This window comes from Arachis ipaensis, chromosome B1 (assembly GCF_059453495.1).
Source record: "Arachis ipaensis isolate K30076 ecotype BB chromosome B1, ASM5945349v1, whole genome shotgun sequence".
Taxonomy (NCBI): Eukaryota; Viridiplantae; Streptophyta; class Magnoliopsida; order Fabales; family Fabaceae; genus Arachis; species Arachis ipaensis.
Genome location: NC_142436.1, coordinates 148528043 through 148582060, shown reverse-complemented (window position 1 = coordinate 148582060; position 54018 = coordinate 148528043). Strand labels below are relative to the sequence as shown.

At 35.0% G+C, this 54018-nt stretch overlaps 6 protein-coding genes and 2 pseudogenes across 6 annotated transcripts; 3 read left to right on the top strand and 5 right to left on the bottom strand.

Moving 5' to 3' along the window:
- The first annotated feature begins 1548 nt into the window (after window positions 1–1548).
- Window positions 1549–4428, top strand: LOC107640211 (uncharacterized). Its single transcript, XM_088502162.1, has 4 exons — window positions 1549–2112; window positions 2200–2314; window positions 2414–2528; window positions 2736–4428. Exons 1-4 carry the CDS (start codon window positions 2012–2014, stop codon window positions 3656–3658), a joined length of 1254 nt encoding a protein of 417 aa, XP_088358288.1. The 5' UTR covers window positions 1549–2011; the 3' UTR covers window positions 3659–4428.
- A 6565-nt stretch (window positions 4429–10993) lies between these two features.
- On the bottom strand, window positions 10994–12964 carry LOC107640197 (blue copper protein). Its single transcript, XM_016343751.3, has 3 exons — window positions 12491–12964; window positions 11964–12404; window positions 10994–11692 (listed from the first exon to the last, which is right to left on the bottom strand). Exons 1-3 carry the CDS (start codon window positions 12660–12662, stop codon window positions 11271–11273), a joined length of 1035 nt encoding a protein of 344 aa, XP_016199237.1. The 5' UTR covers window positions 12663–12964; the 3' UTR covers window positions 10994–11270.
- A 1786-nt stretch (window positions 12965–14750) lies between these two features.
- Window positions 14751–15665, bottom strand: LOC107640179 (mavicyanin). Its single transcript, XM_016343732.3, has 2 exons — window positions 15339–15665; window positions 14751–15250 (listed from the first exon to the last, which is right to left on the bottom strand). Exons 1-2 carry the CDS (start codon window positions 15517–15519, stop codon window positions 14904–14906), a joined length of 528 nt encoding a protein of 175 aa, XP_016199218.1. The 5' UTR covers window positions 15520–15665; the 3' UTR covers window positions 14751–14903.
- Window positions 15666–15765: 100 nt separating this feature from the next.
- Window positions 15766–16706, bottom strand: LOC107640189 (mavicyanin). Its single transcript, XM_016343739.2, has 2 exons — window positions 16380–16706; window positions 15766–16277 (listed from the first exon to the last, which is right to left on the bottom strand). The coding sequence occupies exons 1-2, from the start codon at window positions 16537–16539 to the stop codon at window positions 15952–15954; spliced, it is 486 nt and encodes a 161-aa protein (XP_016199225.1). The 5' UTR covers window positions 16540–16706; the 3' UTR covers window positions 15766–15951.
- A 3268-nt stretch (window positions 16707–19974) lies between these two features.
- On the bottom strand, window positions 19975–23268 carry LOC107640170 (glucan endo-1,3-beta-glucosidase 14). Its single transcript, XM_016343724.3, has 3 exons — window positions 22707–23268; window positions 21007–22040; window positions 19975–20206 (listed from the first exon to the last, which is right to left on the bottom strand). The coding sequence occupies exons 1-3, from the start codon at window positions 22783–22785 to the stop codon at window positions 20138–20140; spliced, it is 1182 nt and encodes a 393-aa protein (XP_016199210.1). The 5' UTR covers window positions 22786–23268; the 3' UTR covers window positions 19975–20137.
- A 5916-nt stretch (window positions 23269–29184) lies between these two features.
- LOC148578845 (protein FAR1-RELATED SEQUENCE 5-like) lies at window positions 29185–30994 on the top strand (annotated as a pseudogene).
- Window positions 30995–33181: 2187 nt separating this feature from the next.
- On the bottom strand, window positions 33182–37486 carry LOC110263851 (zinc finger BED domain-containing protein RICESLEEPER 2-like; annotated as a pseudogene).
- A 15028-nt stretch (window positions 37487–52514) lies between these two features.
- Window positions 52515–53955, top strand: LOC107640162 (chloroplast thylakoid lumen protein). Its single transcript, XM_016343715.3, has 4 exons — window positions 52515–52952; window positions 53199–53338; window positions 53414–53486; window positions 53604–53955. The coding sequence occupies exons 1-4, from the start codon at window positions 52628–52630 to the stop codon at window positions 53711–53713; spliced, it is 648 nt and encodes a 215-aa protein (XP_016199201.1). The 5' UTR covers window positions 52515–52627; the 3' UTR covers window positions 53714–53955.
- The last annotated feature ends 63 nt before the right edge of the window (window positions 53956–54018 follow it).

Below are 54018 nucleotides of genomic sequence, written 5' to 3'. Positions count from 1 at the left end.
ACTTGAATCCAAAACTTTGTCATCTTCCTATGCCAATATTTAATTTAGATAATTACTCTTGACAAATAATTATATATTTAATTATTCTGATATATATAGTTAAAGTTTTCCATAAAAGTAAGTTTCTGAATGTGCATTAAATAGATGAGTATTTCTCAAATTTTATAATTCTATGAGAATAACAAAATATGATAAATTAATTATTTAAAATTTAATTCAAATATAATATTTCACATTTAATTTATAGAAATTATTTCATGTGTTAAATACATATGCAATTAGACTTATTATATAATAATATATAAGAAAAAATAATTCATCTTGTAATTTTTTAAGAATATAGAAATGGTCGCCTTTAATTTAGTATATCAATATGTTATTAAAGAATAAATTAATGATAAAATTTAATGTAAATAAACTTTTAAGTTTCATTAAGTCAAAATCTAAACATAAGTATTTTATAAAAACCTAGTATTTAATTAATGATATTTTTTTTTAACAATTGTGTACTTTTTTTTTTTTTTACCAAAGATAGGAGACTCGAATCCGCAATCTCTTAATGGAGTATGAGAAGACTATGTCATTTGAGTTATAACTCATTGAACAATGGTGTACTTGCAAGTAAGTAATAAGATTCTAAAATAATATATATAAATATAAATATAAAGAAGAAAAGAGGACTTTGCGCATAGTATTTATTTATTTGCAGGGCCTCAGGGCTTTGCAGAGACGTACCCCTTTACTCTCATCAATGTCTTCCCTGCACATTCATTGCAACCCTTAATCTCCACCTTCTCCTTCAAATACTCTTTCTAATTTATTATTTTACACTCAAATGTGTTTCTACTTTATGTGATAGTTTTCACTAGTTAAATTCATTTGCTAGATTTTTAAATTGATGATAAATCTCATCATGCAACTTAACTTCTTGTGGTATATACAAAACCATAACTAATTATGCGTTATAAATTAGGTAGTTAAGTATTCATTTATCAACTTCATTATCAAATAGTAATGTATGTTGATATAATATAAGATAGGTTATGTTTAATTTTGTCATTTTCCTAGTAGTGTTCATTGTGGTTGATGAATTAAATAATGAGTAATTTTGTATGTGTATGTAATATTTTTGGATTTTGTTTTGTCATTTTGCTAGTAGTGTGAGATAAAAAGAGGTAGGAGTGTAATTATGCAAAGGAAAGAGGCATTGATAATGCATGTAACCAACCCAATATTAAATACTAGGGCATTGTGGAAAGGAGAGGAATATTAATGGACTTTTATTATGCAGGTACTTTTTGATAGTAACCTAACTCTCCTATACACTCACTCCTTTGTCCAACTCTCAACTCTCAACTCTCAAGCCTCCAGACCCCACCTTCCCTACTCATTTGGTTATGGTGATGGGGTAAACCAAAACAAGCACAAGAACCCCCCCTCCCCCTCCTCTAAATTATTGGGCCAAGATGGGAACCTAAACAGAATGACACCAACCTAAGCTAACCCTACTACTACCCTCAAAGAAAACAGCATTGGGGAATGAAATTCATAACCCATTCATACCACAAACTTTTAGGAGGTAACTGTTTTAGTATCACTCTAAAATTCCCATTGGTGTATATAATTACTAGCAAAGTAGCAAGGAGGGGAGATAGATTTATTTATTTATTTATGATTCTGACACATTGAAAATAGGAGGGGGGTAATGAAATGTACTAATGTAAAAGAAATGGCAAAGCTATATTTTTGGAAGAGGAGGGTAATTGACCCATCAAGGGGAAACAAAAAAGAAAAAGCAAAAGAAAACAAAAACCCTTGCAATGTAGAGAGAAAGAAAGAAAGAAAGAAAGAAGAGAGCACTTGCTAATTGCTATTACCACTGTGTGTCTATAGTATTGTTATTGTTATTGTTATTGTAAGCTCCTCTCACTCCCCAACACTACAACACACAAAAAACTCAATTATTTGTGACCATTTTTCTTCTTCTTCTTCTTCCTCTTTGGCTTTCAACATGCCACGCCCAGGGCCAAGGCCTTATGAGTGTGTGAGGAGAGCATGGCACAGTGAGAGGCACCAACCTGTTAGAGGTTCCATCATTCAGCAGATTTTCAGGTTCTCTTCAAACATCTTTGCTTTCTCTTTCGTTGCATTTCTCTTTTTTGCTTACTCTCTTCTCGTGCACACCATGTGTTTGATTAGGGTCGTCAACGAAGCTCACACCCCTGCTACCAAGAAGAACAAGGAATGGCAAGAGAAGCTACCCGTCGTTGTTCTCAAGGCCGAAGAAATCATGTACTCCAAAGCCAATTCCGAGGTTTCCCCCTTTTCTTCAAAAATAAAAGCTTGTTTTGGAATGTGGGATTCCTTTAGATCTTTCCACTCTTGCTTAGTTTTTGCTGATTTCGTTGCTTAGGCAGAGTACCTGAATCCTGATACCCTCTGGGAACGCCTCAATGACGCCATTAACACCATCATAAGGAGAGATGAGACCACAGAGACCGGTGACCTCTTGCCCCCATGTGTTGAAGGTACTCAAGTTTTCACCTTTCTATATGGGTCCACTTCTCAGAGTTTGTGTCAAAATTGGATTTTTATGTGTCATTTAGGGGGATATATCATATCTGCGACTGTAGAGTTTTGTGCACTTGATATTAGTGATTTTGAGCTGCCACTGATGTGTGATTTTGTTCTTTTGGTTTTCTGGGTCCATTCATTCCTGTTATGCTCTTCATCAGCTGCACTTAATCTGGGATGCAAACCTGTGAGGACTTCAAGAAGTGATAGGCACAATAACCCCAGGACATACCTTTCTCCAAGAACTCAACACCCTCCTCCTCCTCCTCCTCCTCATCCTCCTTCTGGTCCTCCTAGGCCTGTTGGGGAGAATCCTTATGCAAGGGTATCAAGTTCTGGCGTTTCACAAATCCCTGTGTCAGATTCTAGAATCCATGCCCAGCAAAATACTAGGATGATGGGTTCACCTAACTACCCCTTCTCAGAGAGTTTCCCTTCTGGTCATCACCAGCATTTGGCAATGGAAACCAAACCCCCATCGAACTTTGGTTCAGTTTACCCCTTGTACTACGGATATGAAGCCAAAGAGCCTCAACTAAGGACGACCACCGTCGATAACTCGGGTCCTGAAACTATTTTTGTTGGCAGACCAGTCATTACTCCGGTCCCCGAGCCATCTGGAATTGGTTTGTTGGAAAACTTTCCCTATGGTAGATACCCCCATTTGCCAAACAGAGCTGGAAAAGAAACTGTTGTAGGCATGCCGGAGGGATTGCGGGACACAGAATGTGATTTATCCTTGAGGTTGGGTCGGTGTTTTCATCCATGTTCAAGCAGCAAGAATTGTTCAGCATATGAAACAGAAGATGCTGGTTTAGGAGCCCCTCAAGGGGGCACCAAGTTTAGTCATCTATCATTGCAGAGAAATAAAGAGTTCTGTTTTTATCCTAGAGAGACATCTTATGGTACCATTGGCCCCAGTTCTGCCAGATGTAATGGAGAGCGTGAATATCAGAACTTAGAGGCAACTTTACGGAAGCGAAAAGCACCTATAGGTAACAACGAGGAGGATGGGCAATTTTGCCGGCATCTAGGAGTCCCATCGAATCAGTTTACCGGTAGAATGCAAGGACCAGGTTCGTAGACAGTCTTTTTTATTTGTATCCTGCATATGCATTTGCAAATCTAGATGATATGATCCAAAATGTTGTCGAATCCTCATTGTAGAGACTCTTTGGATGTGTAGCTCTGCTTGTGAAAAGTTTTAGAAACTGGCTTGAGTTGCTAATTGCATTGCTGCAAATGTGAACTGTATATAGAATCTTAAGCTTGCTTTGTTTAATTTCTGCTTGCCTTGGATTGGCTACCAAAGATCAAAAGTAAAGAGAATGTCATGTGAACTTTTGAAATGGAGTGCTTTAAAGAAGTGGTCTAATTCAAATTTGATGCAGAGCAATAATGTGACAGATGAATCAATGTTTTACTAGCTATGTGAACCAAACCTCAGAGTTTTTGGATTTCAGCAGGATCTCAATTTGGGTGCCCAAAGGGGTGTGTGTGTGTGTGTGTGTTTTTATACCAAAATAACTAGTATAGAACAAGCTTGAGACATCGTATAACCCAAATTACCGACTGCTTAAACCTTTGGTGCGTGAAAACTCTTTGGAGAGATCTATGCATTTCATAGCCTGGGCAACTTTGGTTTGACATTAAACATGTGTGATGTTGTGTGGGCCACATTACAAATGCACTTTTCTCCGAAGAATGCTTTTACACTTATGAAGAATGCTTAATCATTCGCCAATTTTTATGTTTGTTCATCCAAAGTTTTAGGGTCATTTCATGGCTCAAAGTGTAACAAGCTTTGACATGTTTATAAATGATATATATTGGAAACTTTCCTGCTGAATTCAAGTTTAACCTTTTAGTTCTTGGTAATCAGGTATGTATCAACCACTGCAATGAAAATCAAACAAGTATTATCATGACTTGTTAAAGTTGATGAATCCCAAAATTCAAATAAATAAAGCTAAGATATTTTATGTTGTAAGAACTAATATATTTACACTAATGGTTGATTTGAAAGCACATTATGTTATATGAAAATTTGGGCATGCATAATGCACTATTTAACCAATGGGGATTTTAACCAGACGTTTGGTTTTGTCAACGTCATGGGTTGAGTGTTGTAAGTGTTCCACATTATCATGTTACCTGTTGTGTAGCTGTCACTGCAATGTACTGCATGACGAAGTTGTCGTGATTAGTATAGGGAGTGTAGAGAGAGGCATATACGACAATTCTTATGGATCAAAATACTAATATCTATGGCACTTGTTTCGTGAGGATTGATGTAACATGGCACTATCAACGCGAATGATGCGAGCATTCAGGTTCCTCTTTGGTCCTCTCTGCATTTGATTTTTTTTTTCTTTTTAATAAATATTGAAATTGAATTTCTTCCCTCATGCATGACATGCGTTTCTAACAACAGATTAATGAGACAATAACACCCTAAAATAATGCTTAAACATTCTTTCAAAATATTAAATAAAGTAAAAGAAAATAAAAATATCATGTTTATATACATATTTTTTATAAATTTAGTAAATGTCATTACTCTCTGCCAAAAAAGACAATTAATTTTTCTTTTATTTAATACTTAAGAGGGTATTTAAAATGATTTGATATAATGATGATATACTAATATTGTTTGACTTTTGTTTTTGAGCGGCGTTGATTTGGCACCTTTGCTTGTGGTTGGTGTTCCCCAACCATAAGATTGTTCATTCTTGATTGTGGTGTAGAGAACTCCCACGACTGTCTGCCAATGTGCAAAATCATGGCTTAGCTGATGTGACATTCGCATTAATAATCATGTTACAATCATTTAGAATTTCATAATCAATCAATTATTGTTACATTTAAATAAAATAAATGAATAAACAAAAGTATAGTAATAAAAGAATAAAGAATGTCAAATTTGAGCCAGTTTATGGATTGGGTATTTTTCTTTAAATAAAATCTTAGAAGAGGGGTAAATAACAATGGATTCATAAAAGAATGATATAATTTCAGCTCAAACAATTTAATCATTTTAGAAACGTATCCGGTGTTGTAAATGAGTACATAATAGTCTTGTATGAAAAATGAAGATGCTCCTAGTTTTTTTTATTTTTCACGGTATCTCTCAATCCGGTAGGCTAAAAGTCAATGGGTTATACGCAAGGCTGGATTTAAACTCCGGACACTTCAGTAAATTAATGAGCTCACCACTAAACTAACTCAACTTGGTTAGATGCAGCTAGTTTAATATAGTTAACTTTTACATTTTATCTATTTTATCATTTTATGGAACCATTAGATGATACTAATACTGGGGGATTAAACTAAAAATTATGTTCTTAATGCCTAATCTCAGCATTGCCGTTATTTATTTATTTATTTATTCTTATTAACCAAGTATTTGTTTTGTTTTTGAATGGGTGTACTAGGGAAATTTTTATTGATTTTTGATAGGTCCACTAGAGGAGGCCCAGGGCTCAAGTAGCCCGCTAAAGAAAAAAAGGGGCATAAATAGTGTGTGTAGAAACCAACTTAGTTTAATCCAGTAGTTAACTCACTCGTCTGCTTAAATAAATATCAGTGGTTCAATTTTGTCTTATGCATGCAGCAACTTATTGGTCAATGACGGACTCTTAAATAAAATTCAAATTCACGACGAATTAGTCTTTAATCACTCGTCCACTTAATCAATGTTGGAGATTTAAATTTTACCTTATGTATGTATCAATTCATTAATCAACAGCAAACTTTTAAATAACTTGATTTTTATTGTTTAGGGTTCAGGAGTGAGCATGATTACCCAGCTAGTTAATTCAAACATGAATACTACTGCTTGAATCTTATGAGGAATCTCATAAGCACTTTCCAGGGGGGAGAGGGGTTGCAAGCCATGTGCCTTCAAAATCGTATGCTAGATTTTATATATATCTTTTACTTTCGCTTGTACTAATCAAATTTTGAATTAGCTATGGCCTGTGGGACACTCCAATACGTGTTATATATATATTTTTTTTCTTTTGTCGTGATTCTTCTTACAATTATAAGATATCTATTTATAGAGAAATTTTATTTGTGCATTAAGAATATCCTTTAAGACAACTGGGCACACTATCTGAGTAGGACACACGGGGAAATAAATATTTTAACATGTTTTTTCTACACACAATGACACAATAGTTAAAATATTTATAATGAGGAATGTTAGGGACAGCAATTTTGGTGTTTTATAACTATCAATTGGTTATTAATAATATTTTTAATGGTGTGAGATTACATCTAATAGTGAGAGATCACTCATTTTTATTTTGATGGTTAAATGTTGGCCAGAAAACACAAAAGTTACTGCCCCTAAACTTTTCCTATTTATAATATAAAAAGAAGGAAAAAAAGTTGGGATAAGAATTTTATTTTTAATTATATATTTATGTATAAATATATATATATATATATATATATATATATATATATATATATATTTTGTTTAACTCATTTTTAATATTATTTTATATTTAAATATATATTTGATATTAATGATTAATTTTAACAATTAATTTTAATCAGGTTGAATTTTTATTTATCTTTCCTCAATCCTCATGTATGTACTCTTTTCAATATGCAATAAATCATTGCACAAGTTAAACTTTATCTAGCAAGTCCAAAAAAAAAAAAAAAAGCTATATATAGACACGCACACTCAGTTTGCATGAAGTTTTAATGGTATAGCATGTACGATAAAGAAAATTTCCATTATTATTGTAAGATTGTGCTATCCATTAATCCTGTTAATGTTGGATTTTGAATATAAATTTTCCTTTTACCATTTAAAATCAAGCACTTGTTGTTCAGAGTACAAAAATCATCATATTAAGCATAGCTGTCTGATTGATGGTGGATAATCTAATAGTGTGTTTCCACGTTAGGGTAACTAGCTATTTTGGTAGATTAGTCATCTCTCTCTCCTTAATTAATTAATTGTAATAAACCTTGTTCAAATTTCTTTAATAATAATGAGTTTAATTAAGGAACTATTTTTTTTTCATTCAGTATCAAATGTTTTTTTAAATTATTTTTTTATATTAAATTCTAAATTCTAAATTTTAAATTTTAAATTTTGAATTCTAAAAAAAAATAAACAAATTATGATAAAAATATTAGTCTTGATTCACTACAACAATATAGATTATTTTTGAGGGTTATAATGTGTAAAAAAAATTAAAATTTGTCAAAAAAATAAATTTTGACACTATTTTAACTATGAAAATATGTTAATAAAAGTTTTGTCAAAAATAGTATTTTTAACATATAAGTGATTGTGAAAAAAAATTAAATCTTATTTTGATAAATATTGACTGTCAAAAATAATTTGTTAGAAAATTTTGAGAACATATTTTCTGTGATACTTATTAATTGTCAAAAATATTATTTATTTTGACACTTATTGACTATAAAATATTCTCAACAAAAAATTTTAACAAAGAATGAGATGAGATCTTGAAACTAAAGAATAACTTGAGATTTTGAAGATAAAGAATGAGTAGTATAATCCTAAACTGAGAGCAGTGTGATGTCAAAATTAACAGAGCCAAAGAAGAAGAAAAATAGTGGAGTAAATTGAAAACAAACGAGTGTCAAAATTGATGAGTAATTTTCTACGGTCAAATTATTCATCAAAAAAACATAAAAAATTTGACATTTATGATATTTGTCAAAAATATATATTAATTTTGACATTTAATTATAGTGTTAAAAAATAAAGTGTTAAAATAACTCTATTTTCTTGTAGTGATTATTGAGATCATTGTTGGCACAAAAACCCCACTCCTTAATTAGTATAATAAAATAATATTAGTGGAAACATATCATGGGCAATCCTTATCTTTAAGCTGTGCATAGGATGCCAAAATCAAAAGAAGACACCCAAAAAAACTTAAATTAAACCTTCTAGTCTTTGTCAAGTTTTTAAACATTTTAAATGTTACTATGATAAATTTATACGTACAGATACGTTTAAAATATGAACAAATAATAATAAGTCATGTAGAATTTATTTTTTACATTAGCATTTAATTTTTTTTTAAATATATATTATATCACCACTTTTACTAATATATCCCTTTAATTAAGTAAAATAAAAATATTTTTTATTTAATTTTATAAAAAGTCTTAAACATTCTTACTTTATTTGATTAGACAAAAATATATTTTTAAATCAATCAAATTTTAGAATTCAATTAATCCTAATTTTATAATTTTAATTAATTTAAACAACAAAACAAAAACATATTAAAAAAAACAAAAATCAATCGTTCTTCGTCTTCTCCAATTCCCCTAATCATTCATCTCCCTCTGAACCAAAGGAAAACATATAAAAAAAATAAAAAAAATCAATCTATTCTTCATCTTCTCCTAATATCATTCGTGCCCCCTCCTCTCTGAAGCACACCAAATCGGCAAAATTCTAACAATAATTGACTGCATTGATCTCGATAGTTAGCCACCCACAAAATTTAAAGAACCTAAAAGAGAAAGAAGGCTAAACCACTTAATTGGACAAATGCTGCGTCTTTCTCCTGTATGGAAGTTCTTTGAATGCTCATTCGCTCTCAATTCTTGGAAAGCTTCTCAGTATGAGAAAAATGGAATTATTGTCAACTAGAGAAGAAAAAACCACTACAGTGGCAAATTTGGATCCAAAGGGCAGGTTTAAAATTTAGAATAGAACTAAAACAGTAACAAAGTAAGAACCAAAGGTGAAGCCATGCATACCCAAGTTCACGGGCAAAAGGCAATACAAAGCCACCCAGGCAAAGGTCTACATGAAGACAAATACCAAAGCTTGAGGGCAACTAACCAAGTTCCTACAAAAGAAAGTTTCACATTATTAGCGTTATGAAATTCATCAATAAAATTGAAGTTATGTTCACTTTTCAGCAATTAGATCAAAATAAAATAGTAACAAAAAACTTACTTCAATGGGGTCAATTATTCCATGAAAAAACCCTGGCGCAGATCCAACAATCTGTATTATCATATGAATGTCAGTTACACTTAATAGCCTAAACCCTAAAAGAATTGAGGACGAATGCGCATTCAAAGAACTTTTATAGAGGAGAAAGACGTAGCGTTTGCCCAATTGAGTGGTTTAGCCTTCTTTCTTTTTTAGGTTCTTTAAATTTCGTGAGTGGCTAGCTACAAGATCAATGCAGTCAATTATTGTTAGGATTTTGCCGTTTTGGTGTGCTTCAGAGGGGAGGGGGACACGAATGATATTAGAAGAAGATGAAGAAGATATTGATTTTTTATTTTTTTGATATATTTTCCTTTGCTTCAGAGGAAGATGAATGATTAGAGGAATTGGAGAAGACGAAGAACGATTGATTTTTTTTTTAATATGTTTTTGTTTTGTTGTTTAAATTAATTGAAACTATAAAATTAGGATTAATTGAATTCTAAAATTTGATTGATTTAAAAGGGTATTTTTGTCTAATCAAATAAAGTAAGGATGTTTAAGATTTTTTATAAAATTAAATAAAAATATTTTTATTTTTATTTAATTAAAGGGGTATATTAGTAAAAATGGTGATATAATATATATTTAAAAAAAAATGCTGACGTGAAAAATAAATTCTATATGACTTGTTACTATTTATCCATATTTTAAACGTATCGATACGTATGAATTTATCATCGTACCATAACAAACACCTAAAATTAACACTCTTATTATTCATGATTTATGAATCTAAAAAACACTATTTTTAGCCCAATATAAAAACATAAATTTGCGTTCAACCTCCTAATAAAAGACGCGCATAAAAGAGCAACGTAGGCCACCATATGCTAAAATAAAATGAAAAAAAGGAGCTTTATGTTTAAATAATGGCCTAAAAAACTAGCTTTACAAGTCATACACTCCACAATTGACATATATTAAAGTTGTTGAACTGCAAGTGCCATTAGTCTAACCCAAAGTTAACCATAAAATAAACCCCATGTTGATCTCAAAAGAGGAGTCGATGCTTCGAGATTAGAGTTGAAAAAACAATAGGGGTAATTCTAATTCACCTCCAAATGTCACGCCATAATTCATTTTAAAGAGGGTAAGTCATCAACTCTATCAGAGGTAACCATTGAAAAATACAATATACGTGTTGAAAATTATATAGTTGTTATTATCACCACACAATTAATGAATGCACTAAAGAATTCAATTGGTTTGAATAATTGTTAAAACTTAATTAAGAAGGGTTGATTAAAGTAATAAATAAGATACAAACAAACATATGTATCCTATAAAGAATGGGGAGGGCTAGGAGAACAATAAAAACAACATGAACAACCATCAATCAAATAAAAATACATTATACCCTAATTTAATGTTACTAATTAAATTTAGACTTATAATAAATAAAATATTTAAGGATATCATCATAAGAATAATATCAAAATAAATATGATAACACAAAAATACAGTGATATTTACTAAGTGTGATTAACAATAATCACTCCCTCACTCAATCAAAAACTGTAGCCAGCAATGAATGGAAAGCTAACTTTATTGTAAAATGCTCTAACTGCAAAAAAGAAAAAGAAAAAGAAAAAGAACTGAATCTATGAAACACGATGACAGAACCAAAACAATCAGAATTCGGAACTATAACGATAACATCAATCTCTGTTCTTCATCATGTCTAACAGAAAAATGCTGCAGCAACTACTGAGATCAGAGTGGCAGAGAACCCAAAAGCTTTGAGAGACGCAGCACCGGAGTCCTTTGGTGGTGGGCTAGTGCTACCACCGGAACTACCTGCCGGAGAGGGAGAAGAAGGGTTGGTAGGTGAAGAACCCGGCGAAGGTGTCTCGGAGCCGGAGGGGGAGGGGGAAGGAGAAGAGGGGGTGCTGCTAGTCCCGCCGGTAACGTTGATAGCAAGCTTCTGACCAGCGCTGCAGTGGCCGGTAAATCCACAGATGAAGTAGTGTTCACCGGTCTTGTTAAGGGTGACTCTGACCGGTGGAGCGTTGTAGGTTGCGATCGGAGAACTCGTACTGCATGCATCGTAGTTGTTCTTTGTTACCTCCTCCACGTTGTGTGTGTTCTTTGCGAAGTTGAACACTGTAATAAACACCAACATTCAACAAGTTACTAAAATATTACAAGTAATCTTTGACTCAATTGAAAATTCACATACAATTAACTTAACGTGAAATTAATAATTAAGAATAGTTAAATAATTTAATTAAATTTTTATTAAACGATTTTTAATTATCACTTCACGTAAAGTTTAAGTTAACTGGATCTAAGTTTTTATCTTTCACTTAATTCTCATGGAATAATTCTGGATTATCAAATTCAACTGAATTTTCCAAAAAAAAAAAAAACATACCTAGAATGTCTCCAACTTTGAAAGTCTTGCCGGAAGCCCAAGAAGTGTAGAAAGAAGCGCCGCCGCTAGTAGGAATGATCCATCCTGAGCTGCCTCCAACGGTGTAAGTCACCGGAGCGGAAGCGGGAGCGGAAGCCGGAGTGGGGGCAGGGGAGCTTGATTTTGGGGCAGGGGCAGGGGTAGGGCTAGCCGCCTTGGGTGAAGAGCTAGGCTGAGGAGCAGGGGAAGGAGAAGAAGCCTTGGCGACGGTAACTGCGAGCTTCTGACCGGCGGCACAGTGACCAGTAAAGGCGCATATGAAGTAATGCTGGCCAGTCTGGTTGAGCGTGATGGTGGCTGGGCTGGTTGTTACGGTGGTAATGGCATTTGAACCGTTGCATGCATCGTATGCTGATTTTGTCACCTTTGCAACGTCGTGTTGACCGTTGGCGAAATTGAACACTGCAATCAACAAAAATGAATTCATGTCAACAAGCATGCACCATTGAAAGAATAATAAATGGTATATAAATAGTTTTGTTTTGTACCAAGGGTGTCTCCTTGCTTGAAGGTTTGTTTAGAAGCCCAATTGGTGTAGAAGGAGGCGCCACCGGAGGGGATGGTCCATCCAGTGGAGTCTCCGACCACGTGACTTGTAGCTGCTGAGCCATGGAGAAGCGTGGCTACTATTGCAACCACCAACACCAAGTTCCTTGCCATGCCTGATATATGTGTTCTTAGTTTTCAGATCGCCCCTGCTCTTCTAATTGCTTTCTACTTTCTAGCACTCTTCTTTTCTTTGGTTCTGTTTTGTGTTTGTATTTATAGAGAAAACAGAAGAAGAGTTTTGATAACTATCTTAATTTTATTGATGTTATTAATATTAATATTGGGCGGTGTGTTAGAAATTAGTAAAGTGGTTTGGTCAACAGAATTGTTGTTATCGTTATTGTTAAAGCTTAGTTGAAGGGTGCCGAGATTTGTGACTTAGGCGCGTAAAGACGAGAGACTAAGGCTAGTTCAGTTCACCAAACCATTATTGACTTTTATGCTTCTAACGCTGTTAACATGAGACTCAATCTGAACGCCTTTGGGAATTGGGACCCACCAAATGGAGAAGCTGCCAGGAAAATTCCAACTTTCCATGATTCATGAACCTTCAAACTTAACACAACGCTATGCTGACGATTATGCTATAATTTCATTCTATGTCTAGTATTTGTAATTACTATTACCGTTCAAAACAGCATAGAAATTAAAGGATGAGAGAGTATACTCAAATAATTATAAAATTGCTCCATGTAATTTAAGAGATTATTTTCACAAATCAAAATTATTCTTTTTTTATCTAACCTTATATTAAGGTGACATAAAATTGTACCTATACAATTAGTAATTCCTCAAATTATTTTTAAAGAAGAACAATTTTGACCTGTGAACATAATTTTTAGAATCTATCAAAACTTTTTTCTAATCTTTTTAAGTATAAATGACCAATTTTTTATTTTTTTATGTATATTTTTGTTTATTTACCCATTTTCTTTTATGTAAATTTAAATATATATATTTCGGATACGTTTACTTTTTAAGATAAAAAGAAATGGCTAAATTAAAGTAAAATTTTTGTGACAAGCACGTTTTGATACAAATGTGCAATTTTGGGTCAATTACATGAATTGGATTTCATCATAGAATAAACCACTCAAACTTTAAAATTATATTTTATTTATTATTTTTGAGTCACTAAGTCCCTGCTTGAAGAAGTCTAAAAACTTTTATTTATTGGTGACTTTCCCAGATCAGAACTTCCCATGAAGTTTGATTAGCACTATAATGATCATTTGTTTATTGTTCCATATTCTTTTACTTTTCTTTCTATACGAATTGAAGATTGGGGCATGACACTTCTAGAATTGGTCATAATAATAATATTGTATTATAATTGCTATTTTCATGGCAAAGGAAAGTTAAGTTGACTTGACACGGATGATACAATTGACTTGCCAAGAGGTAATGTGTTTTCATTTCAAAAACATATAAATTATGGAGGATTTTAATTTGTTTAGTTCAAACTTCAAAGTAATGGTGATGATGCAGCAATATTCAATTGAATAAAAAAAATACTAAACCTGTTGTGTTTTCACATGTTATGACCTGATCTTAAGCGACCAAGTTTGTCAAAAATGGCAGCTTCACTTCTAATTAAGAAGCTATAGACTCTACATGATGACATATTATTATATCTTAATTTAACACTATAAATTGATATCTCTCTTATTCTGAATTCTCTTGCTTTAATTTCTACAAGAGCACACGTTAGTTTAATTCTCTTAATAATGAAACCTCAGATGCATCAAGTGGTGAAACAAATTAAAAGAGAAAATTTGGAATCATTTATTGAAGAAATCCATTCTTGTTGGCATGGTATTAAAGTTTCTTAAACACAAGCTATGGTGTTTAGTTTGTAAAATGCTCAAAGTTAAAAATACTGAAATCCATAGTTGTATAAATTCTATGCCTATTCATAATTGCAACTTTGCTCTAAAATATTTCAATTTTCTGAAGAGCTTGTAATGTATGACTCTTGGAGTAATTTACATATAACATGTAAAAAAAAAAAAAAAAAGTCAACCACTAAATTAATAACTGATATAGAATACGCGATTGAAACACATATTAAAAATGAGTTAAATAACCTTGTTAACGTAGGGTTCGAGAAGGGGTCGCACCCAAAGAATATAATGTATATAGCCTAACCTGATGAGCTGTTTTTACATTTTGAACCCGTAACTTTAAAGTCACACAAAATAACTCAAATGTAGTATATATATTTGATAACTCTACTCATCCATGACCATTTTGTTCCAAACAAACTATTCTTTGAGACTCTGACTCCATATGAAGTTATAACTCAACATGCCACAAATTGCTCTCTCACAAGTCACAACAATAAGAACTGTTCTAAAATTGGAACAAAGTTTTGAAGGTAATGGTTGTAAGGAAAATAGACAAGGTAGTAGAAGCTACAGAAGTGGATGAGCCACTTGGAGGAGGAGGAGGAGTAGAACTAGAAGGAGCTTTTCTTGGTGCAGAAGAAAAATTACCAGTGACTACTTCAACACTTAGCTTTTGGCCACTGCTGCAATGTCCTGAGAATGTGCATGAAAAATAGAACCTTCCAGCACGGTTAAGGGTCACTCTGGCTGGTCCTATCACATAGGATTCTATCTTCTCATTTTCGTCGCATTTTTCGTAGTTATTCTTTGTAAGTTCTGCCACTGAATGGCTCCCAGATTCAAATTTAAACACTGCAAAATCAAGTTACCTCAAGAATAAATGTTCTGAATGTATCAAAAATGTAAAACTAAATATGAATTTTTTTTCCTTTTCTTTTACCTAAGGTGTCATTCACTATGAAAGTATGGTTTGAAGCCCAATTTGAATAGAAAGAAGCACCACCAGGTGGATAACTAGTCCACCCTATGCTATCTCCTCCAACTATGTGTTCTTCAGCTTTTGTCACAACAATCATGATCATTGCAACAATAATTGCAACATTCTTCCTCAATTGACCCATCTTCTGAAGAGAAAAGGGCTGGAATTGTATTCTCTAAATGTTTTATTGAATATATAAAGAAGAGATATAGAATTGAAGCAACCATTGCCAGTTGCCTACTTGGTTTGAATTTTTTATACACAAGTGTTGTTGGATCATTCATAAAGTCAATGGATGAAAAATAGTAAAATAAAAATGTAAAGTATTATTAAATATGAGCATAATTTAGCTGATATATCAAATATCAACTCTGTCTTTGTCCTTGAATTATTTGGCTACAAAAAATCCATAGTAGTATCTTTTTATTCATTAATTCATTCCATTTTCAATGCAGCTGGAAATAAAAGCTTACAAAATAAACATGAACATGAGAAATGAGACACCCTAGTAAAATTGTAATACACATAACTTGGAAGTGTTTTCATGCTAAAATGGATCAAGCTGGTACAAATTCTAGAACAAGATGTTTATGGCAATGAGCATGAGAAGAACAGAGAAAGTAGCAGCAACAGAGAGGCGTGACGCCGGGGACGAAGGAGCCACGGCTGGTGCAGCCTCCGGGGAAGAAGAAGAAGAGGCCATGACATTGACACTAAGCTTCTGGCCAAGGGAGCAATGAGCCGGGAAGGCGCAGGCGAAATAGTATTCTCCGGTTCGATTGAGCTTGATCATTGTAGGTCCAACCTCAAATGTTTCCATCTTGTTCTTGACACTGCAATCTTTGAAATCATCCTTTGAAAGTGTGACAACATTATGTGTCCCAGTTGTGTAGTTGAAGACTGAAATAAAGAAATGAAAGCAAGTAGTTCTTACTTCTTAGAGTATATGACATAACAAAATGTTTTCAATAATTCTGCATGGCAGAGAGATTGAGTACTTACCAAGAATGTCGTTTAGATTGAATGTAGTTTTAGCAAACAAATTGGAGTAGAAGGAGGAGCCTTGAGTAGTAGGAATCATCCATGGAACTACATGCTGTGCAGCTTGTGCTAGTGATGATGCCACAATTAGTAGCAGTAGAATTCCAATGTTAGTAGCCATGAAAGTGTAAGAAATGTGTGTTGGGAAGAGTTTGAATGACCTTATCTTTGTTCAAGTTGCAACATATGGTTATGGAAGCAGAGTTGAGATGAGAAAAGGCTAAGGTTAAGCCATTACATTCTTGTCTTAATTCATAGAGACAATGATATCGAGAAATATTGGAAGACAATAAAAATTCGTCCATATCAGTCCAAAGTTATCTTATTTTATATTCATTAATTATATCTGAAATAAAAACATAATTAAATGTAATAAGTATATAATTTTAAATGTTATATATATATAAAATTATAGATGCTAAGTTAATTAAAATAACTTTAGATTATTATCTCTCTAACATTACTCATGATATCACATGCACCTTCGTTATTATTGCTCGAGAAATTCTTAGGTATGAGTAAACCAATGTTCTTACTATGATCAATTAATTGCCTTTCACAGCAATATTATAAGTCTACTATTACTTTTGAATTTAAATTTCAAAAGTATCAATAAAATAGAAGCAAATATGTTTAATTATTCTGTTGGTCTCTATAGTTTTACGAAATTTTCAATTAGGTTCTTATACTTTTTTTTTCTTTTAATTTGGTCCTTACACCAATTTTTTTTTTCAATTAGGTCACTCTTCACAGTAATTGGTTTAATTGAATAGGAAATCAATTAAAAAAAAATTGGTACAGAAACCCAAATTAAAAAAAAAGTATAAAAACCCAATTAAAAAAAAATTGATGCAACGACTCAATTAAAAGGAAAAAAAATATAAGGATCTAATTAAAAATTTTACAAAATTATAGAAACCAACAGAGTAATTAAACCAAGTAAATATTATACTCGCAAAATAAATAATTCAGGGTAAAAGTATTCATTTGTTCTTATGACACAAATTTCACCTTATATAACTTTTCATGTGTATTGATATATTAGAGAATAGATTTTTTTTTAATTTTTTTAATTATTGTAAAATATAATCTTTTATTGTATATTTTTTAAGTGGAACAAAAAAACATGTAAAAAAAATGTCAAATGGTAAAAAGTTACACCTGAGAATATCAATTGAAAGAAAAAATTTTAGAAAAACTATTTTTGTAATATAGATATTCGATAGGATTTACTAACGTCATTTAACCCATATAACCGACTCGATATTATTGCAGTAATATTTCCGTGACATACCATATTAAATTACCGGAAAAGTTCTACATCCATGTATTTTTTATATGGTTGTTAATCAAGTAATTTCCTCTACATGTGCGTCCCCATTCCTCACTCGTTTGTCATACACGCGCTACATATAACGTGCTGCAACCTAAAGTTTTGCTCAACATAAATCCTCTACTACAACATAAACCTCCTCTCGCGTTCTTCCTTATTGATCTGCATTGCCTTCGTCATTCTCCTCTGGTCGTGTTCATCTTCTCGTTTTCTTATTTCGATTTGGTTGAATTTATCTTCTTCCTATTCTTCTTCGTTTTCTTATTCGATCTGCACTTCTGAATCGAAACAATAAATGACTCAACTTCAAATCAGGAGAGCGATTTGGATTACTCTTCTGAAACGAATCAAACTGACAAAGTTTGGATTATTCAATTTTGAATCGAATTGAATGGAATGCAATTGCTAATTTGAATTGAATTGATAATATGTAAATTGTAGGCAGAGTTATTTGAATTTGATTTTATATAATGGATTATGTTTCGTTCACTCAATACTATACAATTGTTTCACCATGAGTACTGTGTTCGGTTCACCATGAGTACTATGTTCGGTTCATTCTGCAGAAAGCTGTTTGAATTTGATTTTATATAATGGATTATGTTTCGTTCACTCAGTACTATACAATTGTATTGTGTTCGGATCACCATGAGTACTGTGTTCGGTTCACCATGAGTACTGTGTTCGGTTCACCATGACTACTGTATTCGGTTCATTCTGCACTATTCAAAACTCTTCTTCCTCACCTTATACTACTTTTTCACCAAAGAGAGAAGGAGGAAAAGACAAAAAAATACAGCAGCAGCAACAACAAAAGAATGACGATAGGGTTTAGGGTTTATGGGTTCAGGGTTCAGTGTACAGGGGTTCAGTGTGTTTCAAACTTTTGGTTCTCTCCGTGTATTAATTTCGGTTCACCGTGTTCATGGTTGAGAGTTTAGGGTTTAGGGGTCTAGGGTTTAGGGTTTAGGGTTTTAGGGGTTTAGGATTTACGGTAGGGTTCAAGGTTTAGGGTTTAGGGTTTAGGGTTTAGCGTTCAGGGTTCAGAGTTCAGGGTTTATGGTTTTAGGGATTTAGGGTTTATGGGTTCAGGGTTCAGTGTTCAGGGTTCTGGTTTTAGTGTTTAGGGTTCAGTGTTTAGGGGTTCATAATTTTTTGGTAAACAGGAGAGCGATTTGGATTACTCTTCTGAAACGAATCAAACTGACAAAGTTTGGATTATTCAATTTTGAATCGAATTGAATGGAATGCAATTGCTAATTTGAATTGAATTAAATGGACGGAGGTGTACTGAATTGAATTGAATTGAATTGAATTGATAATATGTAAATTGTAGGCAGAGTTATTTGAATTTGATTTTATATAATGGATTATGTTTCGTTCATTCAGTACTATACAATTTTTTTCACCATGAGTACTGTGTTCGGTTCACCATGAGTACTGTGTTCGGTTCATTCTGCAAAAAACTGCTTGAATTTGATTTTATATAATGGATTATATTTCGTTCACTCAATACTATACAATTGTATTGTGTTCGGTTCACCATAAGTACTATGTTCGGTTCACCATGAGTACTGTGTTCGGTTCATTCTGTACTATTCAAAGCTCTTCTTCTTCACCTTCTACTGCTTCTTCACCAGAGAGAGAAGCAGGAAAAGACAAAAAAATACAGCAGCAACAACAACAAAAGAATAAGGATAAGGAGAAAACACGTGAAGAAGAAGGAACGCGAAAAAAGAGGAGAAGGAGGGACGCGAAGAAGAAGAAGACGCTCCTTGCATAAACGAGCATGAAAAGAAAAAAAAGAAGAAGCGTGAAGGAGAAGCATTGGGTAAGAACGATTTCGTGTGTATTGGACATGTGTATTTCACGTTTCATTTAATGGTATTGGATTTTTTTTGTGTTGGGCCAACTTGGTTACATGGATGTGTACCTTTTAAATTACATACCATTTATTGTTATTATATAAGACAAATTTTGTGTCTTTTATTTTTTTCAGATTTCAAACACAGCTTCTAAACATGTTGAATCTTGGTAAGACTTTAACGTATACTCTCATAGAATACAAAATTAAACAGATTTCATAGAGAAAAAAAGATAAATTTATAGCTATTTAATATAATTGCAAACTTTAGAATCTTATATTTTCAATAACATCATTCCAGTTTATATTCTTTGTTGACAAAACCGCTAAAACAAATGATAAATTTTATACTAGACCACATCCAAGTAAATATGGGAAAATGCTTTATGTGAATGTATATATAAATGATTAGGCATTTGCTGAATATTGAGTTGAAAAAAAAGGACATCAGCATTTTTTGATATTGCTTTTTATGAGAATATGACAATGAAATTGTATACAGTGGCATGTCAAAACCCTTCATCAGAAAATCAGCAGCATCAAAGCACACAGAGATACTATCATGGTGGCCAAGTTATCAGCACTTATACTCTGCAAATCAGTAAAATCAAATAGGAACCAGTTAATACCACTTGCAATCACATAAAGTTTTCAATGTTAATGCTTGTAAACTTTCACTGAAAATGATTGCAGAAGAATAAAGAGACATCTGTTTCTCAAAACACTACAAATTTATATTCTGTAATTCACAAACGCAATCATGATTCATGACTCATGATAAAGATTTCTAATTTCTTAAAGGGTTTGGCCTTACTAAGGGTTGAATTGCTTCTCATGCTGTCTCATTAATTTAGACTTAATTACCACAATCATGATATACAAAATTCCAATGAACTATTTATGAGGCTAAAGGTGAAATACAGCCAAGAAATATAGTGAAGGAAATCTATCTACAAATCCAGCATTCATAAATAGCTGCTGGAAGTTATCGAAAAGAACAGGGGAGCTTCCGAGTCGGTTGGAAACATTGAAGAAAAAGGTTTTGGTTTACATCCGCGTTTGCACAACCAACCAGCAAGAATTATATGACCAACTTGATGGTTGATCCTCTAGATAGTTTCACACATGAACACAAATTTCCAAGAGGGATAAGATCATCAACTCAAAGGAAAATAGCTTGTATATGCATATATTCCAAAAACCTTGGAACATGATCTTTTTGTTTTCCTAGGAATAAAAACAAATCAGACTACAACAGATGAATGACAAGTAGAAAAAAAAAATGCAAACTTGTTTGTCCCTCCTTTTCTGGATGTGCAAAAACATTTAATTGAACTTTAAAAAAAATAAAATAAAATAAACAAACAAGCATTAATTGAAATTTATGGTACCTTCAGAGATAAGCGAGATGATCGCGCTGCATTAAGTCCGTGAAACCCAATATCATATGATATACTACCATCTGCCTTGAACAGTCCATAGTTCCTCTCAGAACTTGCTCCAGGCTTCGAATCCTCATTGAAAACCGCAAAGATGTATGCCTTCACAATATTTTTAGGCCTATGTGGAGTTCCTTTCCTCTTCGCAAGCCTTTTACGCAGGTTATAATTGTATGTCCTCGCATTAGTTATGTTTGCTCCGGCTTCATTTTGATCTCCATTCGAGGCCCACCCAGTCTCAGTAACTATGACTTCCATTTTGTTAAATCCAGCATTCTCCAAAGCAGAATAAGCTGCATCAATCTGAGCATCAAGCATGTTATCATAGTGCAGACGAAACTTCGGATCATAAATTCCTTTTGTCGGTTGAAAAAGAGCATAATTCAAATCTATATGTTCCGGATCACTTGCGTAGGCTAGGGAAGGGTAAGCATTCAAACAGAAAGGAGAGCCAATTTGTGAGAAGAACTCCAATAGTGGCTTCATATACTGAGTAACACTGTCCTTAAACTTACAAGAGGAGGGAGGGTATGAATTCGAAAATACAGCAAACGAGTTTGCCGTAGAGATCTCAATTTGCTCATGCAGATTAAGTTTCTTCGTAGCGTTATAAATATTTTTTGCAGCACCCAAAAGTTCCCCCCACAAACTGTAGTCTTCCCCACCCAAAACTTCATTCCCCACGGCAATTCCACGAATAGGCGTGCCCGGAAGAAACGACTGCACATTGTCTTTGACCCAGTTCAGAGCATGATCTGCGTTCGAACTCATGTCTTGCAGCTGCCCATTGGGAAGTCCAATAACAAGATTAAACCCAGTTCCACTGAATGCCTTGAGAACACTGTGATCAGCATCATAGATTCTAACATTCCTTATTTTTGCTGCTCTGAGAAGAGTAACAACTTGATCAGGTGAGGGGATGTTATCTGCAATCCTCCCATAATTTATACCGTATGTTCCGGTGAATGTTTGCACTGTTAAGGGTACTGAAAATCAAACAAGGAGAGGAAATAGCTCCCATTAACATGATGTGACTGTAATAAATATATCACTAGAAACAATTTGTATAAGCCAACATCATGTGGCTATTCACAGTGATTTGAATGAATGAAATTGGTGCTAATTATATGCATATGACAAGTCTAAGTCTAAAGCTATCCAGTTAGAACTTTGAAAACTCCATAAGGAAAAATCCAACCTAGATTGCTTAAGATTGGAGCTACAAATTGATACAATAGGAATAATCATCCTACATCAAAGGAACAGTGGTCCCAGGTGAAATCAGTAAGGAAAGACCAATTAATGTCATCATCATCATCATCATCATCATCATAATTTTTTGTTATTTTTTTAATCATATCCATATATAAGTGAAAATTAAAACCTCTCACTGGAGAAGAGACAAAGTGAAACGCCAAAGAAAGAAAAGAAAGACAGAAAGAAAGCTTGGTCTCCATAAAAGACTCAAATTTTAAGATGAAAATGACAAGAAACGATCCAAAACTAAGCGAAACAAAATCATCAAGTACCCAAGCACATACCCACGTTGATACAGAAGCATAAGTACACATAAAAATTAGAAAGAAGGAAAAGAGCATAAGAGTAATCAATAAAAGTTGAAATCAGAAACATAAAGAAGATAAAGAAAGTACCCATTTGAGCGAAGGAGAGCAGGAAGAGTAGGTGAAAGGGGCCATGAAGAAAGCAAGAAGAAGAGATGTGATTGGCCATGAAGAAGGTGTAGTGAGAGTGAGTTGATGATGATGATGATGGGGTGGTCCAAAAGAGGGTCAAAATTGGAAATTGAAAAGAGTGGTTGCAGTTGCAGGCAGTGCTTCTTCTTCTTCTTCGAGAGGCATGCCATAAGACAACAAAGGAACCCGCTTTCTGCGTTTGGTGCGTTGAACTAGACCTTCAGCGCTTCTTCCATCGTCTCTCTCTCTCTCTCTCTCTCTCTCTCGCTCTCTCTCTCTCTCACACACACACACACACAGTTACTCTCTCTGAATGCCAAAGTTACGATCTTTGAATCTAATTTGAAGCATGTGAGAGAGAAAGAGAGAGACTTGGAATCAGCAGTGGTTGAAGAATGAGTTGAAGAGTGGAAGAATGAAGAGAAAGGGAAAAGCCAAAAGGAAGGAACACGGAGAGTGGTTTTGTTCTTCTTATAGTCTCCAAAACTGCCATAAACTCTTTATTTTCTTTTTTCTTTTTATTTGAATCTTTCTTTCTTTCTTTCTTTTTGTTTTCAATTATTTTTGGGTTGCAACAATAACTGATCCCCTTTTCATACCATGAAAAATAAGTATCTTTCTTTTCAACAAAGAATTGTTAATAAAAATAATTGTTCATTATATTACAGTCACGAATTTTTTTTTATGTAAAGTTAATAATTAAAAAATATTAAATAATTTAACTAATTTTATTAAATTATTATATAATAATTATTAATTATTAATTTTATATAAAAATAATTGTATATAAATTTTTATCTTATAATATATATGAATTACTAAATTAATTAGTTAAAAATAATAAAAATATTATATATACATAAAAAATTAGTTGTTTAATCAGATATTATAAATTTATATTTAATTATATATTATTTTATATATTTAAATTTTAATATATATTTTATATAAATAAATAATTTAGTAGTTGAAATCATGTGTTTGAGAATAAAAGAGTGAATACTCCATCCGGTCCTGACAATTATTTTAAAAGGACGGGGACTTCAAGAAAAAAAAACATTCAATCTGGTTTTTGATATTTTTTTTGGGACTGATTAGTTTTTATGCCAAAAAAAACAACATTAATTTTTTTTTTGTATAGGAGCCTCGTTGTCCTTTTGAGGTAATTATCCGGGACTAAATTTGAGTTTTTTTTTTTGTGTCAAGGATCTCGTTGTCTTTCAAGATAATTGTCAGGAACTATTTTGAATTTTTCTTAGAATAAAATAATATAATTTGATTAAATGATTGGTGTAAATTATATAAATAAATTTGTATGACAGCATCTAATAATTGGCTAAATTATATTCAACAAGAAATAAATAATGCGTATTTTTTGAGAAGATGAGAGTGTAGCTCCCAATTTTACTAAACTTGGTTCAATTGGTCAATGCCTAGTGCCTACTATTATTTTCATTCAACTTCTCAATGCCATGTTTTAGGTTCTGTCTATGGTTTCGTATTTTCCATGTCAAGTCATTGTTTACTTCAATCCCACCGCCTCTAATTTGGCACGTGGAGTTCACGCGCCTCCAACGTTGGTAGCCGACCTTGGTGATTGATGCAGAGAGTCGGTTATATTATGTGCCAGCGTTTACAAAACAACAAACAATATCCTCATTCTCTTTTTCTCCATCTTTCACTTTTCTGCACTCTGCTACTTTTCTCAAATGCCATATTTTTTTCTCCAAAAGAATTCCCACACACAAACAAAGGACAAATGTGGCCAAAGTTCTTGGAATTTCATAAATTCATGTTGTGTTTTTGAACCGTGTAGAAATTTGTATATATTGAATAATTGGGTTAATACGAAATATCTAACATAAAAGTTTCATCGTTAACAAATATTATTACAATTTCATTCGGTAAATAACGAAAATTATGAATAATGGACTACATTTCAGCTTTATTAAACATGAATAAATATGATTAATTTAAAATTTGAATTTTAAAATTAAGAAAGTATAAGAGAATAATGTATATAATAAATAACGTAAACAACGAATTAAAAAAATATAAATTAATTTAAATTCTTAATTAATTAATTAATTTTAAAATTTTAAAAATAAGAATTTGCACGTAATTCTATTGTCTATTTATACTGTTATTCCATTGCTCACATTCGTCGCTTACCATACATCTTTCATATTCGGTCCACTACCTCAATTCGTTATCGTCGTCAGAAACCGCCGTCCAGACACAACAGAACGCCGTTGTCCCCCCTCACGCCGTTCAGACGCAACCGAATGCTCCCTCCACTCCTTGCAGACGCAACCAAACGCTGCTCTCCCCCGCACACGTGTAGTTGCAGTTGTAGCCACTGTACCCGCACCGCTCTCAAATGCTGCTATAGCCACACTCCTGTCAGTTTTTTCACTGTCTTGTGTGCCTTCTGTAGTTTTTTCCTGTTGTTCTCTTGTGATCACGGTTCACAATTGTTGCTGTTAGAAGTCCCAAGTTGTAGACATGGTATTGGTACCGTTGTATACTGGATGTTCATTTTACTATATATGTGGATGGTTATTTTTATTTTAAATTGGATGTTTAATTTTTTGGATTGGATTCAAGTATATACAATTAAATTATGCTGGATGTTCTAGATATCCAGATGGTTAATTTTACTCTTAATTATATGTAATTTTTTTACCGATGAGGGAGTTGGGTAGAGAAAAAGCAACGACACTAATGCTTGCTGTGAAAGACGGATTAACGCAGACCAGTGTGATCAGTGAAAAATGAAGTGATGTTGATGACAGGGTTTGGGAGTAGTGTTGCGGTGGTTAACAGAGTAAAAAAAAGATTGTTAAAAATTGAAATGTGAAAAATAGGATTTTTGGTGAGAGTAATTGGGAGTGAATTTTTTTGTTTTTAATCTTGTTGGGCTAGAATTGCAGTCCGTTATTTATATTGTTTACAATCTCTATTATTTATCTAGTATAGTTGTTTAAAATTAAAATTAATTTTTTTTAACCCATTAGTTATGTTATTAAAAAAAACGTTGTTTTCTTATATTTTCTCATATTCCTATTTTCTATTAATATTTTTTATGTTTTTATAAATAAATTATGTAATTATTTACATATATAAATCAATATAATTTATACTTATATTTATTAAAATTTATATACATAAATTAATAAACTTTATTTATTGACGATAATTTAATATTTATGTTAATCAGTTGTCGATTAAAATTACTAAAATTTGTTGGCTGCAAGACTTTTTAAATACCCAATTTATTAGTATATAAATTATTCAATATATACTAACCCAATTATTAATTCACCTTTTATAATATTTTACATATTTAGTTAATAAAAGGTAGATTAAATATTTATTGAGATTCTCACAGAGAATATCACAAGTTAAATTTCACAAGTATTATATAGAGATAATTGGTTTCTCTAAAAATTAAATTTTTTATATGATTTGTAGTATGCAGAGTTAATACTAAAAAGAAATTAAGTAGACTAAGAATTATTTATTATAGTAATAATATTTGTGTTTTGTGTAAAAATGATATAAAATTTGTACATACTTTATTTTTTGGACTGTGAGTTTAGATAATAGGTGTAGTGCGTTTGGTTAATGTGTATTGATAGAATTTGGGTTGTTATGAAGACTATCAAACGATTTTTTAGAGTTGGATTGGAATGTCTGAACAAAATTTTGAACAAAAAAATGGCTAATAAAATTCTTTGCGGTTATTTGAAACATCTGGTTGAAACGTAATAATAGAATATTCCAAAACTTAAAAACAGATGTTGATGGTATTAAGAATAGGTTATTTTTTAGTTATAAAAAATGATATAATATTAGTTCATTTGATTATTGATGACAATGTCAGAAATGACAACAGATTATATCTTTTTTTCTTAATTTTGTGTTGTATTCTTAGTCATTTTATTTGTATTGAATTTTCTTTGTTAAAAACAAATTATTTATTGATATATCAATATATTGAATCAAGAAGTCCTAACATGACTATTGATTCATCTTTCTATACGTTACGTGTATGTATAAAAGTAATATTTAATTGAAATAACAAATAACTTATAATTTAATTAAAAGAATTTAAATTCAAGTATCAGAAATAAGTAAAAATTTTATTTGTATTTTAAAATGTTGATGAAAATAAAATGGGCATAGAGAGAAGCGCGTGGGGTGCACGGTGGAGAGCGAGTGAAGTGAAGGTGCATTTGTAAGCACGACCATTGGATTGTATCATAACACGTTAATCCGTGTGTCAGTGTGTCCGAGTCGCAGGTGGAATCTCCTAACTCGCTCCTTCACTCACTCACTCACTCACTGTGTCAGAGACAGAGTCACGTGTACGTGACCAAACTTAGAAAAAGTCACGTGACAAACCACTTCACTCCCTCGGCATTCCTCAAAAAGGAAACGCTGCCTCCTACGCCAAATAACATTTCTTTAATTATTCAGAAAATTAAAAAATAGTAAAAATTCACATATATTTATTTTTATATAAAATTAATAATTATTAAAAATAATTTAATTAAATTTATTAAATTATTAAATTATTTTTAAATATTAATTTTACAGTAAAATAATTATACGTGAATTTTTACATAAAAAAATACATTAAAATTTTTACTCTTAAAAAGAATTTATCTAACTTATATTTTAAGAATACATTTTAATATTATTAATTAAAAAAAATTTATATAAAAAATACAAAATTTAAAATTTTAATATTTATTTATTAATTTGTAATTAATATTTTTAAAAAGTTATACACATCAAAATTTAATTATTATATTATTTTTAAATATATATTATTTTCACATATTTTTAATATATATTTATATAAATAGATGATTTTATGGTTGATTTGTTTTTTACTTCCTCGTATCTTAACTTAGATCCGTCATCCGTCCTTCCACAACAGTTCGCAGCAGTCACTGATTTAGGTCGTGTACGTGGCCTTAAACTCTTCTTAAATTAAATGAAAACAATATTGGGAAAATTCTTCAACTGAATTCAGTATTGTGAATATTGAATATCAAAATATAGTTTAGACTTTAGTGTGAGAGAAGGAAAATTAAACTACTTTAAGAAAAATAATTGAAGTATGCATATACGGTGGAAGAATCTAATGAATCCTTCTATGATTAGAAGCTATAGCAAAGTTAGTATTATAAAGGATTTTTCTCTAACGTTTTTTCGGTGGGAAAGTATATTCAAGATCTTGATGGACCAGGTAATAAAGTTAATTATTGAAAAAGATTGGGATCGGTTCACAAATAAGTAAAAGTAACGATTGGGGATGAAATTCAAAAAAAAAAAGAAAAAGAAGGGGAGGAGACGAAAATCTAGTATTAAATCAAAGCCCCAAACTCCATTAATAGGTAGGTGAAAGCTGTGTTGGAGTCAGTGTAAAGCTTCGTTTGGTCGACCTGCACGGAGACGGCGGTCCACGGCGGAGGAGACCGCGGGATTGAACGGCGCGGAAGCACAGATCGAGATCTCGCCGACTTGAGGTTCACACTAAGGGAAGGCAATGGACCACACAGGGCAACCAGGTTCACAGGTACGCTTTGTTGGTGTCACTGAGCTATTTACCATCCGATAATGCCGGGGGAGGTATGCACAGAAATGGATTTCAATTGGGGGCCCGTACCTCCCTGTGTCCCAACAGTTATAACCCTTTGATGTTTCGAGGTTGCCATTTAGAACGACACATAGCCGAATTAGATTTGTTACTTTTTAAATTATGTGCCGGAATCGGGGTTGGTCCTTACAGTTGAATGAGTTTTAGTTGGACTCCGCATGTTACGGGATTATTTTAGGATGTCTGGGATCATAGCTGTGTGTTAGTAGTTATGATTGATAACGCTGATGTTCTGTTCGCTCACTGCGATTTTTGAACTGTGAAAACCGAATGAGTTTGTGGAGCGAAGCTACGAGTTTTCATCTAATTTTGACAGAGTCCATGCGTCGCAAGTGTGTTTGTTGCACGTTTTATGAATTTTTGTTGACCGGTTTATGTTGATGTGGCCCACCGCCTGTTGTCACACATGGGATGAGCGGCGAAACCGTACCGGTAGAGGAAGCAGAAGCGATGGATTCGTCCGTCGTAGATGCCGACATAGATGGAGAAGCAGCAGTGAGGATTGTTGATGGGATAGGGTCCTTTGGCGCAATTGAATTTTCTTCCCTGATAGCCAAGGACGTCCTTACGACGAAGTTCACAAGCCTACAGGAAGCTTATGACTACTACAACGAATATGGTCGCATCAAGGGATTTTTGGTCAGGAGGTCCAAGGTGGGTTGCAGAACAAAGCAGGGGGCGGAGGGCGAAATCATTTGGCAGATATTCGTGTGCTCGAGGGAAGGAGAGCGATACGGGAAACACATGCAACGGGAAGACAGGAAGATGGATCCTCGACCGATCACGCGGTGTGGGTGTGAAGCCCGGATTAAGGTCCACGTTGATGATGCCAGCAGGCGATGGTTTGTTGAACAATTCTTCGATAACCATAATCATCCCATGCTGGATGCGAGGTTTAGGGGTCTGTCGCGGTCACACAGAGCAGTCAAGGAAGGTGATTTGCACCAAATCAATTCCATGAGGAAATCTGGGATGCGGGTGCCGACAATTTTCGGTGCCTTTGCCAATCAGTCAGGGGGATTCGAGACTGTTGGGTTCGAGATAAAGGATATATATAATGCGATAGAGAAGCAAAGGCGGGCTGGCGCGATAGATGCTGAGGCTGCGTTGAAGTTCTTGGGAACTTTAAGGACCACTGATTCGGGGATGTCCTGGGTTTTGATGCAACGTACGGTCGTAACAAATACAAGTGCCATTTGGTAATATTCTCAGGGGTGGACCATCATATGAGGACGGTGGTGTTCGGCCGCGCCATCTTGAGCAACGAGAGCGAAGAAAGCTATGTGTGGTTGTTGTGGTCATTTCTTGAGAAAATGAAAGGAAAATAGCCAAAATCTGTCATCACGGACGGGGACCTCGCCATGAAGAGTGCGGTTACTACAATTTTCCCCGGTGCACATCACAGGTTGTGTAGCTGGCATTTGTTAAGGAACGCCACTGCTAGAGTTGGACGGCCGGGTTTTCTTAGGAAATTCCGTCTATGCTTGATGGGAGATCTAGAGGTTGACAAATTTGAGAGAATATGGACAGATAGCGTGGAAAAACATGGGTTGGAGGATCATCCGTGGATAGCGGACATGTATGCAAAGAAGCGTTCATGGTCTAATGCGCATATCCGAGGAAAATTCTTTGCAGGACTGAAGACGACATCGAGGTGCGAGGCTTTGAATATGCAGCTTGGGAAATTTATACACAACGGGTACAATCTGAGGGAGTTTGTGGAGCACTTCCAACACTATCTGGAATTCATGAGGAGAAGAGAACTAGTGGCAGACTACAAGTTTGCGTACGGCGAGCCTGTTGTAAAAATGAAACTCGAAGCCATTGAGCAGTTCGCTGCGAGCCTGCGACGATTTATACAAGAGAGGTCTTCGAACTATTTTGGGAGGTGCTGATGCTAGCCAGCAATGTGAGAGTTGTGTCCACCAAGAGGACGAGCTCTTGTGTTTTGTTCGAGGTTGCAATGTACTGCAAGCAGAGATCATGGGCCTAGGAAGACGACGAATTCAGTTGTTCTTGTCAGCGGATGGAGTCATTCGGGCTTCTTTGTGTCTACGTAGTTGAGGTTCTGGTTTATTTGAACATGACAGCTATCTCCAGAAGCCTCATACTTGAACGGTGGACAAAGAGGGCAAAGCAGTCGTGTGCTCCAAGCGACGGAGTACGTGTTGGGGAGATCCCAGACGTAGCATACATGAGCATGCATGCGGCGATGCTGGATGATTGCAGGAAGCTGGTGAGCTTGTCTTGTCGGTTCTTCGAGGACTACGTGGACATGAAAACAAGGTTAGCAAAGGAGCGCCAATCCCTGCGGGACAAACATCGCCAAAGGCTGGGTGTTGCTGAGGAGGTCAGCAGGGTGTCTGTTCGGGACCCGTTGCGGGCAAGGTATAAAGGATGCGGTCGTAGGGTTGTCACCTCCCGGGGTAAGTTCCACCGTGTTCAGAGGTGTCCACTGTGTGGAAAGGGCGGACACAATTCTCGCAAGTGTCATCAATCAAGTATGGGGAAGAACATCGATAGCTTTGAGGCTGGCGCGGCTTACGATAGCATGGAAGCAGGAGAGGGGGGGTGAGGACTACTACGAATTCGAGTGAGTTGGCTGAACTGTTCTTGTTAGAGGTTACAGTATGGCTGGCTGCTATGTGTTCCACGTGTTAATCTGACAGCCGGAGGGGCATCTGCATAGGTTATGTGATTTTCGCTTTATTTCTGTATGATTGCTTGCGTTTAAAATGATGGAGTATGTAATGCAGCTTGTGAGGATGTGCCTCCTATATGTGTTGGTCTGCGTTGTAACAATAGTTGCGGTTGTGTTTGAATAATTAAATTAGAAACACCATGTTAATGTAAACCGATTCATGTGGTTTAGGGTGGGACGCAAGGGATTATAACGAGAGATTGTTGCATTATGAAAGTTTTCATTACGTTGGAGAGCTAAATGGATTAGGGATGTTCGAGTTCGAGACGAAATTTCCTATTCCCTAACTTTGAATCTGTGTTTAGTCGATAGTCCAAGATTGCCTGGTACTAAGAGTATGGCACTATCCATCAAGAAGAAAAAAAAAAAAAAAAAACAAACCACAAGGGTCTTTGTAGTGGGAATGATAATAAAGACAGTGCTCTTGATTGCAGACTCCATTGAATGACAGACGGAAAAGAAGATAAAATTTAACCCGTGCTAATTTAACATCCATTGCACGGTGTCAAGTATTTTCAAAAAATACGGTGGTTCATGGCATGCAATGGTGGATACGCATGCAACAAAATACATTCAATCAGTTAACCCTAATGACATAGATTTTTAGTATGGCGGGTCGGGTAGCTATAACGTTAAAGTGGAGGCGTGTACAACGATGCATTGATACCATTTCAAAGTGACGGCCCACCCTGGTCGCCAACAAAAAGGGGGCATGAACAGCCCAGCATGATCAAAATGAAGCTCACAACATAAACAGGGTCATGGCAGCACGGCGGCCATTGCCCTCTGGCTATTCCAGTCCACCTCTTCCTGCTGCCTTATCTCATCACGGAGCTCATTGAAATGCTCGTTTACAATTGTCAACGCAGTGTCAATCCGTATCCTGTCGGACAGTTGGTCGATGCTCTGCAACATGAGAAAATAAAGGCATACATGGATGTAATCAATAAGAGATCTTTACAAAACGGGAATCGTTCTAACATGCATACATCGTGGGTAAATTTGGGTTGAATACCTTCCTCTGCGGAACAGGGTTGGTTGTGAACATCTGCTCCATTTGAAGCCATAGCATCATCCATAGCTTGTCCTTGTAACATTTTTTTCAGCGGTCACCCCCGGAAACAGAAAATGGTTAATTCCTGTCAAAACCAAAGAACACATATAAATGGTTGACGTAATACAATAATTCGTACTAGTTGTTCTCATTGGTGACCCTCAGGACGAAGTCCGGATTCCACTCAAACAGGGGCGGGTTCCTTCCTAAGACGTTGATGTCTGGGAATATGGTAGTCAAGATCTTGTCCAAAGTCCTGGCCTGCAAAACAGCAGCAGATGAGACAGGATAGATGAGTTAAGGTTGCTTTTTATTGTTCCCTTTGATTTTCTTTGAAAAAAAATACGTGGTATGGGTATTGGGTCATGTCAAAAAAAGAAAAACTAACTGGTTCCCAATCCGACCGAAGGGAAGCCCCGTTATTTTTTTATTTTGCGTATTTGGATTATATGTGATTCGGACTAAGCCCAATAGGCCCACCAGTGCAAAACTATTCTGACAATAAAATAAAAAAAATCCACTCTCCGAATACAGATGCAAACACAACGAATTTCGGGCATTGTGGGACCAAGTAGGGGTGTTCGTGGTGTGGTTTGGATCAGTTTTAAGGGAAAAAGTCATCCAATCCGAACATTTAATTTATGTGCGGTGCAGTTTGGATTGGATGAACTTTTTTTGGAAATCCGATCCGATCCGATCCGATTACAAGCGGTTTGGATCGGTTTGGATCTGCGGTTTTTTAAATAAAAAATAATAACTTAATTTATAGAGTTGATAACCTGTCCAACAATCTAACATAATAATAAAACGTAAATTCTATAAAACATTATAAAGCAACATGTCCAAATATCCAACAATCCAATTATCCAACAGCAAGTCTTGAATAATAATTCTTCAACATAAAAACAACTAAACAAGTCTCAACAACATAAAATTAAATAACATAACAAAGTCTTAATAAAAACATAACATAAAAAATTCCAAGCTGAGAAGTGAAGCACCGATCACTAATCAGATTCATCACCAGAGTCTTCTTCATCTATTAGTTGAAGAATTGGCTCAAGTTCTACAATAAAATATAATAAAATAAATATTAGTAACTTAAACATATTATCAAGTAGTAAAGTTAATCAATATATGTAGATAGAATAAAACATAATAATAAAGAACATTACCTTTCTCAAGTTTTTCAAATTCTTCAAAAGACTCCTCAAGGTCAATTGGCAATGAATTGGCTCGAAACCAATTTTGTACACAAATCAAAGCTTCAACAGTTTTTGGGGTAAGGGAGCTTCTATATTGATTAAGCACTCAACCTCCAGTGCTAAAGGCGGATTCAGAAGCAACCGTTGACACCGGCATAGGTAGAATATCTCTCGCAATTAGAACAGGATATTTGTAATTGTTAGAGCTCACTTTCCACCAAGTTAAAATATCAAAACTACTTGGATCAACTGGTTTCTCCAAGGACTTCATGAGATATAAATCCACTTCATTTGTGTTGACACTCTCACTTGCTTGTACATCATTTTCAAATGCTGCTGCAAAGCGAACATTATCTAAGGCACTATCATCCATATCCACATCTGGGCTGTGTTGTGCAGATTAGTGTGCTTGATCACTATTGAGAACAACCCTATAGCTGTTGAACAAGCCATTGAATACTTCCTTCACCTTACCACATAAGAAATCAGCATCCTCCTTCTCAAACAACCTTTGAAAACTCCACTCAACAAACTTAATCTTATATCTAGGGTCAAGTACCACAGCAACAAAAATCATCATATTCATGTTCCTCAAGTTACCCCAATATTTATCATGTTTAGCCTTCATTTTTGTAGCCATACCCTTAAGTAATATGTCATTACTATCAGCCCAAGTCTTCAAAGAACTAAGAATTGAACAAAAGTGATGAAAATATGAAGAAGAGGTCACAAATGTGGAACCCGAGACTTTTTTTGTTACATCAGAAAAAATCTTCAAAAACTTCACAAAGCATCTTGCATTATCCCAATCTTCATTCTTTGGAATGCCCCCTTGCATCATTACAAACTCAGCATCCCTCTCACTTAATCTCTTAAAGGTTTTTTGGAATTTTAAAGCACTATCAAGCATTATGTAAGTGGAATTCCACCTAGTGGGGACATCTAATTGCACACAAGAGCAGTCTTGGATCCTAGCCTCTTTAATACAACTTTTGAACCTATCCATACGACTAGGAGAAGCACGAACATATCTAACGGCATTCCTAATTTTACTAATTGAAGAATGCATATCCCTCAAACCATCATTCACCACCAAGTTCAAGATATGAGCACAACACCTAACATGCAAATGTTCACCTTTTAAAGGATGTGAATTCCAATCCTCCATTCTACCTTTCAAGTAACAAATGGCAACATCATTTGAACTAGCATTATCAACTGTGATGCTAAAGACCCTACTTATTCTCCAATTTAAAAGACATTTTTCTATCTTTCTACCAATTGTTTCACCTTTATGATTCTTGATAAGACAAAAGTTAAGAATTCTCTTTTGCAACTTCCAATCTTGATCAATAAAATGTGCAGTGAGGCAAAGATAGTTTAGATTTTGTACAGAAGTCTAACAATCAGTGGTCAAACACACACTTTGATTTGAATTTATAAAGACACTCTTCAACTTATGTTTTTCATTCATGAACAAGTTTCAACAATCCTTAGCAACTGATATTCTGCCCGGAATATGGAGTCTTGGCTGCAAAACACTCATGAAATAACGAAACCCCTCTCCTTCGACAAATCTAAAAGGCAACTCATCTACAATTATCATTCTAGCAAGAGCTTGTCTACATAAATCAGGATTAAATGATACAACAGTCAAACAATTACCCATCCCATTTCCTTCTTCTTTTTTAAGTTGCTGTATAACAAGTGCTTTTTGTGTGGGATCAAGTGAATCTTTTGAAAATTTTCTACACCGACTCAACAAGTGACTTTTAAGATTGCTAGTACCATTTTTATGTGAATCAGCAGCATAAGATGCTCCACACCACTTACATATAGCCCTAGATTTAGGACCACTTTCATCTTTTTTAAAATGCTCCCAAGTCCAAGATCTAGGTCTAACAGGTTTTTTAGTGTTACCTGTACCTGGTTCCTCAGACTGGCCAGGATTAGTTGACTCATCAGTAACATTTGCTTTGCTCCTCCTCCTCTTAGATCTAGTTCCTTCATTGTTCTGATCACTGCGTGGCGACAGCGATGGTGGCTGCGTCTATGTCTGTGTTTGTGGTTGGGACTGCGGCTGTGGCAGCGGCATCGACTCCGACTGTCCTGAAGATCTAACTGATTCAAAAGTGGACGGAGTAGCACTAGTAAATCCTGGGTCACTGCTTTGAACATCCTGTGATAACCAAAATCAGTTTATGTTATTTTAATATTTTTTCAAATAATCAATATATTGAATTGTTACTAACATAAACATTCCAAAATAAGAATATTACCTCAGGATATGAAGCTGACATTGTTGACCTTCAAATTAAAAGTTAAAATCAACTGAACAAATATAAAATCTACAAAAGTACAACAAAAAATTTAATATAACAGATTCTCAAAGATAATAATAATAGATTGTCAAAAATAACAAATTTAACATAATAAATTGTCAAAGTAAAAAGAACAAATTGACTTCAAATTCAATACATTAACAGAAAATCAGAAATAGAGAAAAAAACTGTTTCTTTTTATTTTTAATAAAAATGTCATCAAGAAAACAGAGTTGGTGGTGGTTCATAGATATTATTATTACTATGGTTTGAACATCAAAGACACAGATAATGTTGATCGTCATATAAAATAATAAAAAATAAAAACTCACCGAGAAGAAGAAGTGGAAATGACGTCTAAGAGGAGCGGCAGATGACGTCAACAACTTGGCATGTGATGGTGAGAGTGAGTGAGGTCTGAGCCGAGGTGTATGTAATGTGAGTCTGTAACGGCGAGGTACAGAATTTGTGTTTCTTAGGGTTTGTGTTTCTTTGTGGGAAAAGGAAAATGGAGAATGACTGAATGAGTGTGTGCAATGCAGCGCTGTGGGTGATTGGGTCTGGGCTTGGTGGGGACTAAGGAACTAAGGCCTAAGGGAGTATGGGCTGCCGTATTATTATTATTATTATTATTATTATTATTATTATTATTATTATTATTATTATTATTATTATTATTATTATTATTATTATTATTATTATTATTATTATTATTATTATTATTATTATTATTATTATTATTATTATTATTATTATTATTATTATTATTATTATTATTATTATTATTATTATTATTATTATTATTATTATTATTATTATTATTATTATTATTATTATTATTATTATTATATGCGGTTCGGTTCGGTTCGGTTTGGTTGTGCAGAGTGGAACGGTAAACCGAATCGAATCGTAATAAAACCGATCTAAAATCCAAAAAATCCAAAATTGAGCGGTTTAAAATGGTTTTCGGTTTGGATCCGTGCGATTTTGCGGTTTTTTTAGACCGGTTTGGATGTGAACACCCCTAGGACCAAGAATACTACTCAGGAAAATATCACTACGTACCACCGACTTAACCGCAAACTTTCGTGCCATAATAGTATCCTGTATTGGAAAGCTGTCAAATATCCACATCCGGCGACTAGAGACCTCCACGGCCATCAGGTAATAGTGAGTCTCCTTCATGTCTTCGATGACGTCCTTCATTTGGACATAGATTTGGCACGGAGTCAAGAGTTAGCGTTTCTGCTCAGGGATGAGCGGCAACAAGATGGATAAAGAGCATGTTGGCTTTTTGGTTTTGCACAATTTTATTTTAATTTTCTTTCTTTTTGGTTTTTCGTTCGGTATGCACGGCAACAATGCTTACATATCTCAGGCCGTTCGGCCTTGGTAGCCATGTCCCCCAAAAGTAGTCCATCAGCGTGTTGTCGTCGATGTCCTCCGTCAGAGCAAATTCCTGTCACGTGTGAGAGGGTCCGGTCATAGAGCGGTCGTAACTGTAGCGAAAACAAGACACAACGGGATGCACATAGTTTGGACACGTTACCGAAAATATCAACGGAAGGGACCAGACTGAACACCATTGCAGCTGCGACTGTGTCCATGTGGTCTTGAGTGCAAGCAGCTCCGGGATGTAGGCTGATGGTTCATTCCCAGGCAGGAGCAAGGAAAACGACTCTCGATCCAGTTGGCGATCCCCACGACGAAACAGTTTCTTATTAGGGTTCATACACTCACCGAAGATGTAGGCTATCATCTGGGCCGCCTCCAATGGAAAATCCATCTAGCAGGTTATCTTGACGTCGGCACGTATGAACTGCGGAAAGAAAGCGGTTACGTCATGTTGCTAAGTTCGTTGTACTTCGAGTACGACCTAAATAATACATTAATCCTGAAATTCTAACCTTACCGACGGAAAGGTCACTGCTCCAGATGATGGACTGTGTTGCCTATTCTGCAATCTTGGATTTCTCCACATTCTCGGAGGTGTTCTCATGTCGTCGGGGAGTTCCCCTCTTTTGATGAACTTTGGCGGATATGCGAGCCATTTCCTATGATGTTTGCACCGCTTCGGATATTGGAGCCCATCATGTCCTGTCATGTTGGAGCACACAGAAAAGGGGTGAAAAAATAATATATGCGAGTGCACAAGTTGTTGTTCAGGTAATACGGCACTGCGCCTGTAAGGCAGTCTAGTTTCACTTACAAGCGCTGCTTATTGAACGTGTTGGGGGTGGAATGAGACATGTTATACGGCGGGGCATGTGCAATCGATGCGAGATTCGTCTAGCGCAACACTCCAGATGCCATGCAAAGATCATTATGGAACATCGACCCGAACATGATGGTGTTATCTGTCCAGTGTCCCGTCATGCTAGTATTGATGTTAGCTCCACCCCCGCTGCCGGGTCTTGCTGCGCGTCCCTCGCGGGGTCCCGCAGTTAGGTCGACGATGTCGATATCCGCCGCTGGGCTCTGTTCTCCCCTCCTTTGAGCGCTGCTTTCCGGCATGGCTGCGATGACCTGGGACCCGGCAACGGCGGTCCTCGTCCCAGGCTCTCCTCCTGTCCTAACGTACTTGTTAAGGCATTCGTCAACCTGGCCGAGTGCTTTCCTAAGGTCAGTAGTGAATACGTCGACTTGAGAGTGCTCTTTCTTGAGAAACTGGGAAAGCAAAGACAGATATGGGTTAGACGAAATGAGGTATGGCGAATCTAAGGGCAAATGGAGTATGCATGCAGATAGACGAAGATCATATACCTCCAGCAGTCTCACAATGTTCCTGTTCAGCGCAGCTATCATGGCGTTCACTTTCAACAGAGCCGCCGCCACCAATTCCTCCTGCAAACAAGGGCGACACTTGTCAACACAAGTAAGTAAGGAGACATAAATGTTTACGTTATACGGGTTATTCAAGTCCGCATACCTCCGAAGCTGGTTTCTTGCCTGCCTCCTCTTCCATTGAGCGCGTCTTTTGGTTGACTACTGCGTAGGAAGTGTGTTGGTAGAGTGCTGCTTACCTTACCAGGCAAAGGGAGAGGTCGTATTTTATTCCTCATATATACTGAAAATGTGCACGAAGAGTTGAAAAAATGTTTGCTTTTCGGTCGATCTAAGTGGGCCTCTAATGTGGCAAGGTGATGTGACCATTCGAAAATAGCACGAGGGATCTTTCATGGGAAAATTAAGTTGCGTCGTTTGAGTGTGCTAGTCCTCTGACAGCATTAGGTGAGAAGATGAATGATAGGCCTACTCCAATCCCTACGATAAAAAAATGCTTCCACAGATGCCAACCACAAATATCCTCCGTAGATACCTGAAGATCCTTCGTTGGCATCTCGCTTCTAAGCAAATCGATGCACACGTCCAACTGCCGCGACCCGAGGGCAACAACCACCAAAGACACCTGGACGGGAGGGTGCCACAATATTCCGCATCGGTTCAGTTAGGACGTTGGATGCCCATGAATGAGAACTTGTTCACACTCGGTGTCGGTGGGATGGCACATCTTTGAAGGATGGAAGATTGTATACAAAACTAGGATGGAAAAGTCCAGTTTATTTTCTTTAGGTCACATAAGAAAAAACGAGCGGGTGATCATAAAGGTAGGCAGTGGGCCCACGTGTAGTTATCCTCTCAAAAGTGTGAATCAAGGGAAGAAGAGACATCACTCCGACTTTCGAATTACGAAAATGCCCTTTTAATAACAAAAAACGTCCGGATGGATAAAAACTTCTAAAGTGACATATTTGAGGGTATTGAGGTAATTTTACTCCAAAATAAAACATACTATCTCGTGGCGCAATTCTAAATGCGCCGGGCATTCTCTTTCAACAGCACCGGGACGGGCCTCATTCTTCCCAGATAGCCCCCCCCACATGTCGACTCCTGGCAGCCGTGTGGTTCGGCGACCACGAACAAGGGCGAAGTAGAAGACATCCGACGTACTAACTAGATAAAAAAATTTTGAATTTTTAAAAACGAATTGAACAAAATCTAAAAGTTCTTTTGAAAAAAATTGTTACAATTATTGTCAAAATAAATGCACATTGAAAGTGAACACAGAGGGTGCTTTTAGGTGGTAAAATGGCGTCTGCTTTTAGAGAAAAAAAAGATTGCCCATCATAAAGAAGAAATAGCGTTCAAGGACCTTAATCGTATGGTTGTCCTCCCCAACGCGTTTGTCAAACACACCCTGCATAACATAATCCATGCATGGGTATAGGGTACCCACACAAGGCTAACATGAACTCCCTGGTGACGTGGGCTTTCTCCCCCACTTATGCCAGACTCGTATTTTACACTTCTGTAAATGACGCGATGCAGCGCCTCGGTGCCACCAAAACATAGGCTTTTCTTGCCTCTCCGATTTTCCATCCATAACACCAGGTTTTCATAGAAGCATTAACATATACAAACAGTTTCTAACAGTACAAGATAACGAGTGGAATAACAACGTACAACCAAAACAAGATTCCAGCTACCAGCACAGTATTAACTGGCACACAGATGCTGTATCCATGGTGATCTCCATCGGCACGTCCCTCCGAACCCCGTGACAGCACGACCCCATTAATGGAAGAGTTATCTCGGAGTTTTCCCTTGCGATAAAACATCGGCCAGCTGACACAGCATTTCTGTCGTCTCCGCCAAGCACTCCGTCCTATCCCTCTCGAGTTTGGTGACACAATTTTCGAGGGACGCGACCGCATCCTGTAGCTGCCGTATCATCGGGCCCGCTGCAACGGCCACAACAAGGTTAACAAGAACAATTAATACAACGAACTTTACCACACTGTGGCGTGCAAAAAATAAAAAGAGAAGAATCCGTGGATTCGGTCTGTACTTGAACCCTTTGAAGTATGCCATGCCGCCGTGTCGTCGCTCCCGCAGTCGCCGCCCATTCAGGGAAACTCCGCCGCAAGTGACAGCTCGGTTCGCCGCGCCTGAGCAGGGGTTGCATGGATCTGAAAGTAGTCATTCTAGGCGGTGACGGCCTCTTTGTAAGTACGGTAATGAAGGTGCAGGTTTCGGGGAAAGCCGTCCACCTGAGCCGACGCCGCTTCCTAAGTTGCGTATATTCCGGGTACACGCCCCCTAAACACGACATAGCATGCACCATCGGGTCGCATTGCAATCGCCTCTGGTGGCAACTCGAAGATATTTCACGGGGAGAGTATTTTCTGGTTGAGGAGTCAGGGGTAGGGAGCAGGGGTAAGCTAACAAGCTTGAGTACTCCAGCGCGCGTGATATTCTCATGAAGGGAAATCAGAAGTTGAGCCTTATGCGTGTTGTAGAAGCCACGCCCGTAGGTTTCTGTGTTGACCCCTGTGGGAATGAAATATTCTAAAATATTCTAACTCTTTAATAATTTATTTATTTCTAATGCTTGTAAAAATTTTATTTTTTTTTCTAATGCTTATATTAAAAAATGAAAACAAGCTTAGATTAGTGATTTTTAATCTTTAAAATAATAATAGACTAATTGTTTTATATATTGTATGAATATAAATTTTCTTTTTATTTGTAAAAAATTTCAGAGGCCTGAGCTTGTTATAGATTTAATTCGTGTGATGAATTTTAGTTTTAATATATATATATATATATATATATATATATATATATTGATGAGTGTGACATATTTTTTATATAAACAATGACAATAGTCCCCGAAGAATGGAACGTCGCAATGACATTATATAAGTCGTTCGACGCAAGCAGTTGCCTCTATATAATCTCTTCACCTTCCCTTCTACCGAAAGTTTGAAATGCCTCATCTAACAACTGCTGATTGCCTCCCTCACGACATATGGACCGCCATTTCCAACCTCGTTGCTGCAGAGTCCAGCATCCACGGCCTGTGCAGTCTGCAGATGGTGGTATGTTGGGCCACTTGCGATGCAGGTCACGAGAATGTTGTGCTTGCCAGCGTTTCCATACTGTGTCCCATTGACATGGCCACGATTTGAAACCGTTATCCCGAGGCAGTGGCTTTCTTCAATCGTTGCAGGGAGAGCTGCAACCCGGAGCTTCTGTTTCGGGAGGGGCCAAGTGAGTGCTTCCATCGATGCCATCTCGATGCGAGGTTGGATTTGCTGCGCTTTGCCGCACTAAAGGGCCATGATGCCGCCAAGTACGCCGCGTCGTTGGTGATCTTTCTTCGGCCGGCCGATACGAGCGCCATGAAATAAGCTCTGGAGTGGTTTCATTCGGTTGATGCCTCTGGTCTGCTTCGGGAGTGCATGAGATTGTGCTCCGGGGTTCTCATGGGTCCGTCGCGGCCTGCAGTTCAGATGCCCCAGATAGGAGACACTCTGGTGTGTGATTTGCCTTGTTGCCCGACTCGGGGCAAAACCAGGGTCATCTACAACTACCACCGTCGGGGAAGCTAGTACCAACATTGGCACTGCTACGAAGGTTCCAGGACTGTCTCATGTGTCAAGTGTCAAGCCGACTACGAGTTGATATTATTTGTCAACAGGTAGTGACATCGGCTCGCACGGATAACAGTGGGTTTTTTTGGTCTTTTCGGGGATGGCCTTTTGGTCTTTTAATTTGGAGCACAATGTCAATGAATTTTTTAACCATGCGTCAATAATTTTGTATTCTGCTTTGTATGTATGAGACCCTGTTGGACATTCATCGACACTGAAATGGGGTAAAGATTAAGCGCTGGTCTGTTAAGCTAGAGTACATTGTCAAAATATATGATAAAATAAAATAGCCATGCATTCCGTTTACTTTACGTGATTTTTTGCTCGTGTTGGCAATGTTTCCTGGGCGCTTCCCTTCGTAGGTCGATCACAGAGTCCCAGCAAATGGGTAACCCATGGGGTTTTGGTAACCCGACTGCCCCACTGTGTCACACGTTAATCGTTTTCCTTATTCGTGGAAGTGCGTTAGCCAGTAACACGAACATTGACAAGGTGGCCCACAAGCACAGGCAGTAAGTTATCTGGTTTATCCCACCCACGAGGACTTCCAGTTCATGTCATGACAACACCCGTATTTTGCCAAATAAAATACCTCGTTCTCAATTCAATTCCGTCCGAGTCCAATTTACTGACCCCGTTCTCCTAACTAAACGTGTCCCTTTCAGGACCGACGATCCCTCTGACCGTTGGTAGATGTGTTTCCCTCTTCACTCGGCGTTGCACGGAAGTTCATGACAACCAAAGACGACTTCCTTTATTGCACCGTAAAGTCCGTTATGAAAACATCCCTGTCGATATCACATCGAGCAACCCATTCAATTATGGCATAGGCGCATAGCGTTAAGGCATACCATAGCGAACACAGAATGGTGGGTTTTGCATTGAGCACCTCAAACGCACGTACGATACTGGGGGTCCATTTCCTCTTTTCTGCCACAATGCAGTCCTACCGCGCTGGAGACAATGGAAAGGAATTTGTTAATTTTGGTGTAGGCTTGGGCCTTAGAGTAAAAAAGGAAAGTGTCATCTTTGGCAACAACGGGTGTATTCTTTTTTTCGTAACTAATGTGTAAGTAATGGGGGTCTATTTTTAGGAAAATAAAATATTAATTTAAACTATTTCGACGGAAAAAAAAGAGAAGAAAAGAAAACATTTATTCAGCGAGTAATTAAAGTAAGAAACTAAGTTGTCATGAATATAACACAAAATTCGAACAGTTAACAACGCTTAATCTGCATGAATACATCATGTATTTAAATGTTTTATCCGATATTTATCAATATTAACTGTCATCGATGAGCTTAAATAAAATTGCAAATAACCAAAACGTCATTGACGTTTCCCATTTCCGGATATCGAGGCAAATTGGAAAATGAAAACGACAATGCCCACTGCCGTTTGGCAGAAGAAAGACACTACTACTTAATAGTATAGTATACACGTATATATAAGTATATAGTACATGTAGTATATACAGTAATATAGTAATATAGTAAATGTATTAATTATCTGGTATTATCCATAATGTTGGGCAACGCTGACGCGCTAAGCCATAATAATTAGGGGGAGACTCACATAAAGATGGGAAAAACAACTTTTTTTTTAAAGTTGCTGACGTGTCACTCTATGATTAGTGTTTATTAAAATCGATTAATAAAATCAATTTTTAAACCAGATTCTTTAAATTTGGTTCGACCCGGCTGGTTTAAATAAACCGGTCTGGATTTTTTTTTCTTTTCTTAAATCCACCAAACTATGTCGTTTCATAGTCCCTTCTCCTCCCTCAACATCATCTCTCTCATCTTTTATACCACTTTCACAGAAGCTCTCTCATCTCTCATATCTCATTGACGCGAACCCAAGTTTTCTCCTTCTATTGGCATCGGTCTCTCTCACTGTCTCCGACAAGCTCATCGTCGGTCTCCTACGGTTTCCGATCTCACGTGCCTTTCTTGCCCTCGTCATCATTGGCGGCAGTAGCAGCAGCTCCCGGACCTGGACGTCGTCGTCGCTCCGTGTCTTGTCCCTGCCTTGCATTCAGTCTCGTGCCGTCATTGCACCCGTCGATGCCGAGACAGAAGCAGCAGTCCCCAACTTCCTCCTCGCCTTGAGCAACTCCTTGGCTTCCTTCGCACAACCTGGCCCCAATTTGGTGAGTTTCAACAAATTTTTCTGTTCATCTCTTTTGTGTTTGGTTGCTGTGTTTGATTTTTTTTGCCAAAAATAATCACATTGAGAGAAGATCACCAATATGGGCACATGGGTATTCATAAAAAGATAAACTGTATGAATGATTGAAGCCAAATTTGGTTTTTTACTATTTTATTAATAATTGTATAATTGGGATCAAACAGAATTAAATGGGTTATGCAAAAAACTGGTAACTAAAATTAAAATGGATTTTGAAATAAAAAGTAGTGATGAAAGGAAAACAGTAATATAAAAAAATATAATTGCAAAGGTGCAAATTGCAGAGAGAATGTATAGCTATATATATGATAAGGTCTTAATATTCTGGTATGTCATTTAGGACTACAATCTCCTCTTCCATCTGGAACACACGCTCCGGCAAGAACAACCTCGACTCCCGTTGCAACTCAGCTACACGTTCCTTGTACCGCATGGCGACCTGGTAATTAAAGTCCCAAACTTTGGTTCCCGTCTCAATCAGCAGTACCTCCATGGCAACGAATGCCGCGTGTTGCCTTACGACATATTCATCGGTCGAATACCCGCCGAATGCGCCGAAGTTTACCCTGGTCGGGGTGCTGAACACGTGGACTCCGTAACCGTGGTGATCCTTGCCCCCCACACGAACCGGGAATAGAGGAAAAAAATCAGGTAGTCCCACTCCGACCTTGGCGCAAGCCGCCTTCAGCTTCTCCTCTAAGTCCTCCACAATGACGAACTCGCTGGGGTCCCACTCGTGCGCAAAACCTACAACGCGAGAAAAGATGACATTGGAATGAGAAAATCAAGGACGGGGAAGGCCGTTTACGAAAATCGTAAGTCAAAAACTACAGCTGATAGCCGGAGAGCGTACCTATATCGACCTCTTCGAGGTCATCGTCGACCAGCCCATCTCTGACGCTCCATTCGCCTGCCCCCGCCTCGGTTTCGGGGACCGATGCTTTCGAGGGCCAACTGTCGCGGGATTCGGAGACATGTTCTATCTTGTGTAACGATGAAGGCTCTTAGCGTTCCAATGGCTGCTGCTGGACGGATCGTGTGATTATTGTTTACCGAAACGTTCCAATGCGGGTGTGATTGGTGTCACTCGTGGGGGTTATATATAAGTTCCTTCTCCATCTCACCAAGTGGAACGTCACACCCATAGAAGTGGGCTCCACGGCGTTCGGCTGACTAGTACTGCTTTACTTCAGTGGATTTCTCCTTTATTAATTCTCTGCATTTACTATGCTGTAATTAAAACGGCTTAATAAGGACAAACAAATATTTCTCATACACCAACTCCCAAAGTAAGGTTAATCTTGAAATCACTTGCGATAGAATAGCACAACATTTGCATCTGCATCAAGGTTTTCCAGATACATGTCCATGTAGAAGTGCTACTCTTTTTTTTTTTGGGTACTTTGTAGAAGTGCTACTTGACCAGTTCTATAGGAGGATTGGGGTAGCATTATTAAGGTAATGGAATAATATTCAACCCTTTTTTTTTTACAAGAGTCCATGCCCATTGCAACATTGGACCCGAAACCAACAACTTCCCTATCGCAAAACAAGTTTCCTCCTATCGACCAAAAAAAGGAAAAATTTCCCTCCATCACACCGGTCTTGTATCTTCGTTTCCACTTCCATTGCTATTGTCCATTACCGACGCCCATTACGAACTTCTTCTTGCCAACACTATTTCGCGAGATGGTATCTTCATCATGTCGTTGTTTCTTAGGATTGGCTGTGTTCTGTTTCCTATCTCCCATATCAGACCCATTTCCTATCTTAGGAGTGGCTGCGTATTTCCCTCCTTCCTTGCATAACGATTTGAGTTTATTGGTTTTCTATCAGGGGTGACACCCTATCTAAAGGCCATCAAATGGTAGAATTTAATTTAGGGTGTTACATCCTGTTTCCTATATCCCATATCAGACCCATTTTCTTCTCCTTCCAAGATCTGCAATGCTCACTAGGTGCTGTCGCTGCTGTTAAAGACCCTCAGGCACCTTCTCTATTCAATCTCCCAACCTCGAACCCTTTCGACGGCGATGAGGTTTGTCGCTGAGCATATGGAGCTAGCTCTCTCTAAGTCGCCGCCGTTGTGCCGAAGACTCACCAAACCTCGTCTCCATTTCATCACCGCCATGTGAATGATGACCACTAGAACGTCAGTGATAGACTGATAGTTATGTGTGCTTTTTAGGGTCTGGGTTTTGTATAACACATTTTTTGGAGAAGGCGGATGAGGGTAGCCCATGTTCCAAACATTAAATTGAACAAAAAAAGGTGGTCCATTTCGTCCAAAAAAATAAAAAAACCGAGTTCTATAACTGAAATCAAACCAGACCAAATTGAACCGATCTACAATTTCATCAAGCTTTGGATTAGAAATATAATTTCCAACAACTGTTGTACGGATGAAATCCTAACTCTTGAATTGGCATATTCTTACTTAGTCTATCAAGATCTTGATTATACTTTTCTCACGAAAGACGAAAACCTTTTTTTTTTTTAAATCAAAGATAGGAGACTCGAACCCGCAACTTCTTAATTGAGTATAAGAAGACTATGCCATTTGAACTATAACTCATTGCCACGAAAACCTTCTTCTTTACTTATAACAATAAAACACAATTCATAAGAGAATTTATATAATCATGCTATATTTACCAAATAGATCATTAATGGCACCAAACTAGTACTTCGTGATAACAATCTATGCATGCTGATGCTGCGAAATTCTCATAAAAACTTGATCGTCCTAATTATATGTATAAAATGCTATGTTTTAGACAAAAAAAATCAACTATCGACATTAATCATTTTATATATTTATGTATATATATATATATATATATATATATATATATATTATTTAATTTATTTTTAGTATATATTTTATATTAATAATTGATTTAATATTATTTTATATATTTAGTATATCTATTATACATTATTAATTCTACAATCTAAATATATTACATGACACTTTTTGATTACAACTAAAATCAAATCTTTTTTTTTTAATTAAAAAGTTTTTTTCTTTTTTCTCTCTTTTTTATTTCTTTTATTTTTTTACTCACTCTATCTCTTTTTTATATTATTATCAATGATTAATATAAATTTGACAATCAAAATATGCAATATGATATTCTCTAATTATAATTAAAATATAGCTATATTATGTTATTAATTTAATAATTAAAGTGTGTCACATGACACTCATTAAAATTGAGATAAAATATTTCTTTTCAAAATTAATAAACTCCTTTTCTTTATTATCTTGTCTATCTCGCTCTCTCTTTCTATTTCTTTTTATCCTTCCCATTATATATATATATATAATTTATAATTTTATATTATTAATTTAACAAACCAAAATATATCACAAGATATTTTTATTATAATTAAATTAAATTTTTTTCTTCTAAAATTAACAAACTCCCTCTCTCCTTCTTCTTTATCTTTCTCTCTCTTTTCTCTCTTATTTCTCTATCTTTTTTTTACTTTTCTATTCTATAAAAAATAAAATTAATAAAATAATATAACTCAAATAAATTCATAAAATTATAAAAATACATTAAATTTATAATTAAATATAATTAAAAATTCTATAATATTATTCACATACAAAATTTATTATTATATGCATATATTTTTAGTTTTTTTATTTAATTTAAAATTTTTACCATTTATCTTTTTAATATATATTTTCACTTCTCTTCTTTCGAATATTTATTACATATAATTTAAAAAAAATACTAATATTGTGGTTAATAATTAGAATAAGATTCGAATGTTTTAAAAATAATAATTGAGTTAATTTTATAACTATCAATATAATTTTTTTATATTAATATTTAATTATATTTTTATATATATAGAAAAAGAGAAAATATTATTTTTAAATAATAAGCATAAAAATTAATTATTTTTAGACTTAATACATAATCAGATGTAAAAGTATGCACATTAAAATTTTTTTAAGTTTTAGATAATAAATGTTAAAATTAATTTTTAGTAAAAAATTAAACTATTTTATATGAAAATAATAGTTAAAGAACTTATTATTTGATTTTTTTTAATCTACAAAGACCTTAATTTTTTTAGTTAATAAAATTTTTTATCTTCTTACCAATTTTTTTTATAAAAATAGTTTAATTCTATTAATTTTTTATACTATATAATCTATAATATTAGAATAAAATCGATATAATTTAAAAAAAAAAATTTGTTCCCCTAATATTATTACGGACAAAAGTAGTTAGTTATATGTTAAATGCGAGACATTATATCTATTTATATTTTTCTTAATCATTAAATAATGTATACATTCCATTCAAATGAAATAGATGAAAAGTAAGCCAAAAACATATACAATTTAACATAATTCATTTGTATAACAATCCGTTTCTTTTCCGAGTAATTATTATATACAAGTAGAGAAAAGTGAACATGTTGGTCCTTTTTCTTTCTATCCTATATTCAATTGCATTAATTAGCCTAAGACTTGTTGAGAAAACAAAAATGGCGATAACTTCAAATGGAAGTAGCCTTCAAAAGGGATACTCATTACTTAATACTACTACGTTGTGTAACAGGAGTGGAGATTTTTTTTCCTTAATTGGTCAGTGTGATTATTTTTTATTATTTAATACTTTTTTACATTTTTTTTGTCCTACTTAAAAAATATAACATAAAAAATTACACTTTACTAAATAATTAAGAGAAAAAATTGAAAAAATAAAACGTAAAAAAAGTACACTTTATCAAATAATTAAGAGAGAAAAAATAAAAAATATAATGTGAGAAATTACACTTTACCAAATAATCAAGAGAAAAAAAATTAAAAAGATATATTCTCATTGTATAACGTTATAGCTTTTTAATTTGCTCTTTTTAAGAAAAAAAGTGTTAAAAAGCCAAATATCCCTAGTCAATATGAGATCATACACCTACATTAGTTTACTTTATACAATTTTCTTGGATCAATTTGATTATGATATGCCGTTGATCCAGTTCATGGCAATTAAGATCAAAAGCTACGTACAAAAACCACTGAAGATCATAAAGCATTAAAGTAATAGAAGATAAACAAAAAAAAAAAGAAATAAATACTATAATAGTACGAATAACCAATTGAAAATGTTAAGCAAGCAAAATTGACTATTTAAGAAGGTGGAAGCACTTTTTTAAACGATGAAACGCACCCAATAAGGCATAGCAATAATAAGCAATGTGAAAACCCATCTCTTATTCTTTTGTATCTTAATACACTTTGTTGTAAGGGGAGTGTCATAGGCATAGATGATGATTTGTCTTTAGAGCTGGCTTGGGAGGATAGTGTTTGGTTTTATAACGAAAAATTGCAAATAAAGTAGCTTTAGGCTCAACCACTGTTCATAACCCACGTAATGGAATCTGCTTTTTACGTATCAAAAAGTGGTAGCAAATTATCATAGCTTACTTAACTCCCCTTTTGGAAAAACACACACACTCTCTCTCATATAAATGGAGTAACTTAATTTTTTGGATAACCATTGTTTTAGACTTAAAATTTAGGGTTGAAATCGAAATCGTTCTTCATGTACTTTTTTTTATTTAAAATGGTCATTCTTATTAAAATCGTCATTTTTAATAAAATTTTTAATTTTATTATTAAATTACTCCTACTTCAATAAAAAAATAAAATTAAAAAAAAAATAAAAGAAAAGAACATGTTCGGGGAAAGGGGAAGGGGAAGGAGAAGAGGGGAGGGAAGATGGAAGTGGTGGCAACACGGTGACCACTCACCACCACCGTCGCTTCTTTTCCATCTTCGCGGGCTCCCTCTCTCTCTCTTCGACAGCGACGCGACGACCTCCCCCTTGCGATGGGACGAGGCTGAGCAGCGGCTGGGCACGACGCATTCCTCACCTCGACGGCGACGCATGTAATGGCGGCGACTCCTCCCCCTATGTCACTGGCTCGCGTCTCTCTCTCCCTCTCCCCTGGGTGCGACATGATGGCGACAGCGACACATGTGACGGCGGCGACTCCTCCCCCCTTGGTCACTGACTCGTCGTTACCCCTTCTTTTTCCTCTCTTTTTTGCTTCTACTTGAGCTTCTGCTTTTGCTTCTTCTGCTTTTTCGGCTTCTATGTCTTTTTCTGCTTCTGTTTCTGTCTTTGTTTCTAATTTTAATTTTGATTTATTATTTTCTGATTTTATTGTTGTTGTGTGTTGATTTTGTTGTTGAATTTGATGTTGTTTAATTTGATGTTGGTTAATCTGATTTACTGTATTTGGTGGTCGTAAAGATATTGACCGTGGTGGTGGTGGTGGAGAGTATTTTTGTCCATAAAAAATTAAAAGGACAATTTTAATACGAAATAAAACGTTTAGGACGATTTTAAATAAAAAATTACGTGAAGAACGATTTCAATTTAAACTTTAAGGACCAAAACAATATTTATTCCCTTTAAGTTTTAGAGAAGAGATTGTTATATCAAGAGAAAGAAGGTTAGATAATCAATTTTTTTAGACTAATATTAATTAATTTTTTAAAATGATTTTATCTATTTTAAATTTTATACCATGAATTATAAATACTTAATCTTAAATTTTTTAATTTTAAAATTTAAATTTTGTAAAAAAGAAAAAGAAAATGTTTAGAATTTAAAAAAAAGTTGGTTAATATTGAAATTCTTTTTTCATATGTTTATAGATAAACTCGTGAAAAATTTTAAGATAAATTTATAGTTTTTCCTTAAAAAATAAAATACTAATTAAGTCGTCCTTGAAATTCTCTTTTGATATGATTATAGATTTTGAGAAAAAAAAATACAAAAATAAGTCATAGAAATTAAAAATTACACTATTGAACATATAGGTTCTTAAAAGATCATAACATATATATATAGTTTAATTACGCTATTAGTTTCTATAGCTTTATTAAAAACGTTAAAATTAATAGAATATTTTATTGTAAATTGAAAGTATTCATGATTAAAAATCTAATTTAATTTTTGACCGCATGAATTTTTAGAGAAATATTTTGTTAATTTTAATATTTTTGACATAAAAAAAAACTAACTACAAAATTAAAATAATATAAAGATCTAATTAAAAAAAAGTATAAAGACCTAATTAAAAATTTGATAAAATTATAAAAATTAACAAAATAATTAAACCTATATATATCTTTGAAAAATTATATTGCAACACTAGTACATTTCATTTCTCCTTAGTCTTCCATCCTATATATATAACTTGCAATGCTTACACAGATCCTGAAAAGCTATAATATTGTACACAATTCGTCTTCTTCAAGGATATTTGGTATTTTATTTTTCTTAATAACCTATAAATTCATCACAAAATATTCAATAATTGACTTATTTGTCCCATTACGCTTGTATTAATTATTATGATATAGTTAGAATTTTATGAAAACAATAACAGATATTAAACTCAAATGGCATAAGCTCTCCATACAGATATTAAACAGAAAATAAAAAGGATCACTTTTCGTTTATTGGTACAAGAACAATATACAGATAAAAATAAACACAAATATACAACATCATCATGAATCAGCATCTCACTTGAAAGGAAGATCTTTTTCTAAACGCGTCCCATCCAAACCAAACGTGTGTTCTTGTACGGACCCATTGGATATTATTACATAATGCATATTAATACAAATAATTATTGATTTTAATGAAGCGTTAAGTTAAATCATTTTGACCAAAGTATAAGGTTGTGTGGGGATATTGGGAATGATATTCATAGGTCCGGTTCGACCGAGTTAATCGAAAAACCGACTTCTAGATCTATTTAATTTAAAAAAAATTAGTCAATAAATTAATTAAAAAAAATAAATTAATCGAATTATATAATTTAATTTTTTAATAATTAATTAATTTAAAATATTAAAATATAAAAATTAAAATTTTTAGTATATAATTTTTATATATAAATATATTATTTTATTATATATAATTTAACTTACGATAAATTATGATTGAATTTTAAAACTTTTAAATTGGCTATGCTATAAAATTTAATAATAATTGATAAAAATGTTTGCACTTTGCAAGATGGAAGCGTGGCCAATTTGCATCGTGTCAATTTGTTTGAGAGCCACTTCTCCAAAATGACTATAATGCCCTTGAGAACCTCACAAAAGAAAAAATGACTGGATCACATTAGATTACAGAATCCAGCAACCTTATCTTCAAAAAAGTTCCAAACTGCCAATGTCTTGTGAATTTTTCATGTCCAAAATGTAGGACATAAAAGAAGTAAGAATATTGAAGAGAAAAACAAAAATATGGCTACAAATTTTCTCTCAACTGCAAACACCTTCCTCCTACCACCATCATCCTCATCACAATCTTTGTCATATGTTTACTACCCCATCAAGTGCAGTGTGAAAAGACAAGTAAACCCTCCAAGTGTCAGCAAGAGAGGGCTATCCATCAGCATTGTCACAAGCTTAGTGCTTTCATTGGGTGGAAAGGGATGCTTTGTTGATCATGCTAATGCAGCAATACTTGAAGCAGATGATGATGAAGAACTCTTAGAAAAAGTGAAAAGGGACAGAAAGAAGAGGCTTGAGAGGCAAGGTGTGCTTAGTTCATCCAAGAAAGAAACAGGTCTCAATCTGATCCTCCACAAATATCAATTTTTATTCCCCAACATTTGAATATATTTGAAAAAGTTCATAACTTCAATGCCTTAAAGTTTTGGGTTGAAAGTGGTTAATTCATTTGCATGTTCCTTTCTTTGAAGTATTAACTGATTTCAGTTGCATGCATGCTGGTACTGATATTTGACACCATGAGCATGTGTAGATTGTAAAGTTTTCTCTGTTACTTGACAATGGTGATGAATATCTGTAGGATATCTTCAGGATCTTGTGTACAAACTGAGTGAAGTTGGTCAAGCAATTGAAAGCAATGATCTACCTAAAGCAGGTTCTGTTTTGGGGAAAGGAACTGATACAGATTGGGTCCAAAAGGCTAATATAGCTTTGAATAAGGTAATTCTGGTTCCTCAATATGATTCCTTTCTATTTACAAGTTTGAAACTTAGTATCAGTGAACCTTTTTAACAGCTGAGTTCAAGTGCTGAAGAAAAGAGTGAGGTGGACATATTCAATTCTTCATTAGCTTCATTGATTTCATCAGGTCTGTTTATAAACTAAGATTGATTCGATTTTCATATATAAGATACAAAATATGATTTCGCAGAAGTCTTCATATGACATTGTTAAAGCACACATTGACATTTTCATTTTTGTGCAGTTGCTAGCAATGATGTTGAGTCCTCTAAGCTTGCTTTTGTGACTTCAGCTGCTGCCTTTGAGAAGTGGACCTCCATGACAGGGCTGGTTGGTCAGCTTAAGGGGCTTTAACCTCAGGATTAGAAGCAAAGCAATCAGACATTTTATTTCATTTCAAAATTTATTTATTGATGAATATAGAGGAGAACTCCATTGACAGCCACTGCCTTGGTTATGAACTGTCTCACCCAAAATTGCAATTTTGATGTCATTTGGAATTTCATGAGATGTATTATATTTCTTCACCTCACAATGAAAATAGAAGGCACTTTTCAAGATGATATGGCAATGAAATTGTAGTGTTGGTCAAAGAATGAACCATTCTCTGATTTATTTCCTTTTCACTGCAACTTATGGCTTCTTTTTTCTGCTGGTTT

Coding starts and splice junctions, on each gene's coding strand:
- LOC107640211 (XM_088502162.1), top strand. CDS start 2,012: ATGCCACGCCCAGGGCCAAGGCCTTATGAGTGTGTGAGGAGAGCATGG. Junction 2,113..2,199: donor ATCATTCAGCAGATTTTCAG/GTTCTCTTCAAA, acceptor GTGTTTGATTAG/GGTCGTCAACGAAGCTCACA. Junction 2,315..2,413: donor ACTCCAAAGCCAATTCCGAG/GTTTCCCCCTTT, acceptor TTCGTTGCTTAG/GCAGAGTACCTGAATCCTGA.
- LOC107640197 (XM_016343751.3), bottom strand. CDS start 12,662: ATGGCAAGGAACTTGGTGTTGGTGGTTGCAATAGTAGCCACGCTTCTC. Junction 12,405..12,490: donor CAAGCAAGGAGACACCCTTG/GTACAAAACAAA, acceptor TGTTGATTGCAG/TGTTCAATTTCGCCAACGGT. Junction 11,693..11,963: donor CAAAGTTGGAGACATTCTAG/GTATGTTTTTTT, acceptor TGTTTATTACAG/TGTTCAACTTCGCAAAGAAC.
- LOC107640179 (XM_016343732.3), bottom strand. CDS start 15,519: ATGGGTCAATTGAGGAAGAATGTTGCAATTATTGTTGCAATGATCATG. Junction 15,251..15,338: donor CATAGTGAATGACACCTTAG/GTAAAAGAAAAG, acceptor TTGATTTTGCAG/TGTTTAAATTTGAATCTGGG.
- LOC107640189 (XM_016343739.2), bottom strand. CDS start 16,539: ATGGCTACTAACATTGGAATTCTACTGCTACTAATTGTGGCATCATCA. Junction 16,278..16,379: donor CAATCTAAACGACATTCTTG/GTAAGTACTCAA, acceptor TCTTTATTTCAG/TCTTCAACTACACAACTGGG.
- LOC107640170 (XM_016343724.3), bottom strand. CDS start 22,785: ATGGCCAATCACATCTCTTCTTCTTGCTTTCTTCATGGCCCCTTTCAC. Junction 22,041..22,706: donor GCTCTCCTTCGCTCAAATGG/GTACTTTCTTTA, acceptor TTTGATTTTCAG/TACCCTTAACAGTGCAAACA. Junction 20,207..21,006: donor CATCTCGCTTATCTCTGAAG/GTACCATAAATT, acceptor ACTGATTTGCAG/AGTATAAGTGCTGATAACTT.
- LOC107640162 (XM_016343715.3), top strand. CDS start 52,628: ATGGCTACAAATTTTCTCTCAACTGCAAACACCTTCCTCCTACCACCA. Junction 53,339..53,413: donor CTAATATAGCTTTGAATAAG/GTAATTCTGGTT, acceptor CCTTTTTAACAG/CTGAGTTCAAGTGCTGAAGA. Junction 53,487..53,603: donor AGCTTCATTGATTTCATCAG/GTCTGTTTATAA, acceptor ATTTTTGTGCAG/TTGCTAGCAATGATGTTGAG.